Source organism: Electrophorus electricus, chromosome 16 (genome assembly GCF_041902795.1).
Source record: "Electrophorus electricus isolate QZ-2024a chromosome 16, ASM4190279v1, whole genome shotgun sequence".
Taxonomy (NCBI): domain Eukaryota; kingdom Metazoa; phylum Chordata; class Actinopteri; order Gymnotiformes; family Gymnotidae; genus Electrophorus; species Electrophorus electricus.
In genome coordinates, this window is record NC_137512.1 from 13,589,309 (window position 1) to 13,650,256 (window position 60,948).

General features: G+C 39.3%; 3 protein-coding genes across 14 annotated transcripts; 2 read left to right on the forward strand and 1 right to left on the reverse strand.

Annotated features, from left to right (window-relative positions):
* Positions 1 to 23,800: 23,800 nt before the first annotated feature.
* tbx22 (T-box transcription factor 22) lies at positions 23,801 to 28,002 on the forward strand. The gene is made up of 6 exons (XM_081699341.1): positions 23,801 to 23,902; positions 24,609 to 24,783; positions 24,876 to 25,040; positions 25,917 to 25,981; positions 26,228 to 26,327; positions 27,333 to 28,002. Exons 1-6 carry the CDS (start codon positions 23,805 to 23,807, stop codon positions 27,870 to 27,872), a joined length of 1,143 nt encoding a protein of 380 aa, XP_081555467.1. The 5' UTR covers positions 23,801 to 23,804; the 3' UTR covers positions 27,873 to 28,002.
* A 5,186-nt stretch (positions 28,003 to 33,188) lies between these two features.
* Positions 33,189 to 41,778, reverse strand: LOC113574186 (charged multivesicular body protein 1b-like). 12 transcript variants are annotated; one of them, XM_027004934.3, is made up of 7 exons: positions 40,961 to 41,777; positions 40,546 to 40,615; positions 38,882 to 38,989; positions 38,630 to 38,673; positions 37,302 to 37,374; positions 36,531 to 36,621; positions 33,189 to 35,096 (listed from the first exon to the last, which is right to left on the reverse strand). In XM_027004934.3, the coding sequence occupies exons 2-6, from the start codon at positions 40,594 to 40,596 to the stop codon at positions 36,577 to 36,579; spliced, it is 321 nt and encodes a 106-aa protein (XP_026860735.2). In that variant the 5' UTR covers positions 40,597 to 40,615; positions 40,961 to 41,777; the 3' UTR covers positions 33,189 to 35,096; positions 36,531 to 36,576. The 12 variants fall into 12 exon arrangements, 8 of the variants coding, with proteins under 8 accessions (XP_026860735.2, XP_026860734.2, XP_081555218.1 ...); XM_027004933.3 differs by having other exon boundaries at positions 33,189 to 35,198; XM_081699092.1 differs by lacking the exon at positions 33,189 to 35,096 and adding an exon at positions 35,118 to 35,250.
* A 1,867-nt stretch (positions 41,779 to 43,645) lies between these two features.
* On the forward strand, positions 43,646 to 54,617 carry tent5d (terminal nucleotidyltransferase 5D). Its single transcript, XM_027004930.3, has 2 exons — positions 43,646 to 43,884; positions 47,968 to 54,617. Exon 2 carries the CDS (start codon positions 47,971 to 47,973, stop codon positions 51,199 to 51,201), a length of 3,231 nt encoding a protein of 1,076 aa, XP_026860731.2. The 5' UTR covers positions 43,646 to 43,884; positions 47,968 to 47,970; the 3' UTR covers positions 51,202 to 54,617.
* Positions 54,618 to 60,948: the final 6,331 nt, after the last annotated feature.

Below are 60,948 nucleotides of genomic sequence, written 5' to 3' on the forward strand. Positions count from 1 at the left end.
GAGCACATTCGAGGGCAAGCCTGGCCTTTTATGGCAGGATGGTATCCATCCTATTAGGGAGGGCGCTGTAACATAAACTATAGTCTCATGACAGATGTAGTTAATCTATGACAATCCAGATCGGAGGCCAGGCAACAGACAAAGAGGCTAAACCAACCATCTGCTGGTCGCTATGTGATGTCACCCGAGGTGACAATCATATTGATAATGTTTCTGTTACCCGAGCTTAGCAGAAATACAGAAAACAAAGGAAAACATTCCTTAATAAAATAATTAGTGTTAAAGTAACTGCTTGCACCCTTTATCTAAAGCTGGCTTTACTAAATCTTAGATCCCTAACATCTAAAGCACTCATGATAAATGAAATCCTAGATTTAATGTACTTTGCCTAACAGAAACCTGGATCAAGCCAAATGAGTACATAGCTTTAAATGAAGCATGTCCTTCTGGCTATAGCTATGTACACCACCCTTGTCTAACTGGCCGTGGAGGTGGCATTGCAGTTATTTATATTTCACCAAATGTATAAGAGAATGTATAAGAGAACCCACACACACTGGGGGACATACGCTTGACATAGTATTGACATATGGTGTAGACATAGAGGACATAGTTATTCTACCCCAGTCAGATGCCATTTCAGACCATTCCATATGAGCCACAATATAGTAACCTCGCCTCACTAGCATACCAGACGCACGATCAGCTACTGCACCTAGATTTATTCAGAATCTCCCAGACTTATCATTTTCAACTAGGATACCTTCAGTCCCCACAGAACTTGATCAAATAACTGAATGCTTAGAATCAATATTCCACTGCACACTCAATGATGTTGCTCCATTTAAAAATAAAAAAAAGAGGGACCTTGGTATAATGATCACATTCGCAATTTAAAACAAAACACTCGAAAAATAGAACATAAATGGCACCACATTAATGACACCACATTAAGATAGACTACAAGCTTAATGTGCTGCCATTTATGTTCTATTTTTTGAGTGTTTTGTTTTTCAAGTGTTTTGTTCTAGCTTGCATGGAAGGAGAGCCTTCTCAAGTATAGGAAAGCATTATTACCACTCAAAATGCTTATCTTTCAACCCTAATAGAAAATAGTAAAAATAATCATAGATTTCTTTTTAGTGCAATTGCACATCTAACTAGGAATAAGACTGACATCGGTGCTCAGATTACAACATCACATAGTAGTAATGAGTTCATGAATTTCTTCAATGAGAAAATTACGCACATTAAGAGCATTAACATGACATTGGGCAGCTACTTAGGGATCAGAACAACCAAGCCAAAAATGACTATAGAATCCTTTACACCTATCCAAGAGCCAGAACTTACATCTCTGATCTTGTGCTCAAAATCTTCCACTTGCTTACAAGATTCACTGCCCACACACTTTCTTAAGGAAGTCCTACCTGAAGTAATTGAACCTTTACTAAATTTTATAAACTCCTCCTTGAACATTGGCTAGGTTCAAATGAGCAGTAATCAGACCATTTATCACAAAATCTAACCCCGACCCATGTCAGCTGTCAAACTACAGGCCGATCTCAAACCTTCCATTTATGTCCAAGATCCTAGAAAAAGCTGTAACTCAGCAGCTAAACTCACATCTGAATCGAAACCAGATACATGAAGTCTTTCAGTCAGGGTTTAGGCCTAATCACAGTACAGAAACAGCACAAATTATAATAGTTAATGACCTGTTGTTGACTTCTGACCAGGGCTCTGTCTCTTTGCTTATATTGCTTGATCTGAGTGCAGCATTTGACACTATAGATCACAACATTTTACTAGATACTCGAAAATATTGTTGGGATTAGTGGAATAGCCCTTTCCTGGTTTAAATATTATTTAGCCAGCCGCTACCAGTTTGTTAACATAAATGGAGACTTCTCAGTATACAACAAGGTATGTTTTTACTTTTTTCTTTATATATGCTACCTCTAGGTATACATAAACACTGTGCTAGTTTCCACTGCTACGTTGATGATGCTCAACTATATGTCTCTGCAAAACCAGAGGACATGTGTCATCTTAGTATTATTGATGAATGCACAAAGGACTACAGATACTGGATGTTGAGGAACTTTCTCTCACTTAATAGTGACAAAACAGAGGTGCTTCTATTAGACCCAGAGATAGCTAGGTCCTCTAATTACTCATTGAACCTCAGTGGTATCACAATCACATCTTCACTAACACTTAAAGATCTTGGATTTATTATGCATCTCAGTCTCCCTTTAAGCTGTGCTGCCATAGCTAGATCTGCCGGAGTCCATCATTGCATATGCATCATTGCATGTTCCCTAATTTCCACACCCTTCTACCTGGACATGCCTAATCATGTCTCTCTTTCTGCCGAGGTACACCTACCCCTGATGTCATGATGATACTGATCCTCATTCTGTCACAGCTGTCATGCCTACTCCTACTAGCATCTGATGTTCCCTACTGTAGCCCACCACACCTCCACCCCAGGCAAATACTCTCCATTAATGGACGTTCTCTTGTGGAATGTCATGATGTTACTGAGCCTCTACATGTCTCAGCTGCCATGGTTACTCCAACCTTCCCCTGATGTCCCTTCCTGAAGCCCACCACACCGACACCCTAGCCACCTACTTCGCCCTTAATGGACGTTCTCTTGTGGTATGGGTCTCAGACACATGCACATGGGACAAGACTAGGATCTCTATAACGTTGGACTAGACTTTAATTGCTTATTTTTTCATTATTAAAATTTTTTATCTTTAAATTGTTATTATTGTGATGACCATTGTCGGCAAGAGGAGGATGGGCTCCACCTTTGAGTCTTGGTTCCTTTCTTCCTCATGCTCTAGGGAGTTTTTCCTTGCCACTGTCACCCTTGGCTTGCTCACTGGGGCTTGGACATTTGTAAAGCTGCTTTGTAACAACATCTGTTGTAAAAAGCGCTATATAATCAGTTTTGATTTTAATTTAATTAATTAATTCTAGGGAAACTAGACAATCCAAGTTGAACTATGTAAGTTGTGCCGATGATTCAAACATGAAACTTTTGTACTGTGCACAGCTGGCTCTCTATCACGTTTGTCTTGTGTGCCACCGTGTGGCCCAACATTGAAAGTGTAACTTTTTAACATACTACATCAAAAAGGCCTAAATTAAAAACCTCCAAATACTCTCCGACGCTGAGACTTTTCTTCACCGTTATCCGAGAGTATTGGATATTGGATATTGGAATATTGGAGCATTGCCGTAGATGGACTTCCATCCTCCTCATCAAGGTAAATGTACACATCCTCTAAAACGCTTTTCGTTGCGTCTGCCGAAGCAAGCACTGGGAACCTTGGACACAGCTGTGCCAGTGCCAACTCGTGTCGAAATGAAGATTTCTCCCTTTTAAAATGTGACCGCGGTTCCCAGCGAAGGAAATAATGTAAAATATATGTTGGCCCCTCAGGTACCGTTTCCTGAGGTGGACGAATAGGTAAATCTGCATCTATAAAATAAGTCTTAAACCCTTAAACATCCACATGAAATTACCTCCGAGTTTTCAAGGTGGTCTCTGGTTTTACTGATTTCATATGGTAAATAAACACGCGGCGAGCACTTGTTTCAGGTTCCACAGGTCCTAGGCGCGACCCATCGGACCCCTCTACTGTACAGCTGACATCTTATCTTTTCACACACGTTCCTCGGCTTTTGACATTTCCTATGTTTAACAGCTAAATTGTGACCGGTAATTACAACTGGCTCGTAAATAAACATAGGAGCTGATTTGCGCCGTAGCACATGTACGCTAGTGCGCTCCAGAACAGACTTGGTAAAGTGGACCTGAAAGTCTGTGTATAGGCTCATCTTACAATTTGTTTGAATTTGTTAATCCTGCTCGTGTACACATAAAAGAGGAAGGATTAACAGACGTCTAGAGAAAGAAAAAAATCAGATATGTTACTTTAACTCGCAGGACACCTTATTGGGTTTAATAAAATGACGGCTGTAAAATTCCAATCTGTCAACGGAAATAATGCCGAACGTAGGCGGAGGACGTGTTTATGGCCAAAAAAGAACAGAATCTTTGCCTTATGATTTCGTTTTCCGCGAAGCTAATTAACAACGGATCAAACCTCATGTCACTACACGTTATTGTTCTAACTGACAAAAGTGCTAGGTTTCTATTTGTTTCTATTTTTGCCCTTCGACCGCATTTCCCCAGCAACACTAAATGCCAGAAAAGGAATCAGGATTATGTCAAATAAGAAGAGGAAATTTGTCTGTTTACAAAACTTACATTTATAGCATTTGGCACACTCCCTTGTCCAGAATGACTTACAGAAGAGCTTTTCTCTCAAATACATATCCTTATGTCATAATAGATATGCCTAGGTGTTAAAATACTATCATTCTCGAGTCCTGGCTAAAGAGGAAAAGAAGACAATTAGCGATTTTTAAAAGTGCTCAGTCTAGTGACAAATTAGAATCAGCTATGATTAAAGGACTATTCATTTGACATTGTTTTACCCCTACATGAAATATTGCAAAAACAAACATTGGTTATTGTCGTTTAGGGAGCTCTATAATGGATGGAACATTTTCCCTACAAGAAAAACAGGGCACTTTTTTTTTCTGCTAGGATGTTATTTTTTCATTGTGGTCTGTGTGAAAGGGAAAAAGGGGTACTGTTCCAAAAGCTGGTAAACCACCCCCACCCCCTGAGTTCAGTGCCAAGAGCTAGGCGGAGCTGACAGGTTGGTGAAAATTGACAGTGAGGGCAATACCGCTACTGTGAAATCCTGTCTTCAGGATTCCACCTGCTGAAGCCAAAGACATGAAACATTTAGAAAGAACCAAATGGTATTTTTTGTTCTGTGCACTACACCCAACATACAAAAATTCATAAGAAATAAAACAATATCTCATTAGTTTGCAAATGTTATTGCCCTACAGATAGCAAGGCCAAAGTCTCCGACATTGAGCCCTTTGGTGGCCCCTGTGATCAAAGGGCCCTTTGAACATCAGAACTCCTATCAAACATGTAGACAACCTATCAAATAAAGTATTTGCAATAATTGGATGAAAATGTCATGACTGAAGCAAGCAGTGAACCATAGATTCTTTGAGTGGGTGAAGGCATGCATTCAACACTGGGCATTTCAAAGAAGGAATATATTAATAGATCGCTGAGATGTAAGAAAAAGACTACAAGAGATGTTGAAAAAGAAAAAAAGAGCACTGTGCATGTATTGATTTCAAATGGCAACAATACTCTATGTGTTTGCCTGTCTGAAGATGGCCATTCATAATAAGACTTCTGGCTGCTAGTGTGCTGACTCTTCAGATGTTGCGGTGAATCCTTTGCACTTTGTGCCTTGAGTCTGTGTGCACATCTGTGATTGTGTGCACCTCTATAATTACTTTGGAAATTTGATAATTTCATCCTTAAGGAGGGCAGCAGCAAAGTTGGGAAATGTGCAAGTTTCTAGAACCTTGGAAAAAATGTGCTAGTTTAAACACTGGCCCCTCACCACCTTTCTTGATTTACTAGCTTTTAAGCCACACACACAACCCCCCCCCCCCCCCCCCCCCCCCCCACACACACACACATGCATAAATGCACAAAACACACTCATTCTTATTGTATGGACAAGACTACTGAATTAACTGACAAAAGGTTGGAGGCATTAGCCTTCTAATCACTCACAGATGGTGCATTGTCCTGGATGTTGTCCGAGGACATCTCCAAGAATTGCTCACATCATATCTGAAACTTTTAATGATGGGATGCCAAGTCATCTATCTCCTGAGGGAATTTCATCTGTTGTTTATGTCCTCAGTCAGTCTTTGACTTTGTCCTCAACAAAGTCTTTAATACCATCAGCAAACCAGAAAGATTTAATAGTTGAGCATTTTTGGTAGTAGTAAGTTGTACCAAAATAATCCATTTTTTTTTATGGTGGTTGGAAATTACTACTGAAAAACATATAACATGTATTATTTCTGACAGGACAGAGAATTATCCTGGACCAGGGGAACTTATGGAGAGGGTTCATTCTTACAAGCTCATTTTGATTCACTAGGTCTATCAACATTGTTCCTTCAAAACACTGAGGCATTCAGGTCAATGGACACAAATGAAAGCTGTTACCATAGTAGGTCAGCCACCTTCTCTTGATTTTGAAATCCATGTCTGTTTTCAGTGTTTTTCATTGTCATTATAAAATTATTTCCCACCACAGTCCTATGGATTGGGGTAAATAGGTTTTTTAAAAAGACTGGGGAATAATGGCTTTGGTGATAATGGCAGAGTGCAAATACATGAGATGAAGCAAATATTTATGTTTTAGGATGTATGTATGAGGAAACATACAAAACCATCCCTAGACCAAGCTCTGTGAGAATAGATTTCATCTGTAACTTGTACTGGATACAAACAGCAAATAAACCTCAATGCATTGCAGATTGACAGCTCCCAATGTGAGCATTGCCAGCCAAAGAGGGGGCCAAGAGGCATAACGCATCAGCAGCTGCTGAACTGCAAATAAACATCCATTCTGAGCTGGCCAGGCAGCAACTGTACTGCCACCTCTGTCATTCACTGAAATTTAGCCATGCCATCCATCACCTCTGGGTGGGGCTCCTGACAGGTTTGATGGCAGGAGCTAAGGAGGTCCCAGGTTTGGTTCTTTTTAGCATGCCTGTCTCAGCACTGAGTGTCCATGCCCGCATGACTGACAAACCCTTTCATCAGGCACTTAAGTGGACCATAAACCTCTTGGTGAACCACTCAGCTCAGCCTCCAGCACAGAGAAAGGACTAGATCTGTATGGCAGCGTAACTTTCCATGGCAATTTCTGCAGCCTCAGGATCCTCATAGACTTCTCCAGACCTGGTACTCTTCAGTCTGTTTTACTGAAGCGGACTTCTCAAGTCTCAGGAGTTGTGTTATCACTGCAATAAAATCCATTTTGTTCAACTCTGAAGAAATTGAATTACAGAATACTGCCATCTTTAAGTGTAATAAATGAAATAAATTCTTTGAAACATCTGTAATATTTCATTAGTGATTATAGTTTGCAAGATGAAAGTAGATGAGGAAAATGGTTTGCTTGTGGTATTTGTTACCATACCTTCACGCATCACTATAAATATGACTAGCAAAAGACCCATTTTAGAAAGGTGCCCAAGATCATTTATGAAAAGTGGAAAAATGAATTCACAAATTATGAGAGCTTCCAAAGCACAAGAGATAAACACAAGAGCACCTACAGCGTGCCCTTGATGGTTCTCTAGATGACACAGTCACAGTACTTATTTTTGAAGGAACTAACACACTATGCTGAACAGAAGAGCATGTAAAGAAATGCAGAGGCAGCAAGTGACAAGTATGTTGATGTGGGTGGAGAGGGCCGGAAGAGAAAATGCCAGGGCCCCGAGCAGCATCAAAGGCGGCCTGCCTTAACTGGCTTCTGACACAGGTCTGCCGCAGAGCCTCAAGCATGCCAAGCAAAGCATCCTCCCATCAGCACCCTGCTCTGATAATGACTCACAGAGACCACAGACAGCTGCATGGACCAACCACCATATGTCAAGTTTGGGGAAAATGATGGTGTGTGTGTGTTTAGAGGGAGACACTGAGTGAGAAAAACAAAGAAAGAACGAGTGAAAGGAAGAGACTTAGAGTGTGGTAAAGGGCACCCAAAGTCTAAGATCACTGGAATAGAAGTATGGACAGAGCTAGATCAAGCAGTAGAACTAGACATTACTGGCATCACCTGCAGAAAAGAAAAGAAAGTAGCATCTTGAAGGGTGTTTAAGTGTGAACACAGGCCAAACATTTATATTTCTGGCTTCTTCACATTTGACTCATTGCAGTATTTAGTTAAGACAGTTTTCAGGCATTGGTTGTAGGTTTGAATCTGCAGTGTCTACTGCACAGATGAGCACATGTAACCGATAAAGGATGGTTCAAGGTAAACAGGGAGATAGTTCCAGACAGAGTGAACAAGGAGGTAAGAATGGAAAGTGAAAAAAGGAACAGGAAAGTTTGCAGAATCCAAGAAGGATGGCCTATATGTTTTATAAGTGCTAAACTCAGGGGAAATTACTTCATTCTGAAACTGCTCCAGACCACTGCATTGAAGACTGTGGTGCGGCCAATGTACAACAACCATGTTGACTTTACACTGCTGGAGCCAGTCCATCGGCATTGCAATTGAGTGAAATCACTTCCAGACCCTCAGCCTTTCAAAGCCTGACTTCATCGCTTTCAGGTTCATGGGATGAGTGTCATGGACTGTGAGCTGAGGGACCTGTTGCACTAAACCAGCCCTGGTCAGAAGGGGGCAACACTTTATATGGCAGCCAGCGCTTAGCCCATATACCATATACACTAGTTACTAGTTAGCTAGTTAATGTGCTATTATCAAGCTAGCCTCGTAATATGCTTCCAATGGGTTGACGGGTGGCTATGTCAGAGTATGTTTAATTGAAAGTTAAACTCTGGTGATTTTTTTAACAGACAAATCACTGTTATGCATTAGTACCTGTTGTCCATAAACAGCTTGTTCTCATTGAAATTAGTGAAAGAAATGCATTTTTGACAAATACCAAAATGTCACTGTGAGCCTCACCTTAGTATTTCCAGGAGTGGGTTAGAGGCTGAATTTCAAACATGCAAGACATGTCACTTCTACAGGACCAGAATGGCTCTCCAAAGGACAACGTCCATACATATGATGTGAGGACCTCATAAACTGATTGTAATATGCACTTCTTCTCATGTTCTATATAATACCATCATTTTAAAAACTGTTTGTTTTTATACTATTCCACCTCTGTTTGCTACTGTCCTTGAATGCTATTTACAGACTATTTTCTCATTAATACATCCTTTACAGCCTACAAATCATTCCAAAATCCATACACCACTTTGCCTTGATGGGTGGCAATTTAATGGAAAACAGACAAATCTATTCTCCATTCCTTGTCTGATTTGGTTGCCATTTAACTTGTCTTAGTGCCATTGTACATATATGGGATTCATTTCTTTCAGCAAGGGTTGCCAAACCTTGTCCTTACTTCCATTAGCAAGCATGTGCACAGATAGATGGCGAAAGCATGTCAGGAGCTTAAATAATTAGTTTCCTCCTTATAGATCAGTCAAAGATTATGGCATATATTATGTGCATGTACAGGTGTGTTTCCCACCTGCTGGCTATGCTACTCAAAACACTACTCAACCAGAGGTCCTGACCCCTGTAACTCTTTCACTTCCTCGGAAAGATAGCATGTCTCTGCCGACAGCAACGCCACTGTTTTTATTTGTTACCCTTCATTTCAAGTTATTAGCTGGACGAAACATGATCAGCAGGCTTTATGCCCATGGCATGCATTTTTTTCTCTGCCTTATTTCACATTTCTGATACCTTACTGATGACCCATTAAACCCCCTCTGCATTTGATGTCACAGGGCGATTTGTCTTCAGGTCCCAGGAGATGGCGTGCAGACCATTGGCCATCTTTGAAGAGGCTGGAAGTGATACTTGCTGATGTCTAACCAGAGGAGAGGGGCAAAGGCTCCTGAAATTGATGGCATCACTGGTCCTGTAGTGCCACAGTTCAGGAAGGGGAAAACACTGGTTCACTGTGCCCTAGAACAGCAATGGGTGAGTGGGGGCATTTTGTGTGTGTGTGTGTGTGTGTGTGTGTGTGTGTGTGTGTGTGTGTGTGTGTGTTTGTGTGTGTATGTGTGTGTGTGTGTGTGTGTGTGCTTTACAAGGACTAAATTCTGCTTGATTCCTGCTCAGGATGTTGCCCTGGAGCTCTGATTTGGGAGACGCCTGATTAGAACCCTTTCAGACAGTCTCATGCATGCTGGCAGAGATGGCTTTTATGAAGTAAATAATCTATTAGGTGTCACTGACTGGAAAAAGATGTGGACTGATTGGAACCAGAGGGAGAATGATGTCACTGAATTGAGCTTGACCGGTAGTGCAGTTCATGTGAAAACTCTCGAACTCATTGCCTTTTTCAGACACCCCCTACTACCTTGCTGTTCACTCTCCCATAATCACCTGTTATTCACAAGTGATTAGTTATCCACTTATAAACTCCTACTACTTAAATTAATATACAGACATCCACACATGCACACATAATACAAAAATCTGTTGAGGGCTCCTCTCACAACCTTCTGTTATATCAGCTTTATGATAACCAATACCTTGATCATGATTAGCAAGTGACATTTAATCCAACCGTAATGTATACTCTTCATAAATAATGAATGTAGACACATTGTAGACTTATTTTCAACCTTTAAAAAGAGTACTGTTTTCTTCACCTTTCCACGAATATGAGGCATATAAACTCACTCTGACTTAACAAACTGATTCATATTATAACTTATACTCAATTAGAATGTCTCCACTCTATCCAAACTACACCAGCAGTTCTCTGTGCTAATTTTAATCCGTACTTTCTAAACCAATCATTAATAACAAAACCATTGATTTCACACACTGGCTACATGTAAGGAATGTGTTCTAAGGGCCACAGTTAGTCAACTGCTGGGGGTCAGAGGATTGGATAAGTAATTAAAGTGAGCATACACACAGGCCTCATGTTAGTGACAATCTTGTAAGGTGGAGTGGAAGCATCATCAACAGGGCTGCAAATCGTCTCTCGGCCTTTGGGCCCAAGCAGAAGAGACGTTTTATATATCTCCAAGACAAATGCTTGAGCAAAACCACACTTTTTTAGTCCACACCAAGCAGCCCGCCATTGGTGTCTGGGTGCCGCATGAGCTAGCCCTATATATCAACTGTCAATATGCTACTTGGTGTGGATGACGGCAATTATTGCAGTTAGCATGAATGTTTAGCATGACTGCTTTTTCAGCATGAGTTAATGTGGTTAGGATGAAATGGATGAAAGGTCCTCAGACAGTTACATTTGTTTGTGTGTTTTGTCTTTCTCACTGGTCCAAACTTTGCATAGGAAGATGAAAACAGTTGGGGCCACATGAAAAATTTATGAAAAGTTCTCTATCAGGGGCATTAGCATGAACTGAATCACTGTTTCATACTCTTGCTGTCTTTGGCTTCTGTTTTTATTGTTACAATACTTGCTTGAGATCAATAAGACATCTATAATGCACTACTGTTATATATATATATATTTTTTTAAAATTATTAAACTGCACATTGTACCTTTATTTGTGTAAATTTTTCTAAAGTGTTATAAATTGTTTCCAATAGTCTAACTCCTTCTTTTGACCCAGTTCTGAATAAGAGATTAAAGCTGATGCAATGGATTTGTATAGTTGCAATATTTGGTCCAAGGTTTTACATAATCAATTACTTGAGAATTTGGTGCATTGCCACTGTTGGCAGGAATATATTTTTGGAGATCCTAACCATTTTTGGGGGGGATCTGTGACTTCCATCACCAGGGAGCAATACATCAAAACACAAAGAACCTATGTGTCCATGTTCCCTGTCTATCAATGCAAGAACTCAGTGCTGTAAACATACCAAGCTCTCCAACAGCTCTTGACATTTCATAATGAAAGATTGCCACCTGCCAAATCTAACCCTCATAAAATGCCTAGCTGCTGCTAAGCTGCACTGTGGTAGGATAGATATTAATTCAAACAATAAATAAACAAAGCTCCAAAAGAGATCTGCGACATAGAATCCTATGTGGGTACTCATGAAGAGGGGGCTGAACAAGAGCTATCGGCTGCCTGGCAGCATGCAGTAGGCACACTGATTGTTTCCACAGTTCATGGTGGGCCCCACACTTGGCCGGTGCCTCCCTTCTCCAAAACCTGAAGTGTCTATCTTTAGCCAGGCCTAGAACTTTTCGTCCCATTGTTTGGTCTTGACATTAATCCTTTAAAGAGACCCTCATGAAAAGATCTGATCCGTTTCCTGAGGTGGCTTACCCATGCCGGAGGACGGATTGCTTTATTAACAGTGACGGAGAGATCATTTTCTAAAAATACAGGCCAGACCCCTCTATAAATCATTTTGCATGGCCCTGATAAAGGAGAGGAACCATGAGAAATTAAAATAACGTGAAGAGAAACCACACACTGGCAGCCAATGTGATGGGATTGGTACTGTTTTTGATTGAAATAACATGTTGTCTTTTGAGTTCCCACTTTGGGAGAACCTAAATTATAGCGTTTCTGTAGTTTGAAAAATGCCTCTGGTAGGGAAAAAAATGCAGGGAGAAGAAAATGTTTCTGATATATGAAGATAATCCCTCTTATGGCTAAATGGGACCTTGGCACTTTGGGTTTTTCACAGAGCGTGTTCACCGCAGAGGGAACAGGACTCAAGCTAGTGACTGGAATTTTTCCCCTTGTTGTTAAGTAGAAGAGGATCCATCTTGCATAATAGGACGTCCCAGACCACTTTAGCCTTATCATGCCCAAGACCCCTTAATTATAAGTGACTCCCACTAATTTCATGTGTTTCACCAGAACTTGATGTCACTCTGATTTAAAGTGCCTTTAGCAGAATGCTACTTGGCAAACCCCTGCAGAGTGGGAAACAGCCTGTACTAACAGTACACACAGAACAGAGCATGGCTGCTTGTGTGAACAATTTTATTGTTCTACGGCAATTCTATTCCACCCAAAATGTGAAATCTGTACATTTTAGTCTAGGAAGAGAACTTTATTTTTACTTTTAAAAAAAGGAAAGCAGCATTTAAAATAACATGTTCGCATTCTTTTTTAACTCCTCAAATTGCCATATATGCAAATGTGTAATTCCTTCTTTTGGCAGACACTCATGACAGGGGAAGCAGGCTCTTCTGGTGCCCCTAGATCATGGGCATTACCCCTCTGGCATTTTGACCTCAGGATAAAATCAATCTCTCTCTCTCTCTCTCTCTCTCTCTCTCTCTCTCTCTCTCTCCAGAGACATCCCTCCTGTTAGCTGCCCTATCCCTTCTCCCCCCCCCCCCCCATCTCTTACTCTCTTGCTCAGCCCTGCCCTTGTACATATGATGGGAGGCCTGATTAAGGCCTGGTAGTATTCAGAGAAGCCCACAGCTGGCATGCCAAGTCGGCCCCTGCGCTGCTATGGCTCTGAGTGACATGTGAATTACAGTTTGCGGTAATGATAATAAGTGTGCAAATCTGAGCCAGAAACTAAGTTTTTCAACCGTCATCTATTCATATTTGGCACCATCTTGAAAGCTGTATTCTGGAGCCATTTGAAGAGGCAAATAAAAATGACAAGCTGACTGTTAAAGAACTGCTGATTTTTCACGTACTGTTTTAATAGCATTTGCTTGCAGGCCAGAGGGTTTTTTCATATTCCATTTCATTTACAGGCCCTTCTTCCATGATTTTACCCCCACCAAAACCACATCCAGATATATGAACCACCCAATTTATCAGGGACAATCTAAACATAATAACTACCATGGCAGAATGGCTGTGATGAAAAATGTTTTTTCTTACAACAATTGAGATCAGTGTGAAAAATGTCACTGACGTAGCCATCTAATTTTTACTTTTATGACAAGGTAAAAACAGACTTCTTCCCAAAACCCACAGATTGTGAATACATTACAAACTGATGGAGTCTGTTTTTTCTTCAGTTCAGACCTGCCACATCCACTTAGGAATACTGTACAACAACTTCAAAACATGAAACCCATACCAGATCCCAAGCGCTTTCATTTTCTGTGTTCTCAGTAGCCTGGGCCATGGTGGCCTGCTTATTGAAGCGTTGTCTATTAGTTTACCATCACTGAGCACAGTAGCCACTCAACCAAAAAAAAAAAAAAACCCAAATAAAACAAACAATTTCTTCAAGTGCCTCTACAAGAATGTTTGGAGAAGATGCATATGTTACTCTTACTCTGACAACAGTACATTTAGCTCTGACATGTTCGAAAACAAAAGAGGAAAGCTCAAAAGATGTTTTATGAGCTGTCATCTCACATGGTGAGAGGCTCTAACGGCTGTGTACGTTTAGCTAAGCCGAAGGTTTGGAGCCAGTGACCACGTAATGGGTATTTCCTTTCTGAATGGCTTTTTGATGGTCTCCATGGCAAGTCTGAAATTCATTATCAATTTGGGCTTGTTTTTGTTTCTCTGACCGCAGTCATTAACTACACAGTTGCCGGTGGCCAGGAGTGCATAAGGCTTGGGAGAAGAAAAGAGATGTTGAGAGAACATTCAAATGTAGGGAAGGATATGCAGATATGGCATATGCAGCCAGTGAGAATAAGCAATAAGAATGCAATGAAGAACAAAGCATTGCACTTCAGAATAACTCAGTCAACTTCCTGTAGCAGAAATAAAGAGTGAGAGAGAGTGAGATGATTAAGTGGAGCAGGAGTACAGCAGTGATAATTCACAACACACTTGTGGCAAAAGGTTGCATCTTGGCAATCACTGGCTGGCAGAGAGCCCAAAAACCCCTTCTGCCCTTCCAGGACCTCCCCGATCTGAGTCACCCCTAGGGGGAGGGACTGCCAACAGCCAAGTTGAATGAGGCAGTAAATGCTGGATGCAGTGGCACATGAGCCATTAAATTCTGCACGCACTCTGAGCACAGGCTCTGAGAAGTACCAGGTCTATAAGCTCACGCTCAGGAGAGAGCCAGGCTTCCAATGTGCTCGGGGTTCCCCAGAGGTCTCAGTGGTCCTAACCAAGACTTCAAGCAAGAACACATTCACTCACATGCAATGATAATATCTTGCCACCTTTATAAACCACACACAGGAGAGTAAAACTTAAAGTAAAAGTGATGTGATCACAGTTTTAAACTTTACAATAAAATTTAGAATTTATTCTTCTGTACATCAGGAGGATTCTCCACTGGGAGACTGACACAGACTTACTGTGTACATATAGCTGATATATATAGCCAAAGTGCATGTTTCTCTGGAACCTTGTATACTTCACTTCACTTTGCTTTCAAAGCTGATAAAGGACCTCTGTCTGAAACATCCTGTTACCATGGAAACCTACAATTTTGATTGAGTATGTATATATATTCCCTGTCTCATCCTTCCTTTAATCAACCCCAGAGACCTGGGAGGTTTAGGGTATGGTGTAATATTTACATTTATGGCATTTAACAGACACTTTTATCCAAAGCAACTTACAAGTTTGACTGGATACAACTTGAGCAATTGAGGGTTAAGGGCCTTGCTCAGGGGCAACTTGGCAGTGCTGGGGTTTGCACCAGAAACCTTCAGATTTCTAGTCAAGTATATTAACCACTGAGCGACCACTGCACACATTTGAGGTTGTATTTGAGATTGATGCTGTCATTCCTGGGATCTGCTGGAGCCAATCCTCCAGCTTAAGGGTCACAGCCTTTATCACTTTACCACACTGACTTTATCACCACTGGGACACCTTGGTGTTAGCCTTCCACATTTTTTGATTTCCTCTTTCAGTCTCTGTTATTTCTCCAACTTTTCATATTCCTTCCTTTGGATGTTTCCATCACTTGAGACTGCCACATCTATTACTACTGCATTTTTCTGCATCTTATTTACTATGATGTCTGGTTGGTTCACCATTTGTCTTGCAAATCTGTCTGGATCTGGAGGTCCCACTGAATCGTAGCCTTGTTGTTCTCCACCACACCCATATGTTCCTGTATATGATCCCTGCCACCTGGTTGTGTCTTTCAGGGCATGATTTCTCTGCCAGTATCTTGCATCCTGCTACTAGGTGTTGGATCGTTTCACAGGCTCTTTTGCACAGTCTGCATCTTGGGTCTTGTCTGGTGCACCCTTGCTTTGATTGACTGTTGAGGAAGCACCATGCTTGCACAGCTAATGAAGGACATCTGTCTGAAATATCCTGTTTCTCTGGAAACCTTATGTATTTAACTGCAATTTTGAGTATCCCTACATCTTTTCTACAGTACACTGCAGTTACCCACCTGGAATCTTCTTCTACAATACACTGCATTTACTTACCTGGAATCTTCTTGTTATGTCTTATATAAGTCATTCCATACCAACTCACCTACAACTCCTAGTACATGTCATGAATTTGTTTCCTGTGAAAACTTCTATTAAATGAATGAGACCATGTATAATTCTATAGCTTTCTCCAAATGCTTTTTTATTTATTAATTTTTTAATTTGGTCCTTTGAAATAAGTATCACCAATTGTCCATTTTTTACTGGATTGGGTTGAAATTTGTACTGAACAGCCAACAAAACCCAAAGGATGATTTGTAACATGTTAACATAAATATATATGTTGTGGAATCAAATTAATAAACAAAATCATTTTTGTCCAAATGAAGAATATGTAATTAAAAAAAAAGAATATCTCTATTTATCACTTTCTTGCAACCAAATTTTGTTACTTTTCTAAACATTTTTCATAAATTCTCTGCATATTTGTATTTGTTAATTAATGTGTGTCAGTTATTTTCTTTTTTTTAATCCATCTTCGTCATTGCAAAATAAACAAAGGCTGTGACCCGGACAAGGAACTATTGAAGTTGAGTAGTGGATGTTCTTACTTGACAGATGATGCCAGTTTGTTTGCATCACTAGATGTACATTTTTGGTGAAATAGTTACCAAATAATATAATTATTCAGACAAAGTGTTGTGATCCCATCAACTTACATCCCACATTAAATTTGTCCTATTTAATATTTAATATGTTCCACTGGCTTTGTTCACCATTACATGTGTAGGAAATGGTCATTTACATACAATTATTAAATGGTGAAGGAGAAATGTAACTTCTTTAATCAACAGTGAATATTAACACTTTCCCTTAAAAAAGGAATTTTTTTCTTGGGAAAATATGCAGTCAAAATATTTTTGAAAATTTAATCTATGGCACCCATTGTTTATGCAGCACCAAATAACTTTTAGATATGATAGGAATATATTACACAGAAACAAAATTTGGTTGCAAAGAAATGAAAACTAGAGGAGATATAAATTTTTGAAAATGAAATATTCTTTGTTTGGATAAAAATGATTTATGTTCATTTATTTGATTACTGTAAAACATTTAGCAACAAATATTTAAATGAATACATGTTGCAAATTATTCTTAGTTTTTCTTGAATGTTCAGTACCAATATCAATCCAGTGCAGTAAAAAGAATAGACAATTGGTGAGGCTTAGAATACACATACAAAAAACAGCAAACGTGACAAAGTTTATCTCAGAGAGAAAAAAATATAAATCTTAACTAAAGATATGTGGAGTAAATCTGTAGGAATTTGGAAGGTCTCATGAATTTATTAGATTTTTCACATTATATTTTTTTCAAGAAAACCCATGTCATGAATTGGGAGGTCTAGGTGAGTTGGCATGGAATGATCCATATATATGTACATCATGTTTATACCATATAGCATATATTTTTTTACCATATATTTTTTAACATTCCATGAAGACGGTGATATTATTAATGCTTTTAGGGGATAAAGTGTTATCATTTTTATCTTAATAGCACATGTTAAAGTGTTGAAGTGGTAAAGCATTAAACCATGCACATTTGAAGCGCGGGCAATAACCACGCTGGCCACAAACTGTTCAAGCTGATATCTACTTTTGGTTTGGCAAGAAGTAATGAAACACATCTACCACCAGATTAAAAGTCAATATGGACTTTGTTAAACATGTATCGAAAAGAGCAAAACTGTTATGCACACACAAGCAAGCAATCTGTCATTGATACTTCACTTTGTATTTCAGAGGTTGCATTAAAACTAAATTGAATGCAGTTACTGTATAATACAGTATGTATACATATACAATATTTTTAATGTCTTTCACTGTGTTCTATAGTGGGTTGCCTAAAGCATTATATTCATTTTAAATTTTTTACAGCTGAGTTGGCTTCATGAATATATGACTAGTAAACTACTTAATGTCAAATGCAGTGGCTGTTCCAGATCCCCAAAGCAATAACACAGGTAATTAGAACATGCTTTGCACATAAGCTTGGTTGCACCAATTAGGAAACATTGTCACATATTGACAGAGTTAATAACTACACTACGGTGCAGTAACTATGCAAATATTATGTATTTCAATGAAGTGCAGAACCACTCTGAAATATGCTCAGCCTCTCCTGGTGTGTATATAATAGTAATAAATGCCCTCACAGTAACACTTAATCTTTTCTGCCAGCCAATTTATTTTCCCTTACTACACAGTGTACTGATTCTTGGAATGCTAGACCACTAGATAACTGAGGCACATGGTGGAGCTTGCCTTTAAAACGGACATGTACGTCATTGTTCTGGATAAGATACTAGACAAATGACAATTGATAACTATAGACAAATTTGCGTATTCTGTTCACGCTAATCATATGATTACTTCCACAAAATATAAAAGCTCTAAATCTAATCTAATTAAATTAATTGGCTTTCAATAGTTGAATGATTAGATTGTAAATCAACTTGCATTTCCTATGTTGTATTAATGATGGTATGGCACATTTAGTTCATCACCTGTTAATCTGTTCATCACCAAAACAGGTTATGCTGAAGTGTTATCTCTTTTAAATGTTTGGATGCCCAGTAAAGTAATATGCAGTGGAAAAGATAACACCAGTAAATAGTAAATAAAAATGGATCATATTCAGATGACTTTGGTGGAACTCAATAACCAATCAAAAAATGTGTATCCTTTTGTCCATGGGCTCCAGTTGAGTGGCATGGTCAATTAAGTCCCTCGTCAAACCGTAATTCTTTGTATCTGTCTTGAGCCTCTTTGAGTCTGCTCTTAAAAATGAGTAAAGTTTTTAAAATTATTTTGTTGCCGACTATGGTACCATAAAAGAGGCAGTATTCAATGTTAATGCCTCGATAACAACTTTTCTGAGAGGCTCTGATGAAGAGCAGATGTGGCCTTCGCTGTAGACTCATGGAGTGGAGGTGATGCCATAGTCTGTGCCATATGAGTTTGTCACCCCTATAATTGAAAACCATCCTTGCTTTCCATAGCTTTTCTCCATTGCTTTCTCCCTACTCTGCTCTTTATCTTTTCTGTTCTCTGCAAGCCATGTGGGTGTAGCCAACCATCCCTCCGTCTCGCACGGTGTGAAATGCATTTACCAAGAATACATGAGAGGATGTTTAAAACCTAGGTCTGTTGCATTATTGAAGTCAGATGGGCGGTGGGGGAGTATGTAAGAATGTACACATCAAACACAGACAAGCTGGAGAAGACATACATGCCACACACTGTTGACCTCCTGCGCGAATGCTCCCATACCTGAACATTTAAAAAGAAAACACATACAGGAAAGCATAGCTTCTGAGACCCTCCTCTGCCACTCCAGAGGTTCCGATGCTGGCCTGTGCTTGAGGAAAATGGAGTGTGACATGAGAGTAGAAGTACCTGCGGGCCGCCCTGGTTGAAACAGTTGAATACTGCCAGGGCAGATTTCTTGGCTTCCTCTGCCCTACCCTGGCACCAGAAGATGAGTGAGAACTGGCAGGGCAGTGGTCATCCTGGCCACAAACCTTCACAAAAAAACCCCTTCACATTCTGCTCTGTGTCACTCTGAAGCCCTAAAACAAACCAGCGGGGGAGAAGTCGCTCCCAATTAGTAGCTGCTTTGGGCCTGGCTAGCGCTGCTGTCTGCAATTAGCCTCCTGGTTTGGGCACCACGCTTGCACTGCACAAAGCCTGCCAATGTTTACAGAAAAAAACTCCATGCAGAAGCTCTGATTTCCTGCCAGCGTGTCAGCCAGACCTCATGGCTGACACAGAGTCAAACTAGTTATGGACTTCAGCTAGTTGGTATTCATTACTATCACCTATTACTATGAAGAAGCAAGAGTTTAACAATCCTGAAATCATGTCACAAAATAGAATACTGACTGACAATTGAGCACAGTTCAGTTTGAGACCAATGTATTCACTATTCACTTCACATGGGGTGCAAAGGCTGTGCTTATCATAGTTTCCAAGCATACCTTAGGGAACTTTATTTGATGCATATCATTTAACTAGTAATCAGTCATTCATGGTGCATTTCACATAAATGCTTACTTTGCCCTCCCCAACTGATTGTATGAAGTGCAGCACCTCAGCGTACAGACTATGTAATTGAACACAGAGTTTGGGTTGGCCAGGATTCCAAAATGCTTTGGGAATAGTTCACTCAGGTAGGGTTCATCACCAAACAACCATGCAGGTCTTAAAGAAATCATCGTACAATTGGGTGGCCAGCGTGATAAACTTCTCAGGCTTTTTGTATATATTTGCATGTAATCTCATTCCCTGATTTAAATTAAGAATTAGATAGTAATTTCACCTATAATAGCTCGGTAAGTTAATTATTTGAATTGATGGACATTTCAAGCAAGACATGTTGATTTCTAGCAAGAAGCTAACAAAATAAAATGAAAAGACTAACAAATGTAGGTCTAAGCAAAGGTAAAACTATCGTCGAGATGCGATAACAGCACTCTCGATAGTCTGATTGTGGAAACGTTTCAGGACGTCTGTGGTACCTCATTTCGGAAATCATCAATGTTGCGGTAATTACATCTGATCAAGGGACACTTCCGAACTTTGCTATAACTCCAGAAATAGAGCGAGTGTCTAGTTTCAAGCCTAGATTAGTATACGTGAAAATATTTTATTTATACTAATTTTGTCCAATTTTACCTTGAGAAAAAAGAAAGAAAAAAACACACCTTCCTAACCGTTTTCAAATTTAATATCTCCGAATGGCGTGACTATTGCAAGAACTTGTCAAGTGACTTAATTTAATCAAGTCGAATAATAAACATTCGAAACGTCATGCGTGTATAGTAAAAAGTTAAATATTCATCCAGCACTATTAGGCTACAACAAGGGAAACGCTGAAATAAAACAGTCAGCTGGGATGTTAAAAGGGCTCGAAAAAAAGGTTTTCAGAACAGCTTGTGGAAAGTAGTTACTATTTTGATAAACGCGTTTCAAAGTGTCTAACATGGCAGGTGGAAATTATATTTCAAATATTTAAAAATGTACAAACAAGTATAGTGACTAAAGAAATACCTATATGTTGTGACAAATAAACAAACAATTCACGAATTGTGGTTAGTTTTCAACTGTGATTTCTATTACAGACCAAACCAGAGTTCGACATATACATAACTTTTTTTCACTGTTTTGCAATTGCTTTGTATGATTGAGATATTTTTAAGTCGTTTCTAAAAAAAAATTTATACATTTATTTGTGTAAAACGGATTTATTTTTCACATCAAGCAGTAATTTAATAATTCAAACCTGTCATTACGAGCTGCTTCACGGTGTTCAGTATGACAGCTTTGGCATTATGAAAAACAGACAGATCGCTGCACCAAAGCGGCTCAGCGAGTGGAAGAAATTGCAAAAGACTTTATTTTACGGAAAGCCCCCTAAATTGATATAGGAAATGTTAACTTTAACCGAAAAGGGGTGAGTTTCACGGAGATTTTTTAAATACGCGCTTCCAGATGGTAATAGTTAGCAAGACTAAAACAATTGTTCCTGGATTTCATTTCTCCCTTCAAATAAATTCTTTTAAATTCGTATTTGAAATAACATAAAAGCAATGCGGCTTTGAGAACCATACCGACTAATGAAACAATCTGTCAAGGATAGCTACATCAAAAATGTTTGAAAAACACCATGGACTACATCAGATCAGACTACATCAACACTGTAATACAGTTAGCTATACGGGCAGGAGAAATATACTAACTGAACTTTATTTATTTATTTTTTTAATTTTAGATAACAGTGACATAAGATATATTTAACAATTGTAAAAATCAGCAAAGATAACTTTACTAAAGTAGTAAAACAGAAAGAATAGTGTGTTTTACTGGACAGTCACGAATGAACCTATATACTATTTTATTTTAAATTCACATTCTAAAATAGACTAAAATATACTATTAGGAGCTGAAGTTAAGTTGAAGTTAGTATATGAATCACGGCTTGTCGTACAGCTCATTTGCAAGTAATAATATTCACAACATGGTTGGAAATATGCTCGTTTTTTTTCAAAGTTTAGTCGAGACAGAACCTAGAGTGTCAGGATAATGGTTTAGTTTTGGTTAGCCTAAATATGATTTATTTTAAATCTATAATTGATTTTTAGATCAAAGTGTTTCATCGTGATGGACACAGTACACGAATGTTGTAAAACTGCACGCACTCGGAGTGAAATCGCTGTATTAAAATGTTTAACATGCTTTTATGCATAAAAAATGAAAAGTGTTATATGGCCGGAAGGCATTTTCTTCGCTCTATAAATTGTAAGTACTGCAGTCCGTCCTCTGACCTAGAGTTAAACTGACTTCACATAAAAGAAGTTCAGTAGTTGTCGCTTGTACTTTTGGGAGTTTCGCTAATCTATCTTTCCTCTGCGCTCCTATTGGTGCCTGGCCGTTTGTGAATAAGGGCAGGTCTCTACAGTCAATGAAAGGGAGGGTGGTGTGGAGGTGGATGGGACGCGCTCAGTAAAACTGGAAAAGATATTTGGGAATATAAATACAAGCGCGCACGCTAGAGAAATGTAATATAAGGGTCTATAAAAACGGCAGGGTAGTTGAATAAAATTAACGAGTTCCTCTTCCTGGAGTAAGCTGAGTGCCGGCCATGCAAAGTTTAAGAGACTTCGGAGACAGACGTTCGGGTGGCTGTACGAGAATGCAGGGGCTAAGCTCTAGAGCCCATGCTTTTTCAGTGGAAGCTTTGGTTGGGAAAAGCTGCAAAAGGATAAAAGTGGAAAACTTGATGGCTGAGAAGTTGCATCTGATCTCTACAAATGACAGAGATTCGGATACATCGACGGGAACTCTTGTCAGCGAAGAAGAGGATCACGGTTAGTGTATTTAATTACACCGTCTTTTTAAGGTCATTTTTACGTTTTGACATATCAGTGCACGAGAAATGTACGCTATCTTAACCTACCTGTAAATATTTAGCCTTCTGTATACAGGCATGAGTTATATATTGTTTCAATGAGAAAGCATTCTAAATGTGCATAATACTAAAAATGAAAACAAGACGTATGTGCTAGAGCCAGAATCCCACACAAGACTGTAAATATACCGTTTTGCTCATAAAAAAATCGACTTTCCTGCTTTTTTCTCTATTATTATTTTGGGTAGAATATCAAAACGAGAAGACGCATGAAACTTGCGCGACTTCGGGGAAGCCCACAGAAAACATACCTGGTCCTGACACAGACATCCGAGTGGAACTCCAAGGGTCCGACCTGTGGAACAGATTTCACGAGATTGGCACAGAGATGATCATTACCAAAGCTGGGAGGTGGGATGTTTTTTCAACTAACCTTTCAAACATTAATTTTCTGATTACCAAAGCTTAACACATCTTATAACAGTGAAGTTCCCGATCGAATCTTTAAACAAGAAAACTAATGTTGCGAGGATAACTAACAAAACTAACAACTAACAGCTAACAACTACCAACCAACTCCAAATGCAATGGAAAAAGGTTAAGAAGTAATGATACATTTATTTTTTTATTTTATTTTTTATTTTTTTTTTGCAATTTTAGGCTAAAAAGGTTCTAATGCTAACTTTAAAAAAATCACATTTTAGTTGTATTTACCTAACTAATGTACAACAGAACAGTACATTTACAGTTGCACAGCGGTATGAAGCTTTATCTGTATATCACTCATTAACAGACATCCTATCCAGTAGTCTAGAAATGACAAAAAAAAATACCTCATTTCCAATTTAGCTAAAATAAACTGTTAATATTCCAATGTCCACAACACTGAAAGGTCTCTCAAAATTTTTATCAGGAGAATGTTTCCATCTATCAGAGTGAAAGTGCGGAACCTGGACCCGTTTAAACAGTATTACATCGCCATGGACATTACGCCTGTGGATTCAAAGAGATACAGGTAAGCGACTAAATTTAATTTATACAATCTTAAAAAATAAATAAAAATATAAAGGCTGAACCACTTCTAGGCAGATAAGGCCACAAACAACATCTGTATGAAAACGAAATAGAAGAAATAAACTGGAACAACTTAAATATGTCCGACTAAACTGATTATTCAATTAACTCTGAAGATATACAAAACTAATTTTACTACTGAAGTACAAACAAGTAATGTGTTATAGCAACTTCAAATTACAGGTAAAGTGACATAGAATATGTACTTTCAACGCTGAACACGCTGTGAAGTACCACAACAAAACTAAGGAACAATAAACATAAAATACTTATTTGCACTTTAATAAAAAGAAATGGACCAAGACATGAATAAAAATGAGCTCCACTTCACAACTCGGACTACTGTAAAGCAACTGACAAATAAATGAATTTATTACTTTTCTGGAATAGTCCATTTTGTTTAATATGTATAAATAAATTGGCATAAATGTCACCCCTTAAAGACTTGTAATTCTGTCCTATAAATGATAAATATCGTACCGTAGTCTTTAAGTTAATACACTAAGATTTAAAAAAATGTAATAAAGTGGAAACAACCAAATGCATACATGTTGCGTTGCGTAAATACGCAAAGCTCTCAACACGGCCCTTTTATTTCTTTTATAGCTTTCTTTTATTTCCTTGTCATATGTCTTCCTTTTCTCCAGATACGTGTACCACAGTTCTCAGTGGATGGTAGCTGGAAACACAGACCACTCCTGTATCAGTCCCCGGCTTTACGTTCACCCGGATTCACCTTGTTCTGGGGAGACATGGATGCGCCAAATAATCAGCTTTGATCGCGTGAAATTAACTAACAACGAGATGGACGACAAAGGCCATGTATGTTGCATTTATTTGAAATTGTGGGTTCTGTTTGCCACATTTCTAAATGTGGTGCCGCTTGTTTCTAAATGTATCCATTTTGAACATAGATAATACTTCAGTCCATGCATAAGTACATGCCGCGCGTGCATGTCATCCTGCACGGTCCCCCGGTGGACCTGTCGCAGATCGCATCGCCTCCTGCGGAAGGCGTGCACACCTTCTCGTTCCCTGAGACTCAGTTCACAACTGTAACAGCCTACCAAAACCAACAGGTAACATGCAGTTCATTGACTCAAAAGATTTTGAAAAGAAGCACAGGCTTATCGTCTATCATCATTAGTCTAGTGGACACAAAAGCCTTTATTTTCCGTTACTTTATTTTCAAACGTTTTCAAACGATTTTGCAGCGGTTAGGTGACATTTCATTTATACTGCACGAATATATATCAAAGCAAACTTTCATTGCTCTAGTTAAAACATCTCAAATTCGGAAATTAGGCGAATGATGGCATGGGTATGACGAATAGCTAGCCAGTGTGAGTCCTCGATTTTCCATTCCATTTTCAGTTACACATTTTACATTCCCAAGATATTATATGGCGAGCTCCACAGAAATTTCTACTAACGCGTTTTCATTTCAAGCATATCATATTCATACGAACACATATCTCGCCATTTTATCCACAACCTGGGTGTATAAATCACGCCATTTAGAGAGCAGTAGACCTGAACGGGTAGGCACTAGTGAGGCTAAAAAGTCTTAAAAGACTTCAGTATTTACACACGTTGTCCCAGAAACAGGAAGCCACATCATGTGCTGCCAATTCTTTCACCAGGGTCCAGTTTTATTGCGAAAGATTATTCTGTTATTTGAATTTTAGTGGTTGCTTTCAACTGGGAAGGCTTGTGGAGTTTAGGCAGTTAGAGGTGCAATATAAAAAGATATGAAGTCTCTTGTTTTCAATGCATTTTGTTTGACATGGCTAGTTACTGTATGTAACACTGTCAATTATATGCTCACAGAAAGGCAGAACCAGCCACTCTCCCTGCTCATTGAAAACTGAGGTCATTTTTAGTTTTGAATATTACAATTCCATACATTTTTACATCCAAGTACATTTTATTCCCTTTTTCTTTCTATCCTTAAGATAACAAAATTGAAGATTGACCGAAATCCTTTTGCCAAGGGCTTTAGAGATCCAGGAAGAAACAGGTAATAGAATGGATAGATGAAACAGTGGTTTTATATATTTTCTCTCAGCTAATGCACTCAAATTTTGTTTCTGAAAATATATTTTAAAGTGGGGTATTTAATTTTTAGTGAAGCATGTTTTACACATCACTTTCAGGAATCTTTTTAGTCTCAAGAACCTCAGCACATTGCTCACTTATCCCATGAATGTTCGCTTATTGCCACTGAGGGCACTCTCTCCAGCTATTCCCTGCCTTGTTCCTATAGGGGGGTACTGGATGGCATCTTGGAATCTTACCCCTGGCGAAGCCCCTATGGTCTTGATTTGAAGCCATTCACCTTGGATCTTCAAGGTAAAGACCACCAAATTATTCACTATTTCAGATTTTAAAAAACATATCATTGATGATAATGAAGAATTAATTCACAAATCATCAATGGTGGAAAGGCAGCTACAAATCACCACATAAAATATTGTAATTTTACAGAAAATCTCCTAGGAAATATTAAATGATTTTTTTCCCTCACTGTACAAGCACAATAAATATAGACTGCGTATTCTGAAGTCATCCTGGAAAAGTTCTTGTAGATGTGAAGGTGTAAGGAATACCACTCTGAAATTATAAGAATTTTTTTCCACTGGCAATTCCGAAATACAGTTGTATTTATGATCATTTTGTAGAAATACACTGGAATAACACATAAAATGATTGTCCATTCTAATTATACATTAGAAAAAAATATTTTTCACATTAAAAATACAGTTTAACAAATTATTTTGAACACTACAAATGAAATATACTTACTCCCTAAAACATTTTAGATATGCTTACTGATGTTGCACAACATACTGTTTGTTAACCATTAACCAATGATGGCCATTGCCATACTTAATGGCAAATCTATCACAGAATGTGGTAATATACAAATTAGCCCTCTAAAAATCTATTTTTGTGTGCGGTGAGCATGCCAACCAATCTCAAATGATCCAGATTAGAGTTCTGTGAGTGGTCTGATTAATCACAACATTCACATAACTCTGCAAATGTATATAATTTTAGTCAAAATAATGTGAGCAAATCTGTAACCATGTCATATCAAGGTTTCACTGGTCTGTGTTAAACATTGCAAAGTATATCACAATCATATGTAGCAATATTACTGCAATTTTAGTATTTTTGTTCATTTTGTGAAGGTCTAACTTTATTTCCTCAATTTCACAGGCTACTCGAGTCATCTATATATTTTTAGTTCTCTGTATTATTTGAGATGATCATTGCTTTAACAATGTGCCTGACCAAAGGACAAAGCCTCACATTATATCATTCTATTAATTTTAGGCGGAAGGTCTGGATGTTCAGCAAACTTCAACACCATCTCCCCTCTGAAAAGCCTCCTGCCCCACACCAACTCCACATCCTCTAGTCCCTTAACTCTGTCCACCCATGACAGTGCCCTCCACAACCTTACTATCCCAATGTGCTACAGAGTGGCTACATCGAACCACCCCTATGCAGCCAGATCTTACTGCAGCCTTGGACCAGACAGGCTCAGAAGTTACCCAGGGTTGCGACCCTTGTCAGATTGTCCTCTGCTGTGTCCTCTCCATGGGAAAAAGGCAGGCAGCTGCAGGGGACAATGCCTCCAGGGCCCAGCAGCCATGGGCCCCTGCCTGCTCTCTCTTCAGAACCTTCAGTCCAGCCGGGCCTCTGGAGTTCACCAGGGCCAGCAGAGTACTGTGGGGTCTTCCTTCACTCCATCATATGGTCTGTACAGCTACAGTTTTCCTGTCAGCCCACACTTCTCTACTGTCAGAAGTACCACAAAACCAATCAACAGCATGACCCTGTCACCCTCTGAGAGCTTTCTTTGCCAAACAGCCTGGCATTCTTCCATGAACCACTGCCTCTGACCTCTCCTGATGTACACTAGATACAGTAAACAGTTCTGCAATTGCAGTATGTAGCTGCTGTGCACCACCCTCAACCCAATTTGGGCTACAAGAAAATAGTGTGGACTAGTGGAATATAATATAGTTTACAACTTATGATGGAACAGGACTGCACTTATTTTAAATTTTTTGTTAGAAGGAGAAAGGATTAACAGAGTGGTTGTGTTAAAATGCTATGAAGAGTTTGCTATTTTAGTGACTTCTAGTGTCAGTTTTATAAAAGTCAGAAACATATCGCCATATTCTATTAACAAATATTAGGCATTATGATTATGGCATTTTTGATCCCAATCTGTTATACTGACTGTACAACTTTTTTTCTGTTTTGAAAAGTATGTAATAAAGTATACTATGTATATGTAATTATAGTTTTAGATTATACCCTCAGAAAAAAAGCGTAAAATTGCTTTCATGAATTTTGGTACCCTACTTTCTTATATTCATTTCAATATGTTTCTAAAATAAAAACATTTGCCATTTCAGTTGATAAAAGAATTAACTCTTAGTCCTAACTGAACAGTAGCTGCTATGGTGTTTGGAGCCAATGGAATATTATGTGTTTCAGTAAATTCATAGAACCCTGCCTCAACACCAGAATATCGTAAGCCTAGTAAATGCCTCCAAAAGTTTTTTTGTCTCAAACACCAACTTGTACTCTTGTGTGTATCGTAACCCCTGTTTGGTGCTATCTTTGTATTTTTGATGTGATCAGTTGATTAGCTAAATTTCCCAGCAAGTCTATACTTTCAAGCATTTTTTAAAAAGAATTAGCCAAAGCTGTGGAAATGTCCTGTTTCCCTGGTTCACAAATGGGAAAATATGTAACTTTCTTGTCAGGGCAACTCATGCTAAGAGTGAATGTGTATGCCTGGGAAATGGAAAGCTTCATTAGATTTAATCAAGTTGCGCTTTTTTAATAGACATAAAATTATGGTTTGTTAAATTTTTATTTCAAAAGTTTTCTTTTAAGTGGCCCTTCTTACTATAATTTTACTTTAGTTGTCATCTCAAGCACCAATAAAGTTGCCCTTATTCTTATGTTAGTGACCCCATGTAAACAGTTAGCACCTCTTAATCAGTTTAAGCTTAACCTCACCTAGAGTAATACCTAGAGTAACTGCATATTAACTCAAAGTGCCTCTTCTTGTCAATCAGAGCACTTGGGCTTCAAATTCTCATCTGTCTATCTCACCATGCAAGCATTAACAAATTGCCTGGCAAAGCCTGGTTTCCATTAGTTCTTCCTGATGACACAGAGTGTGCAGATCATCCGGAATACTGACACTTTCAATAAGAATATTCACCTGTTTATTCATGCTTCCATTTGCTCATGTGGAAATGTTTGTATCTCATAAAGATGTAACCCATAGAGGTGTGTGGCATTCTGGTGAACAATTAAAATGATTTGAAATGAGGATCTGAAAATAATTTCATACATTTCATAAAACTCGCAGGTTTGCCAATGAAATTCCAAAATTGTTAGACTTGGAAAGAAACAGTTTTGTAATGTTTACAATGGAAATAGCATAACCAGTTTTATCCTCAGCATGATATGAAGTCACCAGACAGCCTGTAAAATATGGATTTCATCTTTGCCACACAAATAGAGAAAAATGACTTTTCCCTGCAACTCTCAAATACTCAAAACTGGAACTTGAGCACACATTGATTAATATTGATTAAATATGAAAAATGACTTTTCACTGCAACTCTCAAATACTCAAAACTAGAACCTGAGCACACATTGATTAATATTATCTCAGAGTAATCATGACCTGCATTAAGCAGCTTAATGAAATCTCCAATCTAAAGGCTGAGTGTAAACATTACCATACCCACAAAGCTGAGAGGCTTCAGTCAGTGAAACACAATTTAGTTCAATTTGTCTGGTAATGGACTGGGACTGGTTGGTATAATTCCTTGCCAGAGCTTTGGAATCCCAAGTTCTCTGCCTGTCTCAGTGTGACTCTGCTACGAATACATGCCCCATGGCTCAGCCAGGGTTTGGGTCCTATTAGGCTGCTTCATGTTAGGTTTATATTGGGTCGGTATTTTCTCTGAAAACCCAATAAAAGAAGGTTATTTATCAGGTCAGCTTATGGGATGTGACTGAACGACGTTGTAGAGTTTCAAGTGAAACCAGCTGCAGCTGAAATTGAATTACGTCTAGCCAATGATGTGAAAAGCAAGGGCAGTTTAACAGCTTATTAAGCAATCCGCTTCTCCTCTGTCAAACAGTAGGGCTGCTGGCCTTTGCATTTTTAGCTCTCTTTCTCCAGACCATTACCTATGCTGAACACACATTTCACTATTTCATCACTCAGTAACTTTAAAGTTCCCCTGTTATTTCTTAATAGAACCGAGAGATTTTTTCTTTTTTTTTAGCAAGCAGACATGCTATTATACCTTACAGTGTTACAACACTATCATGCTTGTAATATATTGTTCCTTCTGAAAACACTTCAGAATTGTATCTTATTATGATTCTTTGAAACTGGCTTGATCCTGAATTCTAAAAGCCAGTTAAATGTGTGAATGCCTGTATAAATATATCAAAAACATAGAAGTGTTTGCAAAAGGTCTGATGGCATAATTTTTGTCCCCCTGTGGTATTAGCCACAGTAAAACTACAAGATGTTGTGAATTACAAGCATTTTCACAACCACATACGTTTTGCCACTTTTGGAAAGTTCAGGTAGAAGGGTCAGACCAGTGTCAGTCAGGCATATGTTTAGTGTATGCACTGTTAGCAGAGGGCTGTTGGGGTCAGGCCCATGTAGAAGGAACTGCTTTAACTCCAGGCCTCCCAGCTGGGCAGCTAGCTGCTCAACTTCTCTTTGTGTGGGCCACCTTCCCTGCTCACACTCTGATGTCATCCATTACGTCAGACCCCTCCTGGCAGCGATAACAGTCCTAACAGCATCCATATTTCCCTGAGTAATCAAAGCAAATCATATGCATGATAAAACAAATTCTATCACAGCTTTTAAGGTATCTGGAACCAATGCTTGGGAGTTGGACACCTACAGAAAGAATTGTACAAAGAACATTCAGGCTCGGCAAGTATAGACTGCTAATGAGAGCTCCAGTTCAATATGCTACATGTTAGAGTGGTTCTGCTATTTATCACTTGTCTCTCACTTCAGCACAGTCTGATTAGACATAAATCCACTCCCCAGAAGCTTTCTGCAGTATGCTCCCTTAATTACCCTCTATGGTATAGCCATCCTCAGCTGTGTAACGGGGAAGTGAACTATGGAGAGAGCTGTCAGCAAGTTTCAGGGATCTTGTGCTGGACCAACAAACCACTTTCCACTTTCTGACCCCTGCTGTCCATCACCCTTCTGCAGCCCCCACCCCCCACCCCAAAAGGCCTTATACCATGGTGTGATGCCTTCTCCAGAAGTCAAGTTCCTGCAGTTCTTCACAGAGGAATCTCTATCCAAGATGAGGCATTTACTTACTAAGTTGTGGACAAATATCCTATACAGAATGGGTATGAGGGTTGTTGAGGGTTGTTGAAAGTTGTTATGTTGAGGGAAAGGTTTTTGGCTACTGAACATGCTTAACATACTGTTGGGCCCTGGAACTGATTATTTCCAAGAGAATTGTTAAAATACATTCACACTCATTGACTCTTCCACAAAATTATGCCTGCTACCATGAGAGTTGCAATGGAAGAGATAGAATCAATTGTGCTGATCAAGAGGCTGAAACATGTTCATTCAATCAACAACCATCCTTTGTGTATCTCACTTCATCTTTTGCACTTTTGCTATTACATGAAATATGGCGTGGCTTGGCTCACTAACTGGAAAGGATGCGTATCTCTCCCTTTCTCTGGGCTTGTGCAATCCAAGCTAACATAGCGTTGCTGCACTAATGCCAAGGGCAGATCTCTGTGGGCCTGGCTGATATGAGTTGGGTACATGCTTTTGAAGTGATCAAGTAATAACAACCCAGGCTCTGATACCTCCGCCTTCCCGGGATTGATGTTCCTAGGCATAAGCCAGCTTCCTTTATGTGATAGGTTCTCCTTACTTTCCACTGTGCTTCAGTCATTCCACAACCCTTCCTTGTCTCAGTAAGACAGGCAGGAGAGGCGGGTGGAGTAGGGGATGCTCCAGTATGGGGTATCAGGTGGCAGGGGCAAGCAGGTGATTTAGAGGCACCCCATGTCCACTCCCTGAAAGGCCTGCTTTCAAGTGCTGCTTTGGGGTCAGTATAGTTGGACAGCCCCAGATGCTGCTGTCAGTCCCAGGGCTGACCTGCAGGATGTGGCCGGTAAGGCCAGATCCCCCTTAGCCCCTTGTGCTGGTAATTGATTTCAGGGCGAATGCTCCAGTCCCCGGCAAACGCCTCACGCCTTACCCGCCGGCTGCTTAGGGGCTCGCACTTGGCCCGTGGTTTGCTGTCAACGGTAATTCAATTTGAGACGCAGGAGTGTGACTAACTGCAGCCCGTCAACCACTTTTCCATATGTGTGCATTTTTCCCTCCTCTCCTCTCTTTCTGTCTCCAGGCTAGTCGCTAATCTTCATCACCGCATACACACATGGTAATGTCGCCACATACCAGGAGTGTGTTCAGTGTTGTCATCTTGTAGTACATAGTGGATCAGACTATGGTGGTGCCTTAAGACACATTAAAGCTTTTACCACAAATTTTGGTTGGCTATGTTTTTTTTTGTTTGTTTTTTTTTGCTCTAGTTGACCTCATACTTGGTTCTCTGTGCATTCACTCCTCAACAAGCCTCTCCAGAGTTCAGCAGCCAGTCATCCTGTCACCAACTGAGCAGAAGATGACACCTTATTAACCTTCTGACCCTGACCTCCCAGTGCCATAAAACATAGTGGTCTGTTGAGGCCCTGTGGACAGTAGTGTGTTATGACAACCCTTCATGTCCTCCTCTGGCCGTCACTCAGCCTGGCCAAATGCACAGGAGGGCAATGCAGTAAAACCAGTCATCTCACATTTGAAGTTAGGGGCAGATAGATAGGGTTTACCTGTCCATGTGCTAGGCTACTGTAATAGATAGTGCAGGATGAGGCTGGGGGTAAAGGGATACCAAAGCCCAGTTACTAGGATGAGAGCTTGGGGCCATTGGCTATGTATAAATGCAAAGATTTTCAGCAATCTGACTGAATTCATTCCGATTATAGATTAAAACTGAGCTGTTTATATGCACAATTTATTCGACAATCTCCTTTTATAGTCATGCTACAATCATATCCAAAATTACACGAATGCGTATAGCAACACATAGCGTACACGTTACCATGATAATGAGCAGCATGTGAGTCCAGTCACTGAGATGAGAAGCAGTTATCCAAGTTTTCAGTTTGCAAGCTTGTGTTGTAGCCTACTTATTTTTTTAAAAAATGGGCAAGAGGTTGACATTGTGTACTGCTACATATATTTTCTTTATAGTTTGTGTAAACCCACTGTCATTCATCCACACAAATGCACAACTGCAGAACATAAAATGTCTAAATAGGATAGGAATGTGATCAGATATAAGTGTTTACATGGCTGTTATTCTTCCATTTAACCAATTATTTGCCCACCTCATTCAATCAGATAGGAATTGTATTCAGAATTGTATTCTGAATGAGGTGCATAGATGGACATACTTCTGTTCTGATCAAGCTATTAGTCGGATTATTAATGAATTACCAACCTGCACATCCCCATTGTGATCTTAATGGTCTGTGGACTTGGCAAGTGGGAATGACAGGGCCAGCTGCAGTGGTGAAATGCAATGAGAAAAAATTAAAAGCAGCATTGACACATCTGTGAGGAAGCGCTACGCATCGCGATGGGGTCATCTGCAGATTCCTGGCATGTGCAAGTGCATAAAGAAAACTGGGGGAAGCCCTCTGCTGAAGTGATTGGACATGCATGCCCCACCACAGCAAGCAGAACCAATGCATGCAGCTTCCTGTGTCTTCCTTCTGCCTTACTCTTTCCGACAGCCGTAAGACACAAGGAAAATTGAATGTTTCAACGAGTGGGTGGGGGTTAAAGATGTGGAGTCTGAGTGCCTTGAGAGACTGGCTACAGTTTCACAACCCAAAGCGAGGGTGGGGAGGAGGGGCTTAGGAAGTGCCCCATTATCCTGTATGCTCCACATCAGCTCCAAGCTGTGCGACGTGGACCTGCCAATGCTCAGCTTTCAGCTCCGTCGGCAGGCGGCCGATATGCAGGGCCACCACTGGAGAACTAAGCCTCCAGCCAGGGGATAAGAGGCACCGCATGGCCCCATGACTGCTGCTCGGAAAGCAGATGCCCACTGTCCTCGCCTCTTAGGCTTTATTAAATCTCTTCCACCGCTTCTGACAGCAGCCCTCTCCCTTGAGCGTGCAGAGGTGAGAATGGGCTAGGATATGCTGCCAGTGGTAGTCTGCCAGTACACAGGCTTCCTGCCTGACAACAGCCATGGCTGGCTGGGGAGACACTCTAACTGAGGCACTCAGAGAGAATATGCTGCTGTTATCTAGGAGATCGCACACAGGAACATGGTACGATTCCTTCTGCTTGACACAGTGATTTACAAGGAGACATAAAAGTGGAACATATCTGCACAGCCATTTTAGTGGTTAAATACATTGGCAAAAACAATCACATAAAACAAGCCTTACAGTGATCTGTAGAGTTGTTATTTGCACCACCTGACAGAAAATCATGGTATCTTATACATTTGTCATTAACCATGTGTTGTCATAAGAGGCCATCTATAGTTAGTTATGTCACCTTGCCCAAAGGCACAAGCTCCATTAAAGATTGCTCTGAATAAAGGTTGCTTAGTTGTTGGCATAACGGTTTAAGAGAGCAGACACGCTCTGTAAACTCTGAACTGAAGGGATCATAAGGAACATAATGGTATAACAACAGGTAATAAAATTGTCTACACCAATGTCCATAATGGAGGCTTCTGCCCAGCTGGGCCGTCAGTCAAAGGTTCTTGATTATAATTGGCTGGGATGGGCCTTCCTTGGGAGCCAGAGGTCATGTGTCCAAGCCCTGGTGGGATCCGCCGGCACACGGGCCATACTCACTGCCTGAAATTGGTTGCAGCTGAGCCAGATAGAGCACTCCCTTCATTGCGCTGTAATGATGGCATGGCATGCGAGCGGCTGAGCACTGCTTCCGACCCAGGTGAGACTTTTGACCTTACATCTGTTTCCTGTTGGTGAGCCAGAGCAGAGGGGATGCCGGGACAGACAGACGAGGCTGCTATCAAAGCTGACCATTTATAGCACAACGGGCTCCCAGTCTGAACCATCACCTAGAGGACAAGTTGACCTGTGCTGTCAAAGCAGCAATAAGGACTGATTTTGCTGAATAAGGAGGGGAGATGGACGCAAAAGCAGGTGAACAAGTCAAACAAAGAGACAGGCATGTTTTCTAATTCAAGGAAAATGGTATTTCCAAGATGTCAAAAATGGCCAAATGCTATGTCTCTTGACTCATCGGTTAAGCATCAGTAGTCCATAAACAGTAAAATCTTGTACATGTGGTTTGTTAGATAAATTAGCTGACAATTTTTCTTGGGATGTTCAATGGCTTTAAAACTGGGGAAATCAGACACAGTAAGACTAAATTTTGTCAAAGGTAAAAGAACACATAAAACAGTCTTTCCCCCCCATCTTAAAAATGGACATCTTTAGCAGGTGCAAAGTACTACACAAGCAACACTGATAATAAATGATAAAATAGCTTGTCACCTTAGTGTATGGTGTACATGTTAAAAACTTAATTCAAAATGGGAGAGCAACACAATGATAGTTATTTATTTGGTTATTTTAACAAATGTCCGCATTAGTTTTCCATAAGACACATCACAAACATGCAAAACCAACATCACAAGAGAATAGTTATATCAAATGCTTTTGCTTGAAAATAAAGGTGTGTATAAACAGAATCTAAATGGTTTTCCACATGTATCATAGTGCACAATGAAGGAATAGGGAAAAATAACACACATGTGGACATTTTCATTTTGTGTTCAGAAATGCTTCAGTCTTTTTTGGAAGGCTGTGCACATACATGAGATTTTTGTAATGAAAATTGGACCATTCATCCACTTGAACAGGCCTGCTATCATTACAGCAGGAAATATGTGGTGCTTTTTGTGGTATGTTTCATTTCCCTTCTTTTTTCCCTGCTGCCATTTCTATAAGTGGCATAGCTGCATTCTGAGCATCCAGCAACATGCAAAAATGAAAATACTATGTTCAGCCACTCCAAAATGTGACAATTGAACCCTTTCCCTTTGGGGTGTGCATTACGTTGTTGCTTATCTTCATAATGTTCTAATTCAGGGAAAATGTGCCCATCTTTTCATAAAATTGTCTGGATTTCAATATCACAATAGTCAGAACAGTGTCACAGTAGTAAAGCACACATATAATTTCCATTGCGTATTCCATATACAGTTATACATTCTTATTCCGAGCAAAGACATGACAAGTAGAATCCAACTCGTGCCCTCCATGGATTGATATGAATGCTCCTGCTCAGTAGCACCACCATGAGGCAAAGTGACACATGTACAGAGTCAGTTTTAATGCTTTTCAGAAGTCAGTCCCTTTCTGCATGCCTGGAGCTACATACTCACCCTTTCATTAACTACATCCATGCACATCCACTGACCACTCACTACTCTAGACTTGGTCTCGCCGTCTGGCCATCCGCTGAGAAAGCTCATCCTGTAAGCAAGCAATTTAAGTCATGTCAAATTTATTTATATAGCGCTTCTTACAACAGATGTTGTCACAAAGCAGCTTTACAAATGTCCGAGTCCAAGCCCCCAGTGAGAAAGCCAAGGGCGACAGTGGCAAGGAAAAACTCCCTAGAGCATGCGGAACCAAGACTCAAAGGGGGGGCGGGGGCATCCTCTTCTGGCCGACAACGGTCACCACAGGTTACTAAAAAAATTATGACAGTGCGAATCTTGGCTAAACACAAATAACTTGATATTTTAAATAATAAAAAGTACACACACATCAAATATGCCCTACAATACCTCTTGGGGGGAAAAAACAAAAACAAACAAACAAAAAAACTTAGTAATGGAAATAGTTACTTAATTCAGAAACTATATTAGAGTACTTTTATTTGGTGACTATTTTCATATACTCTGTATGTATAAATAAATCCCTATAAATGGAAATAATCTCTGTAGGTACAGCTATGAAACAATATCTCTCTTTATCATATTTGCATTAGCATTTACCCAACACAGAATAAGTAGGCCTTTTCCATTCTGACAGAATGGCTGGAGGGGTTCATACTATAGCAACAGTGTGACCGCCTTCAAGAGAAATGTACGAATGCTCAGCCTTTATATGGAAACTGAGCAGACAGTGATGAAAGGGTTGTGCTTTACCTGTTCCGGTGGTGCCACACTAGTGACAACAGAACCCATCTGTCCTTGAAGTAGTTCCATGTTCAAATCCAACCTGAGAATGGGGCATGCTCAAATGGCATTAAATACATCCAAGTAAGTTACTTTACTGGGTGCTTAAACGTGTAATGCCGATTAATGCATACTACTGATAAGCTTCCCTCTCACTGAAAGGGCTAGAAGATAGCTTTTTCTGGCTCGTGGGGTTTACTTTTCTGAGTCGTGATGGTTCTATGTGAGCGTGTCAGTTCGCTAATACTGCTGGCGCCTCCTGCTGGAGAATCCATTTTGTTGGGCATCTGTAAGGGCCTTTATCTCCAACTGAATGCAGTTATTGGAAGGAGCTGAGGACAGGCAGGTGGGTGAGAAAGAGTGGTACCACCAATCAGGCTTTGAGATGTGTGATCCAAACAGATGGCCAGCCTGAACTGTTTAGCTAAGGTGGGAGTTCTCATGCTGCCGCTTGTTTCCTTTGGCCTAAGGCTATTCATATCAGGCCTGGTGGGCAGTGGCTGGGTATGGGATTTGTGGAGGGAGTGCTGGCTGGCAGAGGTGCCTCACTGCACCACAAGCACAGCTTGGTTAGCTGTGTCTTCTGAAGCAGGAGCCATGGGATGGGGGTGGAGTTGGATTCAGCAGCCTGCTGAACAGGCAGAGACCAAGTTCATAGCCCGCCCACCCCCACCCCAAGCTCATGTTACAGCCTCTGGGTAACAGTTTGCCAACACAGGCATTAAGATTACCTACTTCATTCTGGTTCCATTAGCTGAGATGAGCTAAAGTGCTCTCTAGAACTTTCATCAGATAAAAATTTCTCAGGTGTACTTAGGATAGTGACTCATATTTCTCTCCCATTTCTTACAGCTTGGGCCAGATGGTATGAGCTATGAAGGCTAAAGGGGCTTTATACATCAAAACAGAGATGAAGCTGAGCTTGTAAAAATATAATGTGTAGTCATGAAGTGGCAATACTTTGAGCATGCTATATCTCTTTAATAAAACATGTCTAAATTACTAATGAGATTTAATAATAACAAAATCCTGTCAATGATCTATCCATAATATAAATTGCCTGTCTGAATGCATATGTTGAGAGAGAGAAAAAAAATTTCACTTTCTTGCTTTCAACCATTTAGCAACCTCTAATTCCAAAATTAAATACAGTCTCTCTTAATCAGTGTTGAAAAACAATGCATTCACCAAAAAAGCTTGAATACCATATGTGACATGTTTCTAAGATTACATTTTTATGGGAAATAAGTAGTCCGAATTTCATAACAATACCACATAAAAAATGAACTATTGCTTACCCAGCTTCACCTGCCATCTCATGCATTAGAGACTCCACTTCATTCTATAGCAACACATACAGTTTTGAGAAAGGAATATTACAAAAACTACTATATAAAAGTATCAAGTAAAAACCAGCTGAACTTGTTCATAGACAAAAAGGTCATGAAGGAAAAAAACAAAGGAAATTAAAGCGTGTGTGGAGGTGGGCAGTTGTGGTGGGCTGCAGTACCTGGGGTGTAGTCTGCGTGTGCGCAGGTGGGCTGCAGTACCTGGGGTGGTGTCAACGTGGTGGTGTTGCCCATAGTGTCTTCCATCTGCACTGTCTGCATATCCAGCATTTCAAATTGGTGCTCAAACCTGTCCATCAGAGCTGAGATCTGTGCAAGGCAATAAATAAGCAATAAGCATTCTTGAGTGCTCTAATTAAAACTAGGTAATCAGCCTGTTCGGTGTTCCTTGTTTGCCAGTTTAGGCTTCAGGATGATATTAAAATATCTGCTGACTATTGTCTGATAAAGTGTGCACACACAACACAAGTTTAACACACATTTCATTCATTCATTACTTTAATGATCTCTGTTTAGGTGAGGATCTGATTAGCCAGATTAATCTACAAGATGCTGTTAGCTAGCAATCAAGATATGTGCCTTTTGAGCCAAATTACAAATCACCAGATAGCACAGCAGATAACCTGATAACTAAACAAGTTGCCTATTAATAAATAAATAAACAATCAAATAAATAATTCAATTAACAATGTCACATGAATTAAGTTTGTTGCATGAAGACAGAAATATTTAACTAGGTAGTCCAGAGCTGACAATTCAATTGCAAACTTATTACATAGGTGCTTTGAAACCTATTTGGATATGACATTAAGGCAGGAAACAAATGACAGTAATTTAGGCTATTTAAAATGGGCAACATGAGAAGTTATAAACCACTTTATAAAGTCAGTAAATACTTGTATCATTGTAAAATGCAGCAGAACAAAATGGTGATGTGCTACTTCATGGAATATTCATATTAACTTGCAAAAGTGTAATTGAGACTAGAATGACCATGGAATGTTAAAAGCAGAGGGGTCAGTGTGTCCTGTAGCTTATCTGTTAACATTTAGGAAGCTCAGGTCTTTCTCCAGCTCAATTTACCCCAACATAATGTTGGGAAGCAACAAACTATGTATAGCAAGCATTAAACTATGTATGTGCACCATCACAAAATATGAGAAAGTATCTTAGAAGATTTTAAGCCATGTAAAATCTTTACTTTAACTGTAGCTTGGTGTAGAGTGTCACTGCTGCTGGAGAATAGGCCTAATCAGTACAAACCTAATCCATTAAATGAGTGCCTAAAACTAGGCTACAGTCTATAGATGCAATAAGCCAATATGCCTGAAAATAACTGAGCATGACCTTTAACAAAATGAACTGTTCTTTATTGGACCATTAACGACACAAAGAGTGCTTTATTGGAATGCCATATTAAAAACTTGCTTGGAACATTCTGAAGCACATTTTGGTAAGAGATTCAAGTTATGATTAAGATAACTATAGTTACAGTATGTAAACAAGGTTTGTTTAAAAAAGCTCCCACTGTGCAGTAGCCATTCGGTTGTGGATGTTTTTCTGTGCTTGTTTGTGTTATCAATGTTATCCTGTTGCACCACATCCGACAACAAGACCTTGCAGTATTATCAATATTTCCACTTCAAACAACAGATAGGAGCAAGATATGGGCATTCAAACTACTATGGGTAGCTCAGTTTAACATTAACACTGTCAGACAAGTGCAATGTTTTAAGTACAAACAGACTTATAGCACATATATGGTTAATATAGACTCAAAAGGCTAAACGGACTAAACCCAGCAAGATACTTGCTTAGTTTAAACTAATCAGATTTAGATGCTATGGCCAAACATTTATAATCACCTTTTCCAAGTTCAAGCTCTTTAGTGTTATCATCCATAGACTTAACAACATCTGCCATAGATTTGGTGACCTGTGCAAGCAATGTGTATATATATTATACACATGATATCATGGTAGTACAAAGTCCCATTTCAGAAGCAGAACATCAGGCGCAAAAGAATTTTAAATATTAAGTTATGAAAGGATATTACCCTTAAAAAACAATTTCTTAGCTTCACAGGTAGATGTCACTCTCAACAAGGGCATGTGGCCTGTCTTAATCTTTACATTCATATTTTTACTCGTACTCAAAATAAGTTCCAAAATAATTAGGAATACTTTTTAAATTTTCATTATAACAGACATTTTGTGGATGAAAACCAGCCTTGGCATATGTGGTTATACATGGATTATTTGGTCTTTATATGGTTCTTACCTTATTTGTGTTTACAGCCATTTGCACTCGTTTGTATTCGTGCTACCTCTGTGATGCCTTTCTAGCTAGGCTGAAAAGCAATGCAATAGCAATAAAATACAACAGCAGTAAACAGGTTCTGACTGGCAGTGAACATTTCCCATCAACAACAGCTAAGCCAGTCCACTTAAATACCAACTTAAAGGGTGAGGTACTAGTGTTCTTCTCTTCTTTGCCAAAAAAATAAAATAAAATAAACCACCACACAAACAAAAAACCTTTCAGACAACTATGGAGAAAACAAAAAACAAAACTTTATATATATATATATATATATATATATATATATATATATATACACTTTTTTTTTTTTTTTTTTTTTCCCCAAAAGAATTCATCAAATATTTCCACTCTGGATTACTTTATCTTAGCTGAAAAAGGTTATTGCTGTTGTTTACATAGCTAGCTATCTAGCTAGCTAACAATTCCAGATCTTATGTAAATTAGCTAACATAATCTAGTTTACAATTAACAACAAACAGTCAACGGACGCCTTCAGAAAACGTTTCAGAATAGCTATCTGACTAACGCGGTCAAGTTGCCAGTTTTAGCTAGATAACTAACTAGAAACACTAGCGGGTAAAAGCAAAGAAGCAAAGCAAACAACCATTCGTGGCTATGAGGCTAATGAAGGATACGTTCCAAATTTGACATATTGGAATCTTCAGCAGACACTTCCGATAACAGTTTAGGATATAATGCTTGATAATTATTGTTATGGTTTTCCATGACAGCAAGAAAGCCACTTCCGTCTACACAATTACGACAGCGCTGACGCCGCACCGTCGTAGTCACGCCTTTGAAGGCGTGCTCCGTTGACGTCACATGCTTTCGGGCTCTCGTCCGAGCTCGTGCTCAAATCAGACATTTTTTAATAGACTCCGTTCTATGTCGGTTGTTGTACAAATCTAGTGACGTCATTTTTATTTTTGGAAACGAGTAAACTGACCTTTCATCTACTTCCTAGCACATTTGGGCTTAGCATTTATAGTGCTCACTGGAACATTGTTAAAAGCTATGTCTAGAACTCGGATAGTTCACTTGAATTTCCTTGCTAGGTTTCCGCAATTTGTTTGGCGACATTTCAAAAGAGCATGAATTTGAGCTCTGATTTTACACACACAAAGTTACCGGCTTCACAATAAACATGTAAGCCTTGATCCAAACATTTAATTTTGTTTTTTGCATTGTCACGATTGGCTATATCTTGGTCTATTGCAATTTCCGATAAATATAATGGCGTTGTCATCATTCGTGCTTTTAGAATAATATGTCTATTATTAACCTATAGGCATATTTATTTTTCTTTCCCAGGGCAGCTGTTGGCTACTAATTATGGTGTTATGTTCCATGAACAATGCTGCAGTTAATAGTCTTTCATACTACGAAGGTATATTATCACTTTTATCCTATGCTGAAAACAATATTTAGTGTTCCCTGTTATTATCCACGCTGCGGTGAGTGAGAAAAGGTCCAGAAATGCCCGCTTATGACCGGAAGATTCACGAATCCGAGTGGGAGTATCAATGAGGAGAGCCTGGAGCAACGACAAGTTTGTCTGGACTTTCACTGCGGAGAGCCATCGTTGACGTGGGCAAGGGTGGGGGAGGGGTTGATTGATGATTGGGTTTGCGTCTCTACATCACGGGAGCCAGAGAGAGGGATGAGTCACTGACTGCCTGATACAATATTCAGTGCGGCCACAGCACTGCAGCGCGTGTGCGTAGCATTCTCCACAGGCCGACAAGCCCTTTAATTTTTTTGTTTTGTTTTGTTTAACTCGCAAACACTCAGAGTTTCAAAACATATATCCTTGTGTGGCCACTGCCTACTGTATGGCTTAAGAGGGTATTAATGAAATAATCTGACAAATGTAATTTAAAATAGCATGCTGGAAATGCATACGGGTTTATGCTGAAATGCATTATTGCAACAGCTGTCGGCTGAAATCCAGTTGTTTGTACAATGTATTAAAGTAAATTGTTTAAACATCTAGATGGAGGAAACAAAAGCTCACAAATAAGGACACTTGGAATGCTGGATATTCGTGCTTAGTTATTGGAATCTGTTTTAGAATAAAAATAGGCTACAGTACTGTGACACATGAAACTGCAATTACTCATTTTTGGATTAGTGTAACCTGTTATAATATGCGATGCTGAATACTTTAATGTCTTGATATTAATGTCTTGATGTATAGCTAAATGCAGGTTTAACAGTTTTTTCAGATATCTGGAGAATCGTGTAGGTTAGTTGTATGTCCCGCCTCTGGTAGTATCTTTCATGTAGGCCACTAGGTTTATTTTTAATCAGCAGACTATATATCTTAGACCTTCCGAACACATTACAGGCATCAGAGAGTATGGAAAGGAGTTACTGATGTTTGCTCCTAGCTTTTGATAGTAGGCTATGCATGTCCCCAGTGTTGGTTCAGTAGACTCAGTGAATGATTCGACAACTTACTACTTCATCTGTTGGCAAATCTCTCCAGGCTACTTATGAGAGCAATGGATAGTTCGATGGTTCTCGTATAACAAAAAGATACCCTACACATACATATGCATACACTTGACACCTGTTAACTCTCGCTCTTCAATCTTTTGATATCTGGCGTTGTGTGGACTACCTTAAAACTGTGACGACAGGTCGCCATGGAAACTGCTTTACGCTTCAGGCTCTGGGGGAGAAAACAGTGAGATATATTTAAGAGTTTCGTTTCAGAACCACGCTCAGCCTGGACAGCGACCGTACACTGCGCACTGCTTCACTTCGGAAATCAACCAAATGAACCCCAACAAGCAGACCCAGTGACCCAATCATTATTGGATTCTACGTTCTGGAATTCAACACAGACGATCAAGGTTCCGTTTTTATTGTCATCTAAGGTGAGTTGAGGAATTTCCATCATTTCAGCATGAGTTTTAGAGACCCCTCATTTTGAGTAGAATGGATTCGGTTTGTTATTAACAGTGCCAGAACTTAATGAATTGCAGATTCAGAGAATTGCAGATACAAAATATTCTACATTCACATATGATTATTTACTCACAAGTTTGTTTATGATCGTAGGCATGGTCCTCATGGCGAAGTTTTAAAAACATATGGCCAAGTAGCGAATTCATATCGACTTGCTGTGAATCACTAGTCAATCGTAACAAAGGGAGCAAGGAAGCGGTAGATTAGCCTTTAAGCATCTGTGCTGCAATAGGCTTCGGACTTAATTTGACGTTCCTATAGTACATTGACTGCACGAAATAACAAATAGGCTAGTGGATAAAGAGTAATATTTATTACAGATGTTTTTCAATCACCATCAAGCTTGAACATGAGCTTGCACACGAATCAAAGAGTCTAAATTCAACCCGAAATTTGGCGAATGAATCAAAGCAGATTCATACGCCTAATGTACTGCTGAAAGTGGGGGCTGTCACGCGCGTGCAGGGCGTGCGTGTCAAATCAGAGACGCAGTCTTCGCCGCGTCGTTGTTTTGCGAGTGAGCCACGAAGTGCACAACTGCTCTGAAGTTTCAGACGCAGTCAGTAGCTTACATTTAGCAGCTGTGAACAATGGGAAATTTACAATGTATGTAAAACAAGTAGATTATTAATTGTAGTAGTGGTCGTATTAAAAGGCGATCTAAAGTTTCGATATAAATGCATGCGATCATTTATCAACACTAAGTGACGCAAGGATCAACAATCATGAAACATTTTGCTTAAAGTATGCCTTCTTTTGTTGAAAGGATAAATTGAAGGCAGGTGGGAAAGCGCATCTGGGTGCAGTTTTTTTTTTTTTTTTTTTTTTTTCCAGCTATGACTCACACCGGCTTGTTTGCGGGAGAGAGCAAGGGGGAGAGGGGCGGGGGAGGCAAGGGGTGTAGAAAGAAAACAAAATCATACTGCCGCATCACTCTAATTCACCATTAGCCATTTTCTTGTCTTTTTAAGGAGATACCAAACGTCAGAATGGCAAAGACCTTTAGATTTTAGTGGAGGAACAGTTAGGAGTGACAGGCATTCGGAATTCAGGTGCAAAGTTGTTAAGATGACTGTGGGACCCATAGCTCAACATGGCCCTTAGCTGGCTTATAATATAATTAAATACGTCATGTCTCCTCCCCTCATGGTTCAGTTCTCTTATTCACGTCTTGTGGACCCTAGAGGAGCAAATGGAAATGCAGATCCTGAAAAACTTCCTATTGACTTCATTATTGTTTAGTGAAGCAGATTATCTTATCTTTATTCAGTTGAACACCGGGAAAACAACAGTCACCGCTAGTATAACAATGTTCCAGAAATGCAAACAAAGCCATAACATCAGTGAAATATAGACTTTTTGCATAGCCCAAGTTGTTCAGCTAGCCTATTAAAGTAGACTAACATAAACAATTTCATTGCAAGTCCTTTTAATGTCTGCAAGTGCCTAAGCAGACTTATTTAATTAATTGCTGTTACATTTATGTTAATTGCTTAAGGTATCATAGGAGAAGTTTTGTTAATGTAAAAAATATCATTTTGGAGATCAGACGCAAGTGGGTCCAAGCACTCTGGGCCACTATAGGGACTTTTAAAAATAAAAAAGAGAAGAGCAGTCATATTTCATAGAAACGACAATCTTCTGAAATGCAGTAGGCTTTGATGATGTTCTGTGTTTTCAGAGTTGTTATTATTAACTCAAATGAATGAATCAAAGCCTAAGACTAGTTACAAAAGTAGTTTTTGCAAACCTCTCACCAAAGCAGTAAAGTTAAAATACATTGAAAAACACTTTTTTTTGGCAAAATTGTGAGGCACACAGAACAAAACAATGCAAACTGCATGTTATTACCAATAACAAGTACATACGTTAAAAACAGAGATGTTTATATTTTTAAAGTGATTAATATGATTGTCAATTTCAGTGGCTAATCAATTATAATTTTTATGCTTTAATAGAGAATAGAGATGGATAAGAGAATCAGGATTTTATTTAGACAATTCTAATCTAATCCAAAGATTTTGTCAAATTGGACAATTTTTAAAATGTCACAATTTTCAAATCTGTAAAAATTAAACCCCATTGAATAAGTGATTGCCATGATGAACATATTTGCACATTATTATGCCCCCTACTGACAAATGTATTCAAAAGATTGCAGACTACCACAAAGTAATATATATGCCAGTGAAGTTTGGTGAGAATAAAGCATTGTTGCAGCTGTTTAAGTCTACCAGGTTCTGCCCCTAAACAGTTATTGGCATGGGTCTATCATATTGTTTACAAACGTCAACATATATATTGAGACATATTGTGTTTGAGCAAAAAAATCTAGGACTAGTCTGCAAAAGCAGATTCTGCATAATATGTACGTGATCTCAAATGCATCAACTATTGTTTATGCATTTTTGATAGGTCTGCATGATCTATCAAAGAACTGAAAAACTCATGGTTCAGCAGCTATACAGTAAAACATAAAATGCAGTGCCAAGGTCTCAGGGAGGCACTAGCCATGTGGCCACACCTGTAGTACACAAACTTGTTTATACATTTTATCAAACAATTTTCTATATGAGGGTGATCTGTTTGTCTGAATTAACTAACTGCTTGTTACCCCAACTTTCATACATCAAACCTCACATTTTGTGGCCATTCACTAGCCTTTCACTTAGTGAAGAATTACTCAGAATTATTGGTATGTCTATGTATTAGCTGCACAATGCTAATAAATCAGTATGATTGTTTAAATGCATAATTGTATCTACATGCACACTAGAATAGACAGACACAACAAGGATACAACTATATATTCTATATTCAAAAAAGATAGATAGATAGATAGATAGATAGATAGATAGATAGATAGATAGATAGATAGATAGATAGATAGATAGATAGATAGATAGATAGATAGATAGATAGATAGATAGATAGATAGATCTATTATTTAATGACGCTAAGATGATTAATGCATTCCATTGGCTGTGAGTCATTCAGATGAACCCTGTTGGCAATCAATAGTCACTGTCTGGCACTGGCTTACTGATCTAATATTGGAGCCTTATTTTGTCAGGCACAGAGTTATTTTAAAGGTTTATAGAAAATTATTTGTATAATTCTATGTGGTTCATTTCTACCCAGTAGACACCCCAAAATCACTGCTCTGGTGTTTTCCACCATTCCATAAAATTGATTAAGTCTATGTTAAATTTATTTCATATCATAAAATGTACAAAGCTTTCTTTATAACTAAATGTTGTGACTCCCCACCCAAAGGCTGTGAAACATTATACAGTCCTTTACCTCACAGAATGAGTCATCTAGTGAAGATACTGACAAAGAAGAATGCGTTTTCTTACCCACACAGGAACAGAGAAAACATCTTTGTCAAAATGTGCAAAAAATGAAATTTAAATCATAGCATAGAGGGATAACCTTGTCAATTTACTCTTATGTTTTGATAAAAAAGATCAATTGTTCTAGATATAATTTTTGCAGCACTGCTAACTAAACTGTGAAACCAAGCAGCATAAATTCTCACAACATATGTCCATGAATTCTGTTTGATTTTGAACATATTTTGAGTCATCTGCACTAATGAAAATAAAGAGGCTGTTGCACCACATATGATAATTACACAGACTTTGATTTGAAGCCAATTAATGAAGATACTGAAAGCTAAATATTATTCAGCTTGGATCATCACTGGGATATTGCATGTATAGAGGATAATAAAAATCCCAGCACTTATCATCATTTGAGTTTCATTTCATTTGGAGACAAAAAACTCTGAAAATGCTATAAAACAAAAGGGACAGAAAGAGTGTTCAGCATAACTGTGTGGCACACACTTTAATTTGAGCACTCAAAACTTTTTTTTCAGAAACCCTTTTGTAACACACACTATTTTCATCAATTATTTCTCTTTCCCTCTTTCTTTCTCTTTTTTCTCTTTCCCTGTCCCCATCTCTCTATTTTCTCCCTTCCTGCAGAACATGACGGAGGTGAAAGATGACCGGAGATTCCATAATCTAACACAGGAGCAAGTGGACACGCTGGATCAGGTTCTTACAGAAGTCATTCCCATTCATGGAAGGGGCAACTTCCCTACTCTGGAAATTAAGCCCAAGGATATTATCCATGTTGTCAGAGATAGGCTGATTTCCAAGAAAATCAAGGTGAGGGATGTGCGTCTCAATGGCTCCACAGCAAGCCATGTACTAGTCAAAGAGAATGGCACTAGTTATAAGGACTTAGATATTATCTTTGGTGTGGAACTTCCTAAACAGGAAGATTTCCAGATCATAAAAGAAGTGGTCCTGGGTTGTCTTCTGGACTTTCTACCACAAGGAGTGAACAAGGATAAAATTACGGCTCTCACCATGAAGGAGGCCTATGTGCAGAAGATGGTCAAAGTCTTCACTGAACATGACCGATGGAGTCTTATCTCACTCTCCAACAATAGTGGTAAGAATGTGGAGCTCAAGTTTGTCAGCTCTCTGCGTCGGCAGTTTGAATTCAGCGTAGACTCCTTCCAGATCATCCTGGACACTATGTTGGAGTCCTACCTTGAGGCTGAGCGAAAGGAAGCTGCACAACGCAAAGGGAAAGAACAGGATGTTTTCAAGATTCAAAGCACTGGCCCTCAGATAGGTATATTACATGAGCAGTCCATGTCTGCTGGTACAGAAAGCCACAGTAAAACAGACATTGATATGACAGGTGAAACAATAGACATACCCAGTTTGCGTGAATGTGCATGCCACAGTGAAATAGAAATGACAGAGGACCAATATGAGCCTTCCACAAAAGAAACTACACTTGAAGTGATCCATAAAGAGACTGAAGAGCTGAGTGAATCTATAACTATGCCTGAAACTGCTGAAGAAATATCAGAACAGTCTGACACAACCATTCTTATGAAACAAACAGTTGAGAATAATGAAAATAATTTTGTTTGCAAAAAGAAAGAAAAGGAAATGCTGGAAGATAATTCAGAAGGGGTCAGTACTGGTTTACATGTTGAAAGTGAACAGGTGATCAGTGAAGAAAATAAAGACACCAATGAAAGTGACGCGCAGCTCCCAGACCCTCAGACAAATGTACTGATGGAGGAATCTAAAGAGCTTGAAAGCATGTTGTCTCCAGAGACAGTCCCTGTGGAATATGCCCATAAAACAGAGCATGCAGACCTTCCATGTGAGCCAGTGCAGACTACAGAAAAAACAACCGAACCTATGACACTCACTGAACAGTGCACATACCAGCCTCTTCCTCCTCCTACCAGCATTATTACACAAACAACAGTAGATACAAACAATGAATACCCTTTACCACCTCCTGCCAAAAAAACAAGTCGAAGTTCACACATGATCGTTCTTAAACATTCCTCACCAAAACCTCCCAGGAAAATGTCTAAAAAGGTTACATGTATACCACACTCAGCAGAAAAATCTTTATCAAAAGTCTCAAAAGTTCAATCTTGTCAGCTTGTCAGCCATTCAATTAATGGAGGTGACCCAAATGAACCAATGCCTATGCAAGTTGAATTGCCTAGTCTTACCACAAACTGCTTAGAGTCATTAGCCAGTGCCTCACATGACAATGAGACTCTGTTTAGAATATTGGACATTTCCACCCCAGCCTTTAGTGTTGCATCCCAGGAGAATGGTACACACTCAAAAAAGACACTTTCTCTATCCTTGTCTCCAGAAGAAAATGTTCAAACTCAAGTACAGACCTCAGAGCCAGAGACTGGTGAATCTTCTAATCATTCTATTCTAAGCCCTTTGTCCAAACCTTTTAGTTTCCCAAAGGACCAAAACAAGGTGATACAATCTTTTCCTGAAAAGGTGACAAAAACAACACCTCAGTCAGTTAAACCACTTATTCAGGTAAATTCTCAATCCATAGTTCAGATAGACGATGACCCTGATCTCAGTCTGAACTCTGCCTCCAAAGAGGAGACTGATCTTGCTGCTCAAACTGCTGAGTGTGCTCTAGAATATTTCAAATCCCCAGATACTGCCTCTCAGACAGTAGACTCTTCCTCAAAGTCACTGACACCTCTGTCTACAAATCTTATTACTGATTCAGAGGAAGTAGAAAACACTACCCAAGGCTTGGTGCTTCCTGTTATTTCATCACAGGTTCCTGAGCCCTCCATATCATGCCTGCAGCCTCAGGAACCACTTGTGTCTTGTACTCAGACTCTAGAATCTTCAGTGTTAATGTCACACCTTCTAGAGCCACCTATTTTAATACCACCAGCTCAAGATCTCTCAGTGTTACCAACAGATTTTCTAAAACCACCTGAAATATTGTCATGTCTTCTAGAACCTCCCTTTTCCTCATCGGAGAACCAGCAGTATTGTGTACAACCCTCAAATGTTTTGGAATCTTCCACATTGTTGTCTGAGGGATCAGAGTCTTCTGTAGTGTCCTTTCAAACTCTGGAACCACCTGAAAGATGTCCACAGATCATAGAACTTTCTAAAGAATCACTCCAAGATATACATCCCTCCATATCACCAGCTGAAGTCCTACAGTCTCCTATTCCACTAGAGTTAGAAACTTCAGTAGAGACTTCACAGAGTTCAAATCCATCAGACTCTGAGACTAAAGAGGTTCATCCATGTCCCAGAGAGGTGCCGTCTGTTACAGTGGTGGCAGAAAGCATGTATGGAGATTTTGAGCAGGCCATGGACCACTTGCGTTACCGGCTAATTGCAACACGCAATCCAGAGGAAATCCGGGGAGGTGGCTTGCTCAAGTACAGCAACCTGCTGGTTCGGGACTTTAAACCTGCTAGTGAAACAGAAATTAAGACATTAGAACGTTACATGTGCTCCCGCTTCTTTATTGACTTTCCAGACGTGAATGAGCAGCAGAGGAAGATTGAGTCATATCTGCGCAATCACTTCATTGGTGAAGAGAAGAGCAAGTATGACTACTTGATGACACTGCGGCGGGTGGTCAATGAGAGCACCGTGTGTCTGATGGGCCACGAGAGGCGGCAGACACTCAACATGATTACCATTCTAGCTCTCAAGGTCCTAGGGGAGCAGAACATCATCCCTAACACCAACAATGTTACCTGTTACTACCAGCCTGCTCCATATATGGCTGACCACAACTTCGGCAACTATTACATTGCCAATGGCCAGTCGCCACTTATATATCACCCATATCCCCTACACATACACATGCAGACTGGACTGGTTTAGCACTGAATAGCTGCCAGTGAGCAGAACCTCAACCTCCTGCAACCTAAAATAGCTACCACAAATAAAAACAAATTCTCAGCATGAGCACTTAGTTGAGCAAAATCCTAATTTGAGTGCTTTTAACTTAGAAAAAAAGACAATTCTGTATGTAAATCTGGAATTCACAGTAGTTTTGGTTGCCAATAGAGTCACTCTGAATATCTAGGGTACCATATCTGTCCTGGACTTATAGACAGCCTGTGTTGAAATCAGAACAGATGAAAATCAGTGGAAATCGAATACACTAAAACATCAGTTAAAGGCCATTGCACTAGTAGAGTCTACAGCTACCAGTAATGAATGTGCCACATTCAAAGGAATGTTCTAGAAACATGAGGCTGGAGAAAAAGGGAGATAGTGAGGGTGAGCAAGACAGGAAGCTAGATGGAGAAAATAATAATTAACTAGAGTATTTTCTTTTCCTTCTTTTCCTAGCCTTGTAAAATGTATAAAAATAATATATGAAATTAGGATTGTTAATCTGGCCAGATCTATTGTTCTCTTATCAGAGGAACATGAATATTTTCTGATTAGTTGTTTGTAGTCATCTTATTCACAATCATGAAAGAACAGTGCAAAATTAATTACATTGAAAAACACCTAAATTAGATTACAATGTGCCAATTTTTAAACATATCATGGCTCTACAGTGCCAAACGTACACAAAATGCAGTCATGCTGTAAGATACATTTTCATCTGATAGTCAACTTTTATAGACTGAAATATCAAGTAAATTTCTTAAATTGCTTTACGAAATCCAGGACCATATTCCTGAGCCAGATTATTATACTTGAATTACAATGCAAAAATACAGTATTTTACAAGGTGTTGGTTTTAACTGCAAACATTCTTGGTGTCTATAGAAATTTTATAGCATATTATGACGTGATTAAGAGGGAATTATGAGAGATGTATTCAATTTATTCCCATCGTACATTTTTAGGGGCAAGCCTAGGAAGTCAATGACTCATGGCTCAGCTCTATGGCGATTCTTACCAGCTGCATGATTGATCTCAGATGTAAACCAGAGTGAAATTTATATGAAGTGAAATGTCTGTATCTCTTCCATTCGGCCTTTTATCCTTGTTGGCTGTAAATGTTTTGTTTGTGTGTCCAGAATGTGAATTATGTTTTTTGGATAGTTGTCAAAGACCATTGCACGCATAGGCGTGAGAGAACTGAGAAGTGTTGTCACCGAAAATCTTACTGCCAAATTTCACCACATGAAGACTTGAGTCATACTGGAGTCTAATGAACTTGCAAAAGTACACATTGACTGCAATGAGGGAGAAAAAAAAAAGCTCTTAATGAATTGTGTAGGTATCATTTGTGTATCTGTGATGCACAAAGTCAACTTTATGGACTGAGTAATATGCAGCTCTGCTTTTATTCACCATACAATGCATATTTAGGCTCAAAGGAACTAAGGCATGGGAGAACACTATGTTTCTCTAATGGACATTAGAGTGTGGAAATTTCATCTTATCAGGAGTGCCCGAGGTGCAAATATACATTTTTTAACGTTAGTAACAAAAACTCGTATATTTTTCCAAGAAAAAAAATTTAACATCATAGGACAGTACAAAGAGTTTGTGCATGTGCACACACAAACACACACACATACACACACAGATATAAATGATAGTTATATATAGATAAGATGCCAAGAAGAGTCTGTGGTTGAGATAGATCTTTCAGAGTAATATAATCTTATGTCACTGTTTATAAGTTGTGGAGTTCCCTTTTCTTGTGAGGTCCTAGCTTTGAATTTGTGAAGTATTATACCTTAGCTTCACTGTATGATATCTTCGAGTCCCTTATGGTGTCTTGCCCTAATGTTTTTGTCTACTTTTTAAATCTGGCTTTACCGCCAAAACCTTTAGTAACACTGTGCTTAGACATAGGTTTAGACTGGTTTGAATTGTTTACCTAAGCAAGGCTTGCAACCATACACCAACCATGGAACCATAAAAAAAAAAACAGTTGACCAAAGATGGAGTTTGTAGGAAAACTTAAGTGCCTAAATGAAGGTCATTAGTATCTGAACTACCACTATTACAAAAAGGAGAGACAGAAAAGAAAAAAAAAACACAGAAAAGGGGACAAACAAGCAAAGAGAGGGAAAGGGAGAGACAGAGACAAAGAAAGAGGAGGAACCTCCTGCAGAAAACAAATGCAGTTGCAGCTTGTCCTCATTATTTCAAGTGTATGTTTTCTCCTTGCCTTCCTCTAGTGCTGATTGTGTTGATGTCAGTTCTGTAGTTCTTTAATATGGCTGCTTTATGTACCTTTAATTTAAAAAAAAAAAAAATATATATATATATATATATAGATCCACTTATCCACACATCTGTATTTTGTCTTCTGTCTATCCTGTCATAAGGGGTATAAATACTGCACAGTCTCCTCAAATACTGAATGAAAATGTTTGTTAATTTATAAATATGTTTTAGGTTAAGTAGTACAAAGAGTGGTTTAAGTTATTTGAAGGTCTTGTTGAAGAGATGATAACATCCCCATATTATTAACCTTCCTTTTCAGCTGTATAGATGATAGATGCATATAGATAATAATAGATATAGATGTTTGTCATTGATCATTTGAGCAGGGATTAATTTTACAGAAAAGGTTCTCATCCAGGGTTACAGCCTGTCTTTGCAGTATATACAGCATATTTGCAGGAAGATTTAGTAGTCACTATCATATTTTAATTGCAAGAGTGGTCCAGTAGATGGAGCACGTTCAAGACAGAGTGGACTATTATTAGCCAGTGATCTACAGTTTATTTCCATGACAGACATGGGGTATAAAAGTGTCAGACAATAAATAAATAGATTAAACAGATAAATAAATCAATGAATGATCTACAGCTTGAAGTACTTCTATCATTTTGAAGAACCAAAGTTTAAAGCTATATTATCTTATGTTTAAAGCATTTTGAGTCACATCAACTTTGTGTAGGTCTATTTAACACATTATTCATTGATAATGTATTATCAAAAATTATCTTTTCAGATGACACTGATCTGTCCTTCTCTCTCTTCAGAACATTCAAATTTGTTTGATATTTGATATATATACTGACAATAAATCTAAATGTCTGACCATATATTTCAGTGTGATAGAAATCCTGTCAGCTTTGTAACAAATTAAGGAGCAGGATTGCAATATTGTTCTAATATTACAGAGTTTGTCTTTATTCAGCATCAAAACACAATGTTCAAAACACAGAACTGCTTCCAAGAATTTCACAGCAAGGAGACTGAGTCTATGTTATAAGAGACTAGTGATGTCACGGGTGGATTATAACCTTAGTTTTAAACTAACCAAGATGGCCACCCCTTTAGTACTCAAAGCATGGCTAGTACAGGTCATCCCTCCATGTCCACTCAGTATCAGCAACACTGCCAAGTCGCACAGTTGCTGAGTAAAGGCTGAGAAGTGGCATATATTGTTGTTGGCTAAGAATAACAAGAATGACAAGTTTCACGAATACTTTATTGTGTGTGTGTGTGTGTGTGTGTGTGTGTGTGTGTGTGTGTGTGTGTGTGTGTGTGTGTGCGTCAATATATACAACTTAATGTCTGTGTTTGTGAGTGCTGGAATATGTCCATGGGCACTGAACACATTTATGGAAGTATGTGCACATGCATTTCACAGTACACTGTACCTATTGTTGTGTGTGTGTGTGTGTGTGTGTGTGTTTGTGTGTGTTTGTTTGTTTGTTTGTTTGTTTGTTTGTTTGTTTGTTTGCATATTGCAGATAACCACTATATTTCATTCAGGCTCTTCTTGAGCCTCAGGCTCTTAGCACGCCAAAAGCCAGCAAGACAGGATGTTAGCAGAATTAAATCACTGAGTGCTCATCAGTGCAGGGCCTGGGTCCTAAGAACGGCAATTAAGCCACTTCAACAGTGCTATTACACTGCAGAGAAGCCAGCTGAGATACAATACCTACCCTGGCCTGCTAATTACCAATGCCCTCAAAGGGATGGAAAACAATAATTCACAGCATGTGCATTACAGTACTGATAATATTGTCAATGCAGCCCATGGAGATTTTTTTCTACTTCTTCAAATATACTTCTGCTGAAAATTGCTAATTAAACACGTTGTGATCACCTGTACCTAATGCTGTTCATTTTAGCATTGCTCCCATGATGTCAGGGACAGTATTCCACTGACATGACGAGATGCGATTGGTCACTTGCCTGTTGCAGCTGTAGAGGGAAGCAGGTGCTAGGTTTTGAGAGTAAGAGGCTTTTGTGTCTGTAGTCAAAGGACAGAGTCATCAAAGACTGACGTGTTCAGTGAGAGGGGGAGAGAGAGGGAAAGAGAGAGAGAGTCTTTGTCTTACTGTGGTAGGTTGGTAATGAGCATGGTAATCATGCTAATGTCACCATGGCCGCCTACTACTAGAGCTTCCCACACACTGTGACTAATACCCCGCAACATGCATACTTACTTCCTTCTGCGTGCGCACAAACTCTCACACACACACACACACACACACACACACACACACACACACACACACACACACACACAAGCACTCAAAGATTCAACCCTTTATGGACATACAGAAGCCCTCAGCAAAAAATAGAGCTTACAAACTCGACTCCACCACCGCACACAAGGAAGGGCCCCACACAAGAACATAATTGTAAGCAATTCTATTCACCAGCTCTACTAGTGTTTTAAATCACATTTTAAAGGAATACATTCCAATTAATAGCCAGAGGTAAGTAGATCAGTGCAATCAGAAATGTATGCAGAGGATGAAGATACAGCAACAGCTTAGATGTTTCTTAAACTGTGTGGCCATGTTTGCTATGTCATAGATCAGATTACTGTGGTTCAGCATGAGATAGATAGATAGATAGATAGATAGATAGATAGATAGATAGATAGATAGATAGATAGATAGATAGATAGATAGATAGATAGATAGATAGATAGATAGATAGATAGATAGATAGATAGAGATAGTAACAGAGAGAACGAAAAAGACAAAGACATTGTGAGAGAGACAGTGACTGGTCTTTTGCATCCTGGTAGTAGCATCAGGTGGTTCATTAACACTTAGCCCAAGATGAAGTAACCCTAATGGAATGGTTGCAATTCCTCTTTCTCTCATTCTCTCTCTTTCTCTCTCTCTCCCATACATGCATACACCATAGACATGTACACACACACACACACCCTCACACCACTGCATCCTTCCTCTGTGTTATATGCACAAGCCAACACAAGGGAATGACCCAGTGGGAGGAAGGGAGACTGGTAGTTCAGGGATGCTTAGGGCTTGATGTCCCACTCACTAGGCAGGCATAGACCCCAACAGCTCCACTCGCCACATGCAGATCAAATGAGTCGTAATCTGGTTTAGCTGCTATTGAACTCAATAAGAATCGAAGCCTCCAGGGTCTGGGGGTTGGAGGTGGAGTTCTGAATCGCGAATGGTGTCAGCATTGGCACATGGGCTGCGGGAGAAGCCAGTTATATGAGCAGTGGGCAGTGGGGATATCCCCTTCAGCCATGGCTGAAATCAATGTCCAGGAAAGAACAATGGGGGAGGGCAGCAGGAAATCGAAATTGCATAGGCCCTGCCACAGTGGTCAGTGGGATTTGATTAGGAGAGCATTCTGCTCAGTTTGGTGTCGTAAGCTGTTGACTCGCATCAAATGATACGCATTATTCATCGTTCTTTGCTAAGGCGTCACCGTTATTCTTTTAAATGTGATTCCTGAATGGATGGAATAAGGTAAACTGTTTATTGTTTTTCACTGTGATCTCATGGTGAAGCTTCATGGTGATGTCATGGGGGATGAGTGCACTTTTGCAGATTAGACTGCTGTAGAGTGTGTGTGTGTGTGTGTGTGTGTGTGTGTGTGTGTGTGTGTGTGTATGTGTCCCTGCTGCACTGAAGTGATTGCAGGTGAAAATGTATATTGTATACATGGGAGAAAGATGCTCTATGTTCACCTCTGTGTGTGTGTGTGTGTGTGTGTGTGTGTGTGTGTGTGCATGTGAGCATGCTAGTGGATAAGAGAGCTGGAGGCGGAAGAAGGAGCACAGCGGGGGGTCAGATGGAAATAAGAGGCAAACGCAAACGAGGCTCATCTCATGAAAAATTTAATTCCGCCATGCAAGCATCTGCAAGCCAGTTACACCGGTCTCTCCCTGAGTCATGAGAGCCTGACAGACGAGTCAGAGAGAGATGGGGGTGAGAAGAAAAGGAGAAAAGCATGACAAGGGGCCAAGATAAAAGAATGGAGCAAAAAGGAGCATAGGGAGAGAAATGAGGAGAATGGGGAGAGGATGAAGAGAAGTAGGGTGTGGTGGCTTCAGGGGACAGGCTGGCTCTCTGCTCACAGTGAGACATCAAACTGAAGCTATGTGATAAACATCTGAGATGGGAACATAACACACACACTGTCACGTTCCTCCCACTTCTTTCTGTCACATTCATTCAGGAATTAATTTTCCAGTGATGAAAGATATGTCTTTAAGATCCTGAATTTTTCATTATTTCTGTACAAAGTCCAAAATAATCACATAGACATGTATCATGTTTAGTTGCTTTGTTGACTGGGTAACTGGGTAAAACAGCCACCTTTCACTATAATACATTACAAATATGAAATACTCGTAGAGATATGCTTTTATAATTCACTAACATGCTGTTGGGTTGCTTTTGGCTTCTTTCCTCTAAGTGCAATTAGTTTGTTTATGCTTCCATCAGTTTGTTTATGCTCCCATTTATGTCCCCACGTCATCACTTATAAAACAATAATAATACCAGCGCAATACATGAGTCAGTTGGTCATTTCTCTGTAGCAGTTTCATTCTGTTATTCAACAGTTATGTGAAATGCCTGTTTTATAAAGATTGTGATTAGATTGCGAGACATAAATGATTAAATGCTATCGGCTTGGTTTTCCCAAAAGAGAGGGGATGCTTTGACTATATAAAGAAAAGAAAATGGAACTATGAGCTTAATGGTACTGTACAATCATTTCAACACAAACAAGGTTAGGGCACGTTTTTACAGACAAAAGAAAATAGGTCATAGCTGTTCAGAGCAACAAAGTGTGACGCAAATTTGAATAAAAGCTGTTCTGTTTGTCAAGGTTACAATGTTATAAAACTACTTACATATGTGGCAGAATTAAATCTGACACACCTCTGCAGCTGTTTGAACATAATTTTATGATGTAGGAATAACAAGTCTGACAAAAAGTAACCAGGACAGAACTGAAATATATGGATCTACTTTTGACATCTTTTTTGTTGTTCCATATGTCAACAGTTATGCTTATTATAATAATATTACATAAAGAATAAGATCACTGTGTGTCACTGAGTTGCCACCGGTGATCAGAGGGAGTAAAATATAGCCTTATTTAAGATTGGAGTTCTATAAAAGAAGTAAATATGTTATTTTGTGGCACTTTTGTTGTGAATCCATCTTAATATCCCATGCAACACATGTTATATTCTCATGCCCATCATTCTGAGTCTTACTCTGAGCAATGAGTTCAGTCGTAAGAGTTTCTAACACAACACCTGTGAGTAATTGTGGTCTAGGTGCTAAGTCTTGGTCCACTAGGAGTTTTGAACTTTCACAATGGGTTCAATTGGACATATTTGGAAACATTAGACTTTGTGTAGCTTGGCCCTGGTGCCAATACTGAAGCTTGCTGACTTGCATAAATACATGCAGTGTGGGAGTACATTGTCATAATTCAGCTGAAGAGTGATAGCTCATGACAGCAGGTCATGAAGGGGCAACACCTGGTTCACCTGAAATTACATTCAGGCAAAAACACAATCAACAGAAATATTGTTCGTGTATTTGTGTGTGGGGTTTTTTTTTTGGGGGGGGGGGGGGTGTCATCTTAAGCAAGTGGTGTAACATGGATGGTGTCAGAGCTTTGCAAATCACAGAACCTTGACAAGGTCTGTCTGTAACAGGTTTCCATGGCGATCCAATGTCAAGCATAAGCAAAAAAAAAAAAAAAGAAAAAAGAAAGAAAGAATATTAGATGATACACCCTTACACACAGATTCAGTCTATAAAGTAAAAACCAAGGAGAGAAAGAGAAAGTAAGAGTGAAAGAGAGAGAGATGAGGCAGGGTAATTATTAGACCTTTCCCCCCTGTCCAGGGTCTCATGGGAATCACTCACTGGGCTCTGCATGACGGCAGCACTGACGTCAGAGAGGTGGAAAGCACCATTGAGATTTTCATCCATTTTCTTAATGGGCCTCCACTACCTCCAATGCCCCTTGTTCCAGCATAAATACACACACGCACACACACACCTACACACACACACACACACACACACACACACACACAAACATATGCACCCACACACACAATTGCACACACACGCACACACACACACACATACACATACGAACATATGCACGCACACACACAATTGCAGGCACACACACACACACACACACACACACACACACACACACACACATAGACATACACACACACTCTAGCACAATGCACAAATGCACTAACACATGAACACACATAAAAAATGCACCAACATAATCAAACACTCACAAACAAAACTGGGCTCAGCTGCATATACAAATAGACCTACTCATGCTTGCACAGAAGCAAACTCACACACAGTGGGAGCTGGAAGCACTTGTGTGCTTGTCTGCTCAGTGTGACTCGCTGCTGTGCTGGCTGGCTGAATCGTGTTGCTTGCCAGTCGATTTCCTAGAGTTTGTGGACATGGTATGCTAACAGCCATTTGCAGTGAGATTCTATTAAATCATGGCAGGAGCCACCAAATCTTGGAAAATGTGGTGTTTTAGGATAATAATCTCAGCTCAGACTCTTTATTTTGGTTGATAATTCTACTTTAAACATCATACACATGGCCATCAGATTTAAATATGTTATTAATTGAGTTTGAGGGGGTGCACATTTCCACTCAGTTTTACATATATACATACATATATATATATATATATATATATATATATATATATATACATAGGCCAATACATTTAAATAGGCATTCATTCAGAAGGAACTCACATATCCCTAGGCTTCATTTGAAGCAATTTGTTTCAGTGCAGCAATGGCAAATACTATTTTTAACTCTAGCAGCATAATAAATCAAGAGAACATCTGTTGAAAAGATATTTGAGCTGGTAAATTTGAAATGCATATTAAACGGTTCTCATCATAACCTACATATGTTGGCTGAATAAAAAAGCATCAATATGTTCCAAAATAGACTAAGGTTCGTAATGTGCCATTTCAGGTGCTGTGAATGGAAGGCAATTATGTAAACTGCTTTTTTTTTATTTGCAACTTGTGAAACAACTCTCAAGTTTCTACCCATTGGCCAGACTGATTTCTACTCAGTCTGTCTGACTCATTCCCCAATAGCTGACATCCTTAAGTTGCCCCTTTTCTTTCTCTTCTTCTTGCCATTTGTCTTTGAGTGTTTTTGACCCCCAGATCCTACCCCCTTCTATTGTCTCTCCTCTTTCTCCTTCTTTTTCATTCCATTCTTTACCGCTTACCTGCTGCCAGTGGAGGTCACAAATTAAAAGCTAATTGCTGATGCACTCTCGCCTCTCACTGGAGGAAAAAAAAAAAAAACCTAAGAGATGTCAGTTGAAGACAGTTTGTGAATGGAATAACAATTTGCCTATTAATCA

Bases quoted from the DNA above. Each gene is read 5' to 3' on its own strand.
- LOC113574186 (XM_027004934.3), bottom strand. From the start codon at position 40,596: ATGTTGTTAAGTCTATGGATGATAACACTAAAGAGCTTGAACTTGGAA. The intron at 38,990-40,545 runs GTGATTATAAAT...TGCCTTGCACAG, and splicing joins AGAGCTTGAACTTGGAAAAG to ATCTCAGCTCTGATGGACAG. The intron at 38,674-38,881 runs GTACTGCAGCCC...GTGTTGCTATAG, and splicing joins CCACGTTGACACCACCCCAG to AATGAAGTGGAGTCTCTAAT.
- tbx22 (XM_081699341.1), top strand. From the start codon at position 23,805: ATGTTTCCATCTATCAGAGTGAAAGTGCGGAACCTGGACCCGTTTAAA. The intron at 25,041-25,916 runs GTAACATGCAGT...TCTATCCTTAAG, and splicing joins CAGCCTACCAAAACCAACAG to ATAACAAAATTGAAGATTGA. The intron at 25,982-26,227 runs GTAATAGAATGG...TTGTTCCTATAG, and splicing joins AGAGATCCAGGAAGAAACAG to GGGGGTACTGGATGGCATCT.
- tent5d (XM_027004930.3), top strand. From the start codon at position 47,971: ATGACGGAGGTGAAAGATGACCGGAGATTCCATAATCTAACACAGGAG.